General features: G+C 36.5%; 4 protein-coding genes across 4 annotated transcripts; 2 read left to right on the forward strand and 2 right to left on the reverse strand.

Annotated features, from left to right (window-relative positions):
* Positions 1-24,928: 24,928 nt before the first annotated feature.
* LOC109172890 (UDP-glycosyltransferase 87A2-like) lies at positions 24,929-34,846 on the reverse strand. Its single transcript, XM_019322134.1, has 2 exons — positions 34,604-34,846; positions 24,929-25,783 (listed from the first exon to the last, which is right to left on the reverse strand). Exons 1-2 carry the CDS (start codon positions 34,844-34,846, stop codon positions 24,929-24,931), a joined length of 1,098 nt encoding a protein of 365 aa, XP_019177679.1.
* Positions 34,847-36,787: 1,941 nt separating this feature from the next.
* On the forward strand, positions 36,788-38,042 carry LOC109172876 (GATA transcription factor 16-like). Its single transcript, XM_019322118.1, has 3 exons — positions 36,788-37,190; positions 37,318-37,458; positions 37,538-38,042. The coding sequence occupies exons 1-3, from the start codon at positions 37,170-37,172 to the stop codon at positions 37,871-37,873; spliced, it is 498 nt and encodes a 165-aa protein (XP_019177663.1). The 5' UTR covers positions 36,788-37,169; the 3' UTR covers positions 37,874-38,042.
* A 1,718-nt stretch (positions 38,043-39,760) lies between these two features.
* LOC109172891 (zinc finger BED domain-containing protein RICESLEEPER 2-like) lies at positions 39,761-40,942 on the reverse strand. The gene is made up of 3 exons (XM_019322135.1): positions 40,651-40,942; positions 40,462-40,598; positions 39,761-40,375 (listed from the first exon to the last, which is right to left on the reverse strand). Exons 1-3 carry the CDS (start codon positions 40,940-40,942, stop codon positions 39,761-39,763), a joined length of 1,044 nt encoding a protein of 347 aa, XP_019177680.1.
* Positions 40,943-44,230: 3,288 nt separating this feature from the next.
* On the forward strand, positions 44,231-47,981 carry LOC109172903 (ABC transporter F family member 1). The gene is made up of 6 exons (XM_019322145.1): positions 44,231-44,354; positions 44,444-44,671; positions 45,453-45,526; positions 45,621-45,831; positions 45,920-46,151; positions 46,503-47,981. The coding sequence occupies exons 2-6, from the start codon at positions 44,444-44,446 to the stop codon at positions 47,558-47,560; spliced, it is 1,803 nt and encodes a 600-aa protein (XP_019177690.1). The 5' UTR covers positions 44,231-44,354; the 3' UTR covers positions 47,561-47,981.
* Positions 47,982-72,089: the final 24,108 nt, after the last annotated feature.

Genomic DNA, 72,089 nt, shown 5'->3' on the forward strand with positions numbered 1-72,089 from the left:
CTCGATTTTAATCAAAATTCAATGAAATCAAAGCCAAAACGTGCGTCAAGACGGTCCCGAAGAGCTGAGCCACAAGGGCCCGTAACACTTGGTCTGAAATGACACGTAGCTGAGCCACAAGGGCCCGGCTACTGCACAAAATCTCATCAGAACATCACTCAGGGACTTGGGGCGGGACTCATCATGGTCCGCCCCTATAGACCCGCTACTATGCTAGGACTAGGCGACGGTCCTCTTCTAGGGCCGTGCCCTAGTCCCGTGGTGGTACGGCTCTAGCCAACGGCCCTTCTGATGGGCCGCGGCTAGGGCCGCCACTCTAGTCTGGTGCACACTGTGTTGTGCACCAGATAGCTTTTCACCTGCAAAATCTTGTCCAAACATGTCCAAAACAATCTCAACAACTCATAAACATATATCAAAGCATTTCTAAGCATAAACACATCAAAGCTCATAGTTTCTACTCATTTCTACTCAAATCTAGGCTTCACAGAGCCAAATCTAAAGAGGAATCCATGGGGTTATACCTCTTGTAGACCTCTTCTTCTAGCTTGGATCTCTTCTTCCTCTTGGTCTAGCTTGAGCCTCCTTCACCACCTACACTTCCCAACACACCTTCTATCCTTAGCCTAAAACCTTAAAGACTAAAGAAACTAGAAGAAAAAATGAAGCTAGAAAGGAGGATGAACAATGCTTACTAAGTTGAAGCTTTTCTCCTTGGATGTTGGCAGACAAAAGTGAGGAAGAGGCAATGAAAATGAGATCAGGAAAATGTGATGGAATGAAGGGTTTATATAGGGTCCAAAACCCTAGGATGATACACAATGATTGGTTGAGGGCAAAGGGGTAATTTCCCCAAGATAAAAGATGACTTTATAAAGGATTTTTGGATGTCTTGTGGTCCACCATGTATCATGAACCATAGGCTAAAAATGATATTTCTTTATTACTTTGGGGTGGAAAGTGAATTTTTCCAAAAACCATATGGATGAACACTGTTCAAAATTCCCTTTTTAATTCTCCTGGTCTCACTCGGATAAAATTCTCGATTTAAATCTTGGTACGCGAAGTACCCGATAACTTGAAATTTTCGAAAGAAATACTCTTCTTCGGTGTCGAATTGATTTTAAAATGTGATGAAAATTATTTTATTCACACACCGATTGATCGCAAAAAATTTTTAATGGAGTCAAAAAGCTATTTTGAATTTTTTTAATACCGAATTTATAAATTGAAATTTTGGGTTGTTACACTCTACCCCCCCCCCCCCCCCCCTTAAAGGAGTTTCGTCCCGAAACTTAGAAGAAACGGGCGGAACAAATTCTCGAAGAAGAAAGGATGATATAACCAAAAGGATAGAATTTTCTGCTGAAAGACTTGGAAAGATTTAAGAATCTTTGAGCTCTCTTCTATCTTATCTAGAATCTAACTTCTGCACCAACTAATCTATAACAGAACTTAAGAGTTTAACTAGTTACCTTGATTAAAGCCTCCCGAGGAATCGCCTGGTGGCATGTAGCTTGGATCCCAACCATATGGGGTCCATCTCTATACATTCTCAATCCCCATTCTTTGCTCTATGACTGCAGCCCTAGCAATTTCTTTTCGCCAGTCAAAGTGGGTTTCTCGGGACGGTATTCCTTAGGGAACTCTTCCCTACTCCCGGTCATGTATCTCAAATATTCTTGATGTGTCAACCCCGCGTGGGCGACCCAATCCTCCCTATCATACGTATCCAAACCATCCAACGGTAAGTTAAACCAGTTTGACAACTTCTGCGGTGTCAATTCTACCTTCGTGCCTCTCACATTAGAGACAACCGAAGTCACTCCCTTCTTATGCTTCGTAGACAAATTCTCATAGAATTCGATTACCAAATCAGGGTAAATTTCCTCTTGAATTCTCAAAAATTTCTTCAACAACCAACGATTTTCCAAAATACTATTAAAATCTTCGGAAAAGAATTCGGGGAAATAAGTTTTACCTCCTATTACTGAGTAGGTAGGTACTTCCTAACTAGTTCCCTCAACTTGTTGCTTCCCTTTCACCATTTTGATCCAAGCTTGGTGATCTTGATTTCGTTGAAAAAGCAAGGAATGCTTCAATTAGAATTTTTCCGGTACTTGGTATGACTTGGGGAAGACTTTCTTGAAGTTTCCTTGTTGAAAGATGTTGCTTTGGAGAAGATAGGCTTTTGGTTGAGGTTGAGGCAGTGTGTATCGAAGAAGGAAGAAGAAGATGATGTTGCGGATTGCTTTCTTTCGGTTTTGGAAGAAAACAAAAGGAGAAAAAGAGGGATGGGGCTGGGCCACGGCTCCTCACGAGCCCCGGCCCCAAGGCCCGTGTCAGCTCCCTCGGAACGGCCTCAGGTCACGGACCATTACGTGGTCGGTGACCACGTTCCGTTACATGGAACGGAGTCCATCCAGACCCGTGACCTAGACCCACTACTGGTGTAACACCCCAGATTTTCGAAACTTTTGAACTTATATAAAGAAGGTAAAATCTTATTAAATCCCAAACATAATATAAAGAGTACGGGGTGCTATGCCCCACCTGAGCTAGAGAACTCAGGTGCACAGGCTAACTAACTAATATCCTCAACAAAGCAAATGCATAACCGTGGCACGCAGGCCGAAAGGGAAACTATCTACTTCTATGCTCCACGATTCTAGCGCGCTCCAGTGTCTACTCTTCTGTGCCTGAAAGCCAAATATATCTGTTCAGCGAGAGATGCTGGTAACCCACTCCAACGCGTTGAAATACAATACATATAGATATATACATAGTTATACGAAAAACCATTTCGAAGCATGAAGATATATCCTAAGAGACTCTAGCTTTCAAAACAGGGGATAGACTCAACAGATAGGGCTTGGCACAGACCAGGACATAATCAAGCATAAACAATTCACAAGCATAGGGAAACAGGCAAGGCAGATAAAGATAAGCACAGTTAATATCCACAACCCAACATATACGATTCCCGGCATAAATCCCAAAGTCACCTCCCGAGACACTCACAACAACAACTCATCCATATCTCATCACATAGCACACTTTGTTGGCGCCACAGGACCAATCGCATGCCCATACATGAGGGTCAGCGCATATAGCTCTGACACGGCCCCGCAGCACCCTGCCCCGTATCGCAACACGGAGGGGTCGATCACAACCGACCGATGAACCGCAGCTCATCATAGTTTGATCGCAACCAAACAGTGGACCGCAGCCCAAGAGTATGTCATCTGACCGCAGCCAGGAAATATGAACCGCAGCTCATGTAGAAACGTTTTATCGCAACCAAACGGTGGACCGCAGCCCTATATAATATTTATATACCTGACCGATCGCAACCGGCCTGGTTAACAGTTAGTATGGTTCTAATAGGAACCAGTACACATGGAATCCAGTATGGGTAAATAGTGGGCTCATCACAAGGCCCATAACTACGACCTTAAAACATCATTGGTGGAACAAACAACAAAGACCAATAATAAGTCCATTCGATAGAGGAAAATATTATAGTGGCCAATTTCAAGTGATATCATGGATCGAAGACAATGCTTACAAGATTCGAGGTCGAATCATTTTCAAGAAGGGGAGGATGATGCGGCCCAACATATGAAGATCCATTAAGAGTACTAATTGGGCCAATCACAAGGCCCAAGTCCAAACAATTAAGGCAACTCTTCATTGGTGATGTTCAATTCAAAGATGGTGGAAATCCAAGTCAAGCCCATTTGCAAAATATGAAGAAGAACTCAAGGCTTTTTTATAATTGTTTAAGTGCTGATTTTGGTGATTAAATTAGGCCCAAATCAGCCCTATTATTTTTGGTCATCATTAATTTAAATTGTTTGGCATAAAAGAGAAAACACTAGTTGTATTTAGAAAGGATTCCTTAAATCCTTTTCTAAATAAAACTCTATTTACTTGTTTTCTAGATTAGGTTTAGGACTCTTTTTCCCATTGTATTTAGATTACAATGCTGCCCTATACCTATAAATAGGGCACATCCATATCAGTTTTGGGCAGGCTTTAATTTCAATAAAATTCTTAAGTTTTTCTTTACACTTGTGTAAGAAACCTTATGGCTAATTGTGGACTCAATTAGTGGCTAGTCGTGGACTCGACTAGCAAATTGATTCGTGGACTCGAATCAATCTTACTTTCTTCAACCTTAGATTTAGGTTCGTGGACTCGTTCTTGAATCGAAGGAAACTAGATCCGACTCTAGTTGATTGAAGATTGCAACATCAAGGTACTTGAAGCTACATGGGATTCTTCCAAGTCTTTGAGGATTCGAGACAAAGGGTTTCTCGTAAGGTTTAAGGTATTTTGATCCATCTCTATCTTTACTTTGAGAGCACTCTTGGGACAATACTCCATCTTATTTGAATCTTGGATTAGGTTCATATCAATTTGGTATTCAGAGCCTAGGTTTATCTCATTATCGTTAGAAATTTGATTTCTTTGGTTCCCTAGGTTTATCTCGTTCTTATCTTATAAACTACTTTTTTCGTGTCTTATTCATTAAAAAACCCCCAAAAAAATTTTCCTTAGCATTCTTGATTATTTTCTTGACTCTTGATACATGTTCTTTAGTTTCCTGAAAACCTATCCCGAAAGAGTTTTTCCTTTTTCTCGTCCAATATCAACGAGAACGCACACCTCCTAAGCACCATATTACCACATATTCTGTAAAGAAAACAACCCCATCTCACCCTTACCTATATCCAAAGCGCATTTACGCGCAATCACGTCTCAATCACACCCTGTCCAGATTTCCGCGAGCTGTGACCAGTTTCAAAGAATTACCTATATCTCAAGATCCACTGGTTAGTTTTATCTGATATTTTGATATGTTTTAGATCTCTTCTGGGGCGTTCTATTGATATATTATACACTTGCTAATTCCTTACGGTCATTGAGATATTGATCTTCGAAGTAAGAACATTGTTTCTGTTTTTCTGGGCGATTCTTGAAATTCTTGATTCTGTTTTGAAGGGGTTGTGTGGTTCCTCTTGGTCCGAAATTTTTGTTGTTATTTACAGTAGTTATTTGGAGGTTACCTATCAAAAAAATTAAAAAAAATCAAGAAAGTTGAAAAAAAAAAAAAGAGAGAGAAAGCAATAAAGAAGAAGAATAAGGTTGGGGAAAGAATTTGGCTGGTAGGAGAATTTTGGAGGGACAAGGAAGGGGAAAAGTATAAGGTTGGAAGGAGTTCTTGATAGATTCCTAATTGGTTGTGGTACACGTGAACCCCTTTTATAGTCTATTTGTCTCTATCTTTTGATATTGGTCTTGCATATCTTTCTGCCATACTTCCTTCTTTGGTTTCCTTTTTCTTTCAAATCTTATTTAGTTTCTTTGCTCGTATTGTCCTTTTTCTTTGCTTCTTGCTCTCAATTTTATTACCTACCTCGCGATACACCTTACTCTCAAAGGCTTGTGAAGTTTTCCAAGGTACGTTTTCTTGAACTTTGAGGTTGAATCCATATCAACTTGAGTTCTGGACTAGAATTTTCCTTTTTGGAAAAAGGCTTGTGAGAGTATCTGCCACCTTGAGCGATACACGAGTGGAGTGTGTGTTTGTAAGAGTGTGTAGTGCACCCCCGAGCCATATAATCCACCTCTTACCTGTGAGCTGAGAATAGAGAGGGAGCGAGCCAACTTTTTGGTTTCACTAACATGAATACTCACATATCTTCTTATTTTTAGATTTTGTTTCTCATCTACAGATGGCTGAAGAGGTTCCAAACACACGTAAGAGATTAGAGCATAAAATAGATGCTCTAGCCTTTGCCATGGAAGGTTTAAGCACTCGAATGACTAATCTAGAGCAACACCCTAAGCGAGTGCAACTGCCACTCTATACTAGGGGAAACATTCATGGAAAGGGATGCATTATCGTTATCAATTCGGATCGTTGTATGAATTTAGCTAGTGCAGCCATGGTGGACTACCTTAAGTTACCTCTTATCAATCACCCCCAACCATACAATCTTATTGATTCTGGGGATGTGAGAGTGACTAAACAAGTTTTTATTTCTTTTTGTATTGGCAAGTATTATGATGAGGTTCTATGCGATATTGTGCCAATGCGTACTGCACATGTTTCACTTGGAAGGTCATGGCAACATGATAGACATTTTTATTATAATGCACTCAACAACACATGCAATGTCACCTATAATAGATTTATACATGTGCTTAAGCCTCTACTTCCAAAACAAGTAGAAGAAGTTCAATTGAGATCGAAGCAAGTTCTCAAACCAGCCTTGAAGAAAGAAGAAATCAAAGAGAGCAAACTGGAACCTCCACGTTTAGAATTGGAGTCACCACTCCAGTCCTCTAACTTAGATTGTAGCCAAACAAAGGAACCGCTATCAGTGGTACAGTGGAAAGAACCAGCCAGAGCTATCAAAGTGCAGCCTCGCTTGCTAACAAAAAAAAAGATAATAAGCAAGAGAAAAGAAGGGGAGTAACTATTTACTCACTTTTATTTCAAAAGCATGCATTAAAATTCTCTAGATTTGTTTTCCATGTTTCTATTAATGACCTACTTGCCAGATGTGCTAGAAATTTGTTTGCATCAATACATCCAAGATTCCTTAATTTTGATTTTACTAAAACTTTATTTGATAGAGATAAGGAATCACTTGGAAGTTATAAGGCACATTTGAAAACTTCTTATGGCAAATACCACTTGCACAAGGGGTTTTGGTTCAAAGTCAATGGGATTGACACTTTTTGCTTTGTTTTGGGCAATGATTTAATTGTTGATTCACATACGGGACATTTTGATTTTCTAAAGAGTAATGATCTTTTGCATGAATATTTTCATTGGCCAAAGAAGAAAAAAGATGTAGAATCTTATGTTCAGAATTGTGCTACTTACCACCATAATACATCTAAATCATTACTTGATATTTCCATGAATTTTCTGTTTGATTTTACCTTAAGCTCTAGGAGGAAAGATTTTGTGCTTGTTGACAATTCAAATAAGATGCATAAATTTAATATGTCTCATTTTGTTGAATTATTACCATCCAGAATGTTTAAATTCCCTGATGTGTCATTAGACTTAATTGCCTTACTTGTTGATTGTAGGATGATGATTGGAGCGACTCGTGTCAAGCATCCCAAGAAAAAGTTCCATGAGCGTGATAAAACAGAAAGTGAGCTTGCTACCTTGTCTTTCACTGAAGATTTGGATTCGATGACGAATCCTTTTCAAGAATGGGAGAATAATAGGAACCAGTACACATGGAATCCAGTATGGGTAAATAGTGGGCTCATCACAAGGCTCATAACTACGACCTTAAAACATCATTGGTGGAACAAACAACAAAGACCAATAATAAGTCCATTCGATAGAGGAAAATATTATAGTGGCCAATTTCAAGTGATATCATGGATCGAAGACAATGCTTACAAGATTCGAGGTCGAATCATTTTCAAGAAGGGGAGGATGATGCGGCCCAACATATGAAGATCCATTAAGAGTACTAATTGGGCCAATCACAAGGCCCAAGTCCAAACAATTAAGGCAACTCTTCATTGGTGATGTTCAATTCAAAGATGGTGGAAATCCAAGTCAAGCCCATTTGCAAAATATGAAGAAGAACTCAAGGCTTTTTTATAATTGTTTAAGTGCTGATTTTGGTGATTAAATTAGGCCCAAATCAGCCCTATTATTTTTTGTCATCATTAATTTAAATTATTTGGCATAAAAGAGAAAACACTAGTTGTATTTAGAAAGGATTCCTTAAATCCTTTTCTAAATAAAACTCTATTTACTTGTTTTCTAGATTAGGTTTAGGACTCTTTTTCCCATTGTATTTAGATTACAATGCTGCCCTATACCTATAAATAGGGCACATCCATATCAGTTTTGGGCAGGCTTTAATTTCAATAAAATTCTTAAGTTTTTCTTTACACTTGTGTAAGAAACTGATATGAACCTAATCCAATATTCAAATAAGATGGAGTATTGTCCCAAGAGTGCTCTCAAAGTAAAGATAGAGATGGATCAAAATACCTTAAACCTCACGAGAAACCCTTTGTCTCGAATCCTCAAAGACTTGGAAGAATCCCATGTAGCTTCAAGTACCTTGATGTTGCAATCTTCAATCAACTAGAGTCGGATCTAGTTTCCTTCGATTCAAGAACGAGTCCACGAACCTAAATCTAAGGTTGAAGAAAGTAAGATTGATTCGAGTCCACGAATCAATTTGCTAGTCGAGTCCACGACTATGAACCTAATCCAAGATTCAAATAAGATGGAGTATTGTCCCAAGAGTGCTCTCAAAGTAAAGATAGAGATGGATCAAAATACCTTAAACCTCACGAGAAACCCTTTGTCTCGAATCCTCAAAGACTTGGAAGAATCCCATGTAGCTTCAAGTACCTTGATGTTGCAATCTTCAATCAACTAGAGTCGGATCTAGTTTCCTTCGATTCAAGAATGAGTCCACGAACCTAAATCTAAGGTTGAAGAAAGTAAGATTGATTCGAGTCCACGAATCAATTTGCTAGTCGAGTCCACGACTAGCCACTAATTGAGTCCACAATTAGCCATAAGGTTTCTGATGCGGCCCAACATATGAAGATCCATTAAGAGTACTAATTGGGCCAATCACAAGGCCCAAGTCCAAACAATTAAGGCAACTCTTCATTGGTGATGTTCAATTCAAAGATGGTGGAAATCCAAGCCAAGCCCATTTGCAAAATATGAAGAAGAACTCAAGGCTTTTTTATAATTGTTTAAGTGCTGATTTTGGTGATTAAATTAGGCCCAAATCAGCCCTATTATTTTTGGTCATCATTAATTTAAATTGTTTGGCATAAAAGAGAAAACACTAGTTGTATTTAGAAAGGATTCCTTAAATCCTTTTCTAAATAAAACTCTATTTACTTGTTTTCTAGATTAGGTTTAGGACTCTTTTTCCCATTGTATTTAGATTACAATGCTGCCCTATACCTATAAATAGGGCACATCCATATCAGTTTTGGGAAGGCTTGAATTCATTAAAATTCTTAAGTTTTTCTTTACACTTGTGTAAGAAATCTTATGGCTAATTGTGGACTCAATTAGTGGCTAGTCGTGGACTCGACTAGCAAATTGATTCGTGGACTCGAATCAATCTTACTTTCTTCAACCTTAGATTTAGGTTCGTGGACTCGTTCTTGAATCGAAGGAAACTAGATCCGACTCTAGTTGATTGAAGATTGCATCATCAAGGTACTTGAAGCTACAACGGGATTCTTCTAAGTCTTTGAGGATTCGAGACAAAGGGTTTCTCGTGATGTTTAAGGTATTTCGATCCATCTCTATCTTTACATTGAGAGAAATTCTTGGGACAATACTCATCTTATTTGAATCTTGGACTAGATTCATATCAGGTTCTCAACCCATCCAACTGCCCGTATAACCAATTTGATCGCAACCAAATTGGGGTATCATGCACATAACACATAGCAAGCACATGCAACCCACATTAACACATTGGGAAGGGGGAGAAAACGTATAACAAAACCTATGCGTGATTCTTCACATACTAAGAATAATCCTAAGGGGTTCATACTTCCTTCACCTAGGTCAACGGGATACCAATTCAACTAGCATGCAATATATAAGACTCATACAACCTACGAACGGTACCCGAAATATCAAACTAGACATAGGCACGATAGACGGAGTCCGTTGGGACACCACGGGGGTCGGGGGAATATCAAACGGGGAAGCCAGAAACCCGAGGTAGGGTATTTTCCAGCGGGTAGCCGGTGGGTGAGGGTTCACCCGCCGGTGGCGTGACTCCGGGCAGCGGGTGCCCGGCGGGCAACTGCCCGCTGCCGGCGTTGCCCAAATAGGCCGCGAGTAGGTGGCGGGTCCCCTACCCCCACCTACCCTCCACTGACTCTTTTTCACCAAAAACGCTCCGGGAACCTTTGTGGAACCCGAAACCATGCTTAGACACTTTCAAACGCAATTGATAACACACGTAGACAGTTAACGGATCAAAATCAGGAAACATACGGCACATAACCTATCATGCTTTTCTAAACATAATCAACTCCCAAACATACAAATTCCCACCCAATCTACCATGAATAATACCATACGAATTCCACGATATAACCTAGGGTTCTAATTACTTTTAAATCAACAAGAACACAATTCATCTTCTAATATCACGATTCGGTAAGAATATCATATAAACATCAAGAACATCATATAATCATCAAGAACATCAAGAACACCATATAATCATCAAGAACCTCTTATCATCAAGATTACCCATGGAATCACAACACCAATTATCAAGATCATTATGACGAATCATAAACACACAAGAATATGGGGGAAATCCTAAGAGGGGAATTATAGCTATGAAAATAGGTTTTGTTGAGACATGGGTTACCTTTTAGCCTTAATTAATTCCTTGGCTATGAAGGGTCTTTCTTGAAGCTTTCTTCTTTCTTGATTTCTCCTAGGGGAATTCTTGGAACTTCTTGTGTGGTGAGGGATTATTGTGGTGGGGGTTCTAGGTGCCTCTTAAGTCCCCTATTTATATATTTAGGAGTCCTAATTAGGAACTAATATTATAGGCTTGCTAATTCTATTCCATTTAGGGCTAGGGGTTGGGTTTTAGGGGTGAGGACCCACGGACCATGGTGGGCCTTTTTTCCTAATTAATTATTGTAATTTAATTCTTTCTCTGGATAATTGGTTAAATGATTAATTGGTTTTAGGGGTCGTAACACGGGGTGTTACAACTGGGTCGGATCCGGTTCGATCCTAAACCAAAATCGGTCCTTCGACTTTGTCAAAACTCTAAATCGGGTCGAAATTGAGTGTAGTCCTCCACTTTTGGACATCTCACTTCTTTTAGTCAATTCTTTAACTTCCCGATTCTTCTTCCAGGATTATTTGAGCCAACAAAACTTGGAACGAATTCTCATCTAATTCTTTCTCAACGAAGATAGATTCTTTCTATTTCTCCTTTACTTGAGTAAAACATCACTTCTAAATTACTTCTTCTAATCGTTCCCTAACGATCATTCATTCTTACTCATATCTCCTTCTTTCTTTTAATTCTCTTGTTCACTAATTCATAGCATTCAAATTTAAGTTTTTCTCTAAAGCAAACTCGACTAGCTTCTAACTTTCCAAACTCACGGATTAACACATCTTTTGCATTTTGCAACAACTTATAACTGTTTCTCAAACATGCATATCTATCTAAGCATCCAAGCAAAAGTAACGCACTCATTCCAAGTTAGAGTGTTACCTTTCTCGAGCTTGAGGTCTCCAACTTGAGTCTTTCCCATGACCATGATCCTTCCTGGTCCAGCTTCTACGACGCGTCCTTGTTGTGCTTCGCCTCGTCCCTGACTCCCATTACTGTGTGGACCTCTTCTCAGCGGGTAGCCACGTCCCATAGCTTGATTCGGCGCTGGGTTGATCGGACCTCTAGGCGGCTGGCTCGGGTTCGCACTATGGGGACCCTCCGTTCTCGGCTCTATGACCCGGCTTTCCACACTGGAAGCAACTATAGGCGATCCTCCACAAGTGGTCTTAGGATGATCCTTGCCACATCTAGGGCATACCGATGTTCTTTCTTTGGATGATCCTCCACCTCCAGCTCCTTGTCTCATCGTCATGCTCCTCCTTTCTCCACTTCTATTGTCAAACCTACTCGTTGGATTGAACCTATGTCCCATGCTCGTTTGTGATTCCATCCCATCATTCTTCTTCTTCATTCCTTGCATGGCATCTCGGTGTAACTGTTGAATCCTGGAGTAACCAGCAGCTGTTTCATAAGCATTATTCAATGTAGCAAATCTCGCTACTGAGAAAGATTTCTGAGCATCATAGTGCAATCCTCGAATGAACTTGCGAGCCTTACTCGCCTCATTAGGTACCAAGGTCGGAGCAAATCGAGACAGTGCCACAAAGCGGGCATGATACTCCTGAACAGTCAAATTCCCTTGTCCGAGATGCAGGAACTCCTCATACTTAGCAGCCTTGACATGCTCTGGGTAGAATCTTTCTCTCAACACCATCTTGAACATTCCCCAGTCAAACCTTTCTCTTGACTGTATGGCCGGTCCTTCCATAACCCACCAGTGGTCAGCCTCTCCCTGTAGGTAGTAGACAGCAGCATCTACTCGCTGGTTCTCTGGGCATCCCACCACGTCGAAAAACTTTTCAAACGTGCGGATCCAACTCTCAAGAACTTCCGGATCTTCTTGACCCAAGAAACACGATGGATTACGTCCCGTGATCTTTCTGGATACATCTTCGCCTCTGTTGTTCCTATTGAGTACGACAGCTCCTATAATCTGGGTCAGCTGAGTGAGTTGGCGTAGACTCTCCGTCAAATCCGTGGATGACGACATCCCAGGTCCTGAGGAGTGAGGAGATTCTTCTCTAACTCTGCGCGGCGGCATAGCGAAACTCTTTGAACATGATCAGAACAGATCATTCTCGTTAGCACGACTACAAGTTAGCTAATTCTAACTTCTCAAGCTCAAGATAAACTTGTAACAAGTAAATCATACTAAGCAACAAAGGCATTTCTTCTACTTTAATAACTTAGCAAGCACAACTTCTCTTCTAAGCTTAAACTTTCAAACTCTTGGTTTTTCTCTTTCAACTACTTTCTTTACCTCTCTATTTTACTCAAAGCATAACAAGCATGTTGATGAATCATAGAAACAAAGCACAAGTATAAACTCATATACTTTCACATTAGCACTTTGCAAAACTTTCACTTTCAACTTTAACTTTCACATTCTCAACTTTTAACTTTGATTTTAGCTTCTCACTGAAAAACTCCTCTGTTTCACTTTCAAAAGATAGAACAAGTACTTTTAAACACATTGATAAAGTAAAATCATATATGTAAAAACAAGGAAATCACGATCTCTCCGCGTTCCGAACTGATACTTAGAGTTTCTCTTAACTCAGATTCTCTTACTTGGTCACTGGACTTAGAGTCCTTCTCATCTTAGTTTTCATAACTTAGGCCTCTTTCCTTAATCTTAGAGTCCTTCTTAGGATTTCGCTTAGAGTTCTCATCTTAACTCTTCTTTCTTAAGACTTCATCTTAAAGGTCTTTCCTTAACTTGTCCTTCCTAGGACTTTCACTTAGAGTTTCTATACTCAATCTTAAGGGTCAAACTTCCTAAGTTTCCCGTGGTTCGTACCGCTCTTATACCAATTTGTAACACCCCACTTTTTTAACTCTTAATTATCTCTCTAAACAGTCATTAACATAATTTAAGCAGCAGAAAACTAGATAATAAGTAGTGAGGGTGTCACCACCACAACCACCAATCTTGGTGATTACACAGGCTAAAGGGGTAAAACTATAACATACGATTAAGTCTGGGTATTAAAATAAATACTGAAAGATAAGGGGGAAAGACGTCACCCCAAAACAGTCTACATCATCAAACGTCATCATAAGTGTAAGGTCATAGTCTAATTCCGAAGGACATCATAAATAGAACTAGAGTTTAGACAGCTCAGACAAAGAGACTAATCTAACTCAATCTCTTCTCACTGCTGGGCCCACTTGAAAGGGGATTTGCAAGCAACACATAGAAAAATAGGAAAACACCCGTTAGCACGAAGCTAAGTATAACCACACTCAACCCTGTAAAGCATTCTAGCATATATTTTGAGAACATTTGATATCTTTATAGCAATAGGCTAACCTCAAAAAATCTTTACTTCATATTTTTTCTAAATATTTGCACCTTATAATATCAGTTGGCATGCTTACATATGAATAAGACTAATCACGTATATTTATATACATATAGACTTCTCAAATAGCTTATCAAGCAATTCATGCTTATAGATAGGATCATGTTTAAAGATCATATAACAAGTGTTCACATGCTATCACACTCTTATCACATAACTTATTAAGTAGAACTTCTACTACATCACAATAATCATGCTCAAGGAACATCTCAAGTTAAACTTCTCATTAAACAATCTTTTACGATGTTCTATTCGCAAACAATCATGTATAACATTATGAACATGCTTCTCATGCAATCTAGTGCCACATTATAATCATACTCTTATGCAATCTAGTGCAACATTATACTCATGTTCATGTGCAATCTCATGCATTAATATAATCATACTCTTATGCAATCTAGTGCAACAATACACTCATACTCTTATGCAATCTCGTGCAACAATATAATCATACTCTTATGCAATCTAGTGTAATAATACACTCATACTCTTATGCAATCTAGTGCAACAATATACTCATATTTATATGCAATCTAGTGTAATAATACACTCATACTCTTATGCAATCTAGTGCAACAATATACTCATATTCATATGCAAGCTAGTGTAACAATACACTCATACTCTTATGCAATCTAGTGCAACAATATACTCATATTCATATGCAATCTAGTGTAATAATACAATCATACACTCATATATAAAATAGAGTACTTTCTGTGGAGGTTTCTTTGTTACTTTCTCGAGTCTTTCTTGACTCTCTTTCTTTCTATTGAGTCTATATCGACTCTCATAATCGAGTCTCTATTGACTCTCTTTCTTGAGTCTCTGTTGACTCTCTTTCTTTCTCTTATACTCGTATACGGCTTAGGGTTTCACAGAAGTGTGACTTACCCCATCGGGAACGGCATAATTCCAACCCAATATCTCCTACCGTCTACGGAACCAATCTCGTGGTTCAAATTCTTTGGAATCAGGTATCGAACTATTAGTGTGCACACCCCCTAACCAGGATTCCAAGCCTGGCGGGAAGTTTCCAACCTTGTAACATGGGAATACGCCGCGTTACATACTCTGGGATTGCAATGTCCATAAATAACTCCCGAGAGGAACATAGTCCAAACGGTATCCTCCAAAACCTCACCGATATAGATAATACATAAATATATCTCTCATGCATCTATCTCATGCACGCAACAATTCTACTACTTCTTAATGCACCAAAGAATGATGTACTACATGCTTATGGTTTTTGAAAGTATTCTTGAGCTCACGTTGGCCCTTTATACATTTTTGAAATATGACTCATGTGAAATGTCAAATGCTCTATAACATGCTTCTAAATCATGTATAAACTAACATGAAGTATTCAAAGATATATCATCATGCTCGGTTTGCAAAAATAGCAATTTCTATACATCTCACTCAACAAGTATGCTTCTATTCTCATGGATCAAATAATACAATTTAATCATGCTTTCATAAATAATCCTATTCTCAAAGGATCATACTTCTTTACTTAATAAGAACATTATTTGATCACAAATTCAACAATTTCTAAAATACAGAGAGTTAGGCAAAATATGCACTGTGTCACATTTCTACATAAAATCATTCATAGCATACTCGATTTTAATCCAAATTCAACGAAATCAAAGCCAAAACGTGCGTCAAGACGGTCCCGAAGAGCCGAGCCACAAGGGCCCGTAACACTCGGTCCGAAACGACACGTAGCTGAGCCACAAGGGCCCGGCCACTGCACAAAATCTCATCAGAACATCACTCAGGGACTTAGGGCGGGACTTATCATGGTCCGCCCCTATAGACCCGCTACTATGCTGGGACTAGGCGACGGTCCTCTTCTAGGGCCGTGCCCTAGTCCCGTGGTGGCACGACCCTAGCCAACGGCCCTTCTAATGCGCCGCGGCTAGGGCCGCCACTCTGGTCTGGTGCACACTATGAACAATGCTTACTAAGTTGGAGCTTTTCTCCTTGGATGTTGGCAGACAAAAGTGAGGAAGAGGCAATCAAAATGAGATTAGGAAAATGTGATGGAATGAAGGGTTTATATAGGGTCCAAAACCCTAGGATGATACACAATGATTGGTTGAGGGCAAAGAAGTAATTTCCCAAGCTAAAAGATGACTTTATAAGGGATTTTTGGATGTCTTGAGGTCCACCATGTATCATGAACCGTAGGCTAAAAATGATATTTCTTTATTACTTTGGGGTGGAAAGTGAATTTTTCCAAAAACCATATGGATGAACACTTGTTCAAAATTCCCTTTTTAATTCTCTCGGTCTCACTCGGATAAAATTCTCGATTTAAATCTTGGTACGCGAAATACCCGATAACTTGGAATTTTTGAAATAAATACTCTTCTTCAGTGTCGAATTGATTTCAAAATGTGACGAAAATTATTATATTCATACACCGATTGATCGTAAAAATTTTTAATGGAGTCAAAAAGCTATTTTGAATTTTCTTAATACCGAATTTATAAATTGAAATTTTGGGTTGTTACACATAGATAGTCCAAGTATAGAAAGGGAGGAAGTACTCACCATCTCACCCGCCCAGGATGAGTGGATGCGCGAAATGATATCGTATAAAACCGAGGGGGTCACCCCTGGGGACCCCACACGGAAGCGGAAGGTGACTTTGATGGCCCCCACATACCAAATCCAAAGAGGAAAGCTTTTCAAACAATCTTTCGGGGGGCCACTACTACGATGCCTCACGAAGGCAGAATCTGAACAAGTGATGTTAGAACTCCATGAGGGCATGTGCGCAGCACACCAAAGCGCTAACACTCTTGCACGGAAGGTAATTCTACAAGGTTATTACTGGCCACGAGTCAGGACCGATTGTTTGGATTACGTGAAGCGATGTGAAACCTGCCAACATTTCGCGGTCTTACCTGGTCGTCCCGAGTCATATTACACCCCCGTCACCTCAGCCATCCCGTTCGCGAGGTGGGGCATCGACCTGCTGGGCCCATTCTCGAAAGGGGTTGGCGGCCTGAAATTTGTAATTGTTGCCGTGGATTATTTCACCAAGTGGGTGGAAGTGTAATCCCTAGCATCCATCACCGAACACTAGTGCCGCAAGTTCGTATGGAGAAACATATTCACGAGATTTGGGTTACCACTGTAGATCATATCAGATAACGGAAAATAGTTCGACAGCGCGGGATTTGGACAATTCTGCGCATACTTCGGGGTAGAACATACCAAGGTGGCCGTGGCTTACCCCCAGGCAAATGGGCAAGTAGAGAACACAAATCGGACCATTTTGGACGGCCTAAAAAGAAGTTCGAGGCAATGGGGGTGGCCTGGCACGAAGAGCTCCCGTCAATACTGTGGGCTTATCGGACGACACCGCGAAGGGCGACCGGGGAAACACCATTCGCCCTTACGTACAGGTGTGAAGCACGGTTACCCATCAAAGGGCACATACAATCGAGCAGAATGCTGCAGTATGAACATGACTAGGCACGGGTGTGAAGCACGGTTACCCCCAGGCAAATGGGCAAGTAGAGAACACAAATCGTTAGGCCTGATTGTGAGTTAGGGAATTTTGGGGCCTTGCGCCCTCAGCATAGTACGATCTCTTCTGTCATCCTTAGTTGTTCGTTCGGTTTATGGTGGACCCGTTTCCAATAAAACCATCATTAGTAAAATTGATGGATTGGTACAAGAACAATAGTGTGATCGCTCTACGAACTCTTGGAAAACCTCCACACAAGTACTTGAGTAGACACCATCATTGGTCTTTCTTGTTGGCTTTTTCATTAATGATATGTAACTGAATGTCATTCTCATCTATCTTCTTGTAAGCTTCACGATAACACATATTGGTAACTTGTATGAAATAAGATCATTTTATAATTATATGCTTTATATTATGTTTCTTATATTCCAGATCTATTTAAAGTGTGTAGTTTTATTTGCAATTAAAATAATAAAAAAGTTTACTATTATAAAGATAACAAGTACACATTAAAAATAAATTCAAAACAAATTTACTACGAAAGAAATATAGGGATTATTAGGGCAACAACCAAACAATCTAATACTAAAAATTGTCCCAATCCAAATACAATGTACCATCAAAATTCAACCCAAAATAAAGCCCAATTCCAAAACTCACAACTTGGCCCAAGGCAACCCTAGTTTTCAAGATTTTCATCTTCTTACAACAAGTGTCGCTTACACCATCAAGTCATGTTGCCTTTAACCGTCACTAATCAAGATTGGGCATCACTATTGACGTTTACATTAGTGCACACCATCACCATTACTAGAGTGATCAATATCACCCTCTCCAAGTCTCCAACCACTTCCAAACTCTTGCCAAGTGTCAACAACCGCTACTTCAATCAACCACCATGGCATCACCTTCTCTAGACACCTCTAAACTTCAAATCGTCAAAAAAGTTTGCCTCTCAATAAAAATTCATCAATCTCTACCCCACCCCCCAAAAAATTCCCAAAATCCAAAACACAAGATTTACAATCCCCAATCATAGGATGTCAAATTGATAAAAATCCATCTCCACTTTAATTTGAAAATTTTAGATTTGAATTTTTTTTTAAGAAAAAAAGATAAGAATTGGAAGTTGGAATCTTCATCGAGGCTTCTCTAGTGCCACAACCCACTGAAATTTTTTTTCGAAACAAAGAATTTTTTTTTTTTAATTTAACAGTAGAAACGGGGAACATGATTTCTATATATATATATATATATATATATATATATATATATATATATATATATATATATATATGTGTGTGTGTGTGTGTGTGGGGGGGGGGGGGGGGGGTCAAAACGACGTCGTTTTAGTCCTGGTGCACGGTATAATTTTGCCGGGTTAAGAACCCCCCTCCCTCCTTAGGGGCAAATTATTATGTGGACTATAACAAAAAGTACATTTTTAATATACGAAATGTATATTATTTTTGTACTGAATGTACATTATTTTTATAATGAATGCACATTATTTTACAATAGACAAAATACGGTCCACACAACTTGTGTGGACCAAGGCCATATATGGAGGGGACTTCTAAGTTCAAAAAACATTAATTTGATTAAAAGCTAATAAGTTTAATTTGAATAATTTAAATAAACATTAATACATTTGTTAAATACAATAATAACTAATAAAATAATAAATAATGAAATAGAAAATGCATTAATTTATAAATCAATAACAAATTATTTACAAAATATATTAATTAATTAGTAAATAGTAATACAGTTTACACACACAAAATTTAAAAAACAAAAATTAGCGAGCTTGGCGAGACAGTCCGACCCGACGGGCGACGGACTTAATCTATTTTGACAACTCACCTGTGACCTGTGTTTTGGGGATGTGAAGTAGCTAAGGAGCAAAGTATGAGGGGTTAATTAAGGAGTGCAGATATGAAGGAGTAAAGTCCATTGAGCGAAGCAAAGAGACGAAGTGCATAGCGACACTACGCAGGGAGCCAAGCACTCCACGCGCCCATTATATATCCGTCTTGCACGTAGCAACACTCATGCAGCAAACACACGTACATTTGCCTATACTCACATGGCACAGACTTCACTATCTTCTCAAACATTATATTATTATAAATAGTAGCACAATTCATTTCTCACACTACATTCCAGTATCCTGTAATAACCCATCTTCCATGTGTCTTGTTTGGATATTTAAGGAGTATTTTTGGAGAACCCAAAATGCACCTGCAGCCTAGTGCCGTAATACATATTTTCTCGTGTGCATTATTTGTTTATTCTCGAATACTCAATTTCGTGGTGGACTTTATTAAAATAAATCATCAAAATTAAACTAAGTAGACCTCCGATACTTTCACCCATTGTGAGGTTATTAACAATTAATTAGAGTGGAGATTAACACCAAGCTAAGCTTTATTTGTATGCCGTAGGCCGGTTAGAGTGAGCGATATATACAATCTGTCTATACTATATATAAAAACAAAATCCTCAATTTAACTTCCCGCCCAAAAAACTCCTACATAATTAAAATTTGCGCAATATTGTAATACACAATTCATTCTTCCAAAGGTTGAAACCCAACCCTGGTGACTCAACTGAACATGAACCACAGAGGCCAGACCGGTGCTCACTGCGCACCCACACTCCCGCTGGTGAGACTCAATCCCTAGTCATTTTTCCAAAGTTTCACCTCTATGACCAGTTGAGCTACCTATGGTAATACAATTCATATTCGTACTACGATTGTACATTAAAATATGGTAATACAATTCCTAATATAATATATTCATTCCTACTTTCTTATTCCTAATACAATTCTAGATTAAAATTACTAATCTTAATAATAATAATCTATACTGTAAATAAAAGTAAAATCATCATCTTCAACTTTTCCGTTCAAACTAATATGAATATTAATTAATTGGTAAAAAAAATTAATAAATCTTAATTGGTAAAAAAATTTTATATGAAAATTAATTAATATCTAATGAATTATTACCACAAATTAAAGTCAATATATACTTAAAAATGAAAAATGATTACCCAATTCTAAGAATAATTAAACCATTATAATTGTGAGAATAACGGAAACAAATTCTGCGTAATAAATTAAAAAATTCATTGAAAATTCTGTGTAATTTTATAAGAAAATAATAATTTATTAATTATTATTCACAAATAATAATAATTTGAATATTGATTTTACACCAATAGTAATAATAATTTGATGATGGATTGTATCCTTTGTTGTTGAGTATTGTCTCATGCCTTTGTTGTGATCTCTTGATTGATCCTTATGATGTGATCTTGTGCAAGTCGTTGTACCCTTTGTTGATACTCGATTGGGTTATTGATGAGCCTCAATCTTCTTGATGATGATGATGACTGTGTGTGATTATGATTGAGATTGGTGGTAATATTATTGAGCTTTGCTCACGAGATCAGTGGTAATATTGTGACTTTACAGTACCCTCGTGTACTTTGGATCGGTGGTAATACGGTTCTGATTGGTGGTAAAGATTGGTGGGGGACGACGGTCCCAGGCGGAATAAGGTTGGACTCAGAAGTACAGGGTGGCACTAGGAGGTAAATGTTGGAACTGGTATAAGGTTGGGGGTAACCATAAGGTTGGAACTATGGAACTTGAAACATGAATGTGTCATTATGTGACTTGTTGTACTTCCTTGCTTATGCATGTCTTAATGTACTCTACCTTGTGAATGGTAGGTTGCATCCTGAGTTGTGTTGTCTATGATGTTTGTGGTCTTGTTGTTGTTGTGAGGTTGATGATCCTCGTTCTTATTGAGAGTGTGATGAGTCTTTGATGTTGACTTCCTTCCTTGGTTTTAAAATGATATATACTGTATTCCTCAGTTCCAAATGGCTTTGATTATATCTATCTATATTATGCTATTTAACGCGTATTGATGGGTTACCAGCATTATTCGCTGACCGGGTGTTATCCCTATGTTTTACAGGTCTTGAGTAGATGACGAGCGCGCCAGTCGATGTGATAGCTAGTGTAGTTCCCTCCATTTTAGTTGCTTTGTTTTGGGCCTGTGAGCCTTAGTTAGACGTGGCCTGTGTGCCTTAGACTTATAATGTTTTGATGGTTTGTTGTAGACTTAGCCTGTGCACCCATGGTTTATGGGTGTGGCATAACGCCTTCCGGTTTTTAATTAGCTTCCGTTTTTTATTGTTTTGATGTTTAGTCTTTATCTTTGAATTTAAGTTTTAAAAATGTTGGTAAAATCGGGGGGTGTTACAATTAGAATCCCATTGAGCCTCATTTTACTATTTTTTTTAATACAAAGAAGATGATGATTGCTTGATGAGGTGCAGTATTGTTTACATTTGGTATTACTTATTTGTCACTAACATTTTTTCTTTTTTTTTGTGTAACTTTATTTAGTTATTTGACTTTTCCTGTTGTTGGTTTTAGGATTTTTGGGCCCAGGAAGGTCCAACACAACCATGGTTGGTGGATTCACCTTTCACACAAAGCTAAATGATTTGCAAAAGAGATGACTATAACTCTTGGTATATTTCTGATGTCTCTCTGGGAATTCTCGACCATGAGGAACCTGCCTTTACATTCTAAAGGGGCCTCTTTTTATAGTGGGTTACCCCTTGTTTATCTTAACCGCATTAAAGCGCCATAATATAGCTTATTTAAGCCTAAGGGACGTTGGGCTGCCGTTATTGGGCCTCCCAACGGCTTATTTGACCAAGCTTTAAAGGAATCCTCTTAAATACCAGCGGTTATTTTCGCCAAGCCGACCTTCCTGCTTGTGCCGACTCCGTGCTCACGCCGACCGCCCACTCGCGTTAGCCCTTGGGCTTGTATATATTGACTCATGGGCTTCCCGCGGTTGGGCCCAACTTTCGCCCCTTCTTATCCTCTTTCTTCTTTGGGCCCTAGGCCCATTCGATCCGTACCCCATCACCTGCCTTTTAAAACTTTCTGGGTGGAGAGGGTGACTGAATGTCCTATTGGAACTTTAATTTGGAGCGAAACAAGTAATGTGATGCAAAGGATAGTGGATCTGTTAATCTATGTTGAGAAGTTGGATTGAAATTATTAATAAAATATTTTCAATTAAACATTGTTCCTATGATTGATAGTTGACATTTTACAGGCATTTGTCATTGATCATTTCAATATTTTTGTTATGTTTTATATTTATAATTTTAAAGTTGTGTGTTTTGTTTAAATTGTAAGATTGCATGGTTTTACATTACTTTGAAAAAAAAACTTTGAATATGTATTTGTTTTATTTGTTTATTCACACTCGTTCATATGTGAAATTATAGTTTAAAAATGAATATTACAAAAAATAATTATTAATTGAGAATAAAAATGACACGGGATTTAGGTCAATTGAAATAGAAAATGAATATTAATAATTGACTGAAAATTAATAATGATTCCAAACTGACTCAAATGCAAAAATATAAAAATAAAAATAAAAAAATGGTCAAACCTCTCAAACAATAGTATATGTAAATTGGTAAGGTATTTTGTTATTAATTATTTACTAGAAATATTTAAAAAAGAATTTGTTATTAATAATTAAGTGATTGACTAATTGATATGTATTTAAAAAGAATAATTGATTAAGAATAAAAATTGCACGAAAATTAGGTCAATTGAAAGATGAAGTGAATATTAATAATTGAGTGAAATTAAAAATGATTCAAAATTAACCAAAATAAAAAAAGTAAATGACAGACCGTCTAAACAATAATATATGTAAATTGATAAAGAAATCTATTATTAATATTTGACTGAAAATATTAAAAAAAATAATATGTTATTAATAATTAACTTTTTGATATATATATATATATATATATATATATATATATATATATATATACATACATATATATATATATATATATATATATATATATATATATATATATATATATATTGCAAAAAATAATTGACTGAGAATATAAATGACATGGAAATTAGGCCAATTGAAAAAAGAAATAAATATTAATAATTGTCTGAAAATTAAAAAAGATCTCCATATTAACTATTTCGAAAAGAAAATGGATTAACTATAGTATAGGTAAATTGAAAAAAAAGTATATGTTATTAATAATTGACTGGAAATATTTAAAATATATATTTTATTAATAATTAACTAATTAATATGTATTAAAAAAGAATAATTGACTAATAATAAAAATGGCACGGAAATTAGGCCAATTTGAAAAGGAAATGAATATTAATACTTGATTAAAAAATAAAAATGATCACAAACTGATTCAAATGAAAAAGAAAATGGCCAGACCGCCGAAACAATAGTATAGATAAATTGGAAAATGAATCTGTTATTAATAATTGACTGGAAATATTAAAAAAAATGATCTACTATTAATAATTAATTTATTGATATGTAGTAACAAAATAATAATTGATTGGGATAAAAAATGACACAAAAATTATGTCAATTGAAAAATGAAATGAATATTAATAATTGGCTGGAAATTAAAAATGATCCCCAATTAACTATTTGGAACAGGAAACTGATTAACTATAATACATGTATTATATCGGATACATATGGATCTGAACTCATTGATTTCCAGAGGAAACAATCATGCAATGGGCAAACTATTTTGAGAATACTTCACACAGAGAAGATTGTTACTATGTTATTGCATGACTATGTTAATTATATGTTAATTAAAAAAAGACGTGAATATTAATAATTGACTAAAAATTAAAAATGATCTCGATTAACTATTTCGAAAAGGAAACAGATTAACAATAGTATAGGTAAATTGGAAAAATAATCTATTATTAATAATTGACTGGAAATATTAAAAAATCTGTTATTAATAATTAACAAATTGATATGTATTAAAAAACTAGTATTTTATATGCGCGATGCGCAAAAAATATATGCCCAATATTAAAATTAAATATTAAAATCTTAGTTATATTAATTTTTTAAAAATAATAGTGTGTGTGGATGTATGTATATATATATATATATATACTAGTTTTTTACGCGCATTGCGCGATTGGGATAATGCCCAATGTTTTTTTTTTTTTGTAAATAAGTACTTTAAAGTATGTTAAGGCAAGATTATATTGAAATTGTTCATGCATAGATAATTGAAGGTTGAATTTGCGTATTTAAATAGGTAATTCTTCTCCCAAAGGTTGAGTCCCCTACCCCAAGGCCCCCCACACTCTGACCCGACAGAGCATTGTAGGAAGTTGTAAATCTGCACGGTGACTCAGTGGTTCAGCAGACAGGACCAAATGCCGGTGCGAACAAGGAATCTGCCCACTTTGGACATAATTCCCGCACTGCCGCCGCCGAGGTTCAAACCTTGGTCTCTTCTCCCAAATACTGCCCACTAAACCATTGAGCTAAGCCCGTGCGATTTAAATAGGTAATTCTAAGTTTACAAATGGGAAAAATCAACGATTTGGTCCCTCAATTGTTAGCGAAATATCAATGTAGTCCCTTAATCGCGAAATCATCGATTTAGTCCCTGGAAATAACTGTTTTTAGTTGATTTGGCCCCTCCGACCGTTCCCCGTTGAAAATCCGGTGAAGGCTCCAATTTGGCATGGGTAATTTAGTCTTTTCACACCATCTTCTTCATCCTCCCTGATTAAGTTTCACCGAAAAACGTTTGTCGGCCGGAAAATTGAGCCATGTCCATCTATCACGAAATATACCGCTGAGCTGATTTGCACTGGGTACGGTGGTCCGTCGGATCTGCTGGTGCACTGCCTGCCCGACCGGAATTGCTTCTTTACTTTCATTACACTCAGACCCCATAAATCTCCTCAGAAGTTGTGCAATTTCTCTTCTTCTCACTATACCATCATTATCACACCCCTTCTTCACCTTCCACCCAATCTTCCAATCCTCCACAATCTGCTTGCAGTTTGTGAACTGATCAAGAGCTATCGGAAAAGCAAGAAAAGGAACACCGGCGAACGCCCCTTCTTTGGTAGAGTTCCACCCACAATGCGACCAAAAGCCGCCAACAGAACGGTGGCGCAACACCCTCAGCTGATCACACCACGGCACTATTAACCCTTGCTCGCCACCACCGCCTCTCTCCCTCAGCCGCTCCGTGTTTTCACGTGCCACCCAGAAGAAACAAACTCCACTTTCACAGACGCCGGCGACGATCTCTTCCAACTGCCCAGCCGAAAGTGAGAGAAAGCTTCCCTGAGAAATATACAACACAGAATTCGCGGGTTGAGCATCAAGCCAGGTGAGGTAATCTGGGCAGCTAATTTCATCGCCATCGCCTTGGATAGGGAAGTAATAAGGTATTGCAGTGCCGATGGAATAGATAGGGGTTTTGAGTTTAGGTCTGAGAGCTTCAATAATGGAGGCAGATTCCAGCTCCGCCACGGAAGTGAACACAAGGTATTGCCCGCCGAGCGTGATAGATGGACTTGGCTCCAATTTCCAGCCGACGAACTTTTTCCGATGAAGCTTAGTCAAGGAGGATGAAGAAGATGGTGTGAAAAGACTAAATTACCCATGCCAAATCGGAGCCTTCGCCGGATTTTCAACGGGGAACGGTCGGAGGGGCCAAATCAACTAAAAACAGTTATTTCCTGGGACTAAATTGATGATTTCGTGATTAAAGGACTACATTGATATTTCGCTAACAATTGAGGGACCAAATCGTTGATTTTCCCTTTACAAATGCAAGATAATATAGTCAAGATTGATTATAATTGTCAATAAAATAATTGTATAGGTATGGTTGAAACCAAATACGGGACACAAGGGAGAACAAATAAAAATTAGGGCATAAAATATTAAATATATACTAATATTGTTTGAGGAGATTTCGACATTAGGATTTGTGGTTAAGTTCTATTAAGACTTTAATATTAGAATTAGATTAATGGTGTAATAATAATTCTATATTAGACGTTAATGTGGGGAGCCCTTAGGGTTGGGGTTCAGCCTTTTGGAATAATATTAGACGTTAATATTATAATTAGACTAACGGTGAATTAACGGTATTTAACGGAAAAGTTAAATGGATAATCATATAATTAAGGATAAATTAGAAAAATTTAAAAAAAAAAATTAAAACCTGAACAATTTGAACCATTCATTTGATTTAATAATTTGGCAGTCATTTTTTCTACCCAATGTTAATAATTAAATAATTCGTTGGTCAAATCCGCTAATATAATCCGCGCGCTAACTGCTGATTGTCAAACAAGGACATTGCAAGGTAGTTCTCACTTCAATTTGTTGTGTGATTTGAATACTCTCTTTGTCACAAAATCTCTCAAGTAGTTAATATGGTTGACTTTATTAATTATATATTTTTTTAATTTTTTCATGGTATTAATAAAATACTTGGTAAATAAATATATAGCATTATTTTGTATTATAACTTTGATATTTAATTAGAAAAATAGTGCACAAAAAAGATAATAGACAATGTAGTGAATATAATCAATTGATGAATTTGAATGTAAAAATTTTTACATTTGAGAAAAATAAAGACAATATAACTAATGAAAATATTTCTCTTAATTAATTTATTGATAATGAATAATTTTTTTTCACTGAATTAAGACATAGTAAGGACAATGTAGCGCATATAATCAATTAATAAATTTGAATATAAAGAATTTTTATATTGTAGAAAAATAAAGACAATATAATGAATATTTTTTTTCACTGAATTAAGACATTGTAAGGACAATGTAGCGAATATAATCAATTAATAAATTTGAATATAAAGAATTTTTATATTGTAGAAAAATAAAGACAATATAACTAATACAATTATTTCTCTTATTTAATTTATTGATAATGAATAATTTTTTTTTGAATAAAGGCATTGTGGACACATAATTCTAAATTAAATAAATGCATATCTATGATTTTTTGTTGTAGCTACTAAATTATTATTTATATAATTTAATAAGAGTAAAATAGAGTACTAATTATGCCAACTTTGATTGGGATAAGGTTCGAACCTAAGACCTTTTTTTTTTATTGAAATCAATGAGTAAGTTAACGGTGAACTAACGGCAATTCTTAAAATTTTAACGGAATTAGTAACGTTGTGTGGGTATTTTAGGAAATTTTAGTGAAAAATTTAAATCTTATTAATCTTTTAATCAATCTGAGCCATTCATTTGATTAAAATCTGTGACCGCCATTTTTTCTACCCATTATAGGCCTAACTCTCTTGGGCTCTTATTAGTATAGTAGATAGTATATATATATATATATATATATATATATAATTGTATAATTCATATTAATATTATTGAGGTAAGAATTATAGAAATGATAATTTACTAAATATAACTATGGTAACATTTTAATTAAAACCTAAATGAATTCAAACTTACCATTGAAGGATGTAAGAAAAAATATTGTGTATGCATGTATATGGTAATAATAATGTGGAAAGATAACAGAAGTTATAACGGCAGGGATATTTTTGTCTAAAAAATTATGTAGTACAGCTTTTATAGCACAAGGTACAAAAAAAATTAACGGAAAACATGGACATAAACCAGGGGTATAACCTGGATTGAAGCTTATTATGATTTTAGATAATTGACTATGATTAAAAATGACACATAAATTAGGCTAATTGAAAAAGGAAATTAATATTACTATTTGACTCAAAATTCTAAATGATCCCCGATAAACTATTTCAAAAAGAAAACGGATTAACTATAATATATGTATTATATGGGATACATATGAATCCGAGCTCATTGATTTCCCAGAGAAAATAGTAATGCAATGAGCAATGGTCAATTGTATGTGGCTTTTTCCTAATCACCAATTCTGATGGCCTGAAGGTGTTAGCTCTAGACGATGATTGACAAGATTCTGTTGCTACTACCAATGTTGTCTGCAAAGAGGTTTTCAATAATGTGTAGTTCCAGCTAGTGATATTATGTTTTCTTTTTATGCGAGGATGACAAAATTGGTATATATCTACACATAAATTATATATTCCATACAAATAAATTAGGATAGCAAATGATTTATATAACTGAATGGCTAGACAACAAGCAAATTTGTCACTTAATACAAATCATAAACACTGATATATAAAATCTCTAAATTTTCAGCACCGGATGCGTACATCTACACATTGGCTATTAATTGGACAATTATTTACTCGAACTCAAGCAATGATAACATTAGAAAATACAGTCGATACAACTCAATTCTTCAATTGCACTATATACTATTCGATGTTATAATTTATATAATTGTATATTTATCTAAATATTTTTAAAATATTATAACAAAATCCATTCCATGCATTGCACGGGTGAAAATACTAGTTTTATATACATATATATATATATATATATATATATATATATATATATATATATATATATATATATATATATATGTGTGTGTGTGTGTGTGTGTGTGTGTGTGTGTGTGTGTGTGTGTGTGTGTGTGTGTGTGTGTGTGTGTGTGTGTGTGTGTGTGTGTGTGTGGTTTCCCGTGCGGTTGGACGCACATTAAGCATTAAACGGATGCACTTTAAGTACACAACACACGTACATTAAGCACACAAACAAACCACCTTAAGAACACTAATCTCACGCATATTAAGCACAAAACTCACGCACCTTAAGCACAAAACTCATGCACCTTAAGTTTCAAGAACTACTCACATTAAGAACACAAATCTCACGCATATTAATTACAAAACTCACGCACCTTAAGCACAAAACTCATGCACCTTAAGTTTCAAGAAATACTCACATTAAGAACACAAATCTCACGCACATTAAGCACAAAACTCACGCACCTTAAGCATAAAACTCACGCACCTTAAACACAAAACTCATGCACCATAAGTTTCAACACTACTCACATTAAGTACACACCCACGCACCTTAAGCACAAGACTCACGCACCTTAAGTACAAAACTCACGCACATCAATCACCACACAATCGCACGGGAGACACTCAAGCGCACAAGAACTTAATTCTATATGTGTGTGTGTGTAATTTATTTATTTATATAGAGGAAAAAATGCAATTTTAGTTCATCAATTGTTCATTATTTGTGATTTTAGTCCTTAATTAATTTTTTACCATTGCATTATCCACCCTGACTCTTTAAAAGTTGCATTTTTTAACTCCTAGAGTAACAAAACTATTAAAGTCTATTAAAATTTCTCTTTTTGTTTTGTTTTTTTTTTTTTTGAAAAAAGAATCAAAATTTCATTAATTATATTGAAATTAGTATTAAGGAAGACAGGGGAACCATCAGTCCACAACGATCTTCTCACCCTAGCTCCTACGTCCCTTGCTAGGAGACAGACGGGGCAGTTTCTCATTCTATGAATGAACTCAACTACTTAACCACTAATTTCACGAATAAGCTGGTTACAAAAGTATTGTAAGACGGGACCAAAATAGGGTCGATCCAAACTTGTTCATATAACTATTCCCATATGGGGAGGTGGTGGTAGGGGTAAATTCACCACGAATTTTCCTAAAACCACTACGTACTGAGTAGTTACCACGAGGTCACCCTGCCAAAACCAATAATCCTTAAAATCTGGGTAATGGGAGTTTTGCAAATTAATATGGCGTCTCTTTCTTCAAATATGTTCCAAATAAAGTCATGATTCCACCTATGAGTTGATTGATCAATTAAATTTGCAACACAAATTAAAGATCCATTAGACTTAGTACCGGGACGGTTTGAATTTTGGGATTAGACTCATCGGGTAGCTAAGGGTGTTTCTATCTGGTGGTTGCACCATTACCTATACGTCTCCTACAACCACTACTAATTAATAAGATTCTGAGCAGGCAGAATACTTCTCCATACATAACTCGTATTGGGTCCCGTCTTGGCCTCCAAGAAGGAGGTTTTAGGATAATAACGAGCCTAGAAGACCTTGCAACTAAAGATTGAGGGTTTGTCAAGAAATGCCAACCTTGCTTCCCTAGTAGGACCAGATTAAATAAAAATTTTACTTAGTACATGAATATTTTAAAATTTTAATTATCTTTGTTCATTATAACATTGTCAGTTTTGGTATTTCATATGCAAAATATAGATTTGACAACATTCTTTCCTAAATTTTCCATTTTCAATTGTGGCATATCGTATCTATTTTCCATACATCTGGCAAAAAAAAATATTTTATCTGCAATACTTACTATTCACTAGTCAAACCAACTCTTTGTTCTTTGTTTATTTTCTTTATTATTTTTTACTTATTTTTAAATTTATTTTTTGTGTTTAATAGTACTTTTAGTATAATTTTTAAAAATATAAATTTTGTAATACATGAAAAATTGAATTAAAAATAACTTCAGTCAAGCCTCGTTAACCAAATCAGACATATAAAATACGACGGATGAAGTATATCAAAAGGAAAGAGATATCTAAACTAATATGGTTGGCGTGATGGTTCAGCACCTCGTCCCTTAAGCATAAGGTTGGAGATTCAACCCCCACCCATGTGAATGAAGCAACCCATTTAACCAGTTTTCTATCACTGAATGGAATTAATCTTTTGACTATCGGCCGGAGGGTACTTTTGGACAGCAACAAAAAAAAAAAGGAAGGACATACCCAACAACAAGCACTTATCTCAAGGGCTCAACTGCTCAAGGCAATGTCGCCTCCCAGCCGGATTACTCCTGCTTCATCCTCCCACAAAAAAATTGTGCAGGAAAAGCCTCCATTTTGGACAAAGCATTTCTACTCTTCCTTAATTATCGCTACCAGGTCGTCCATGCAGTGCGAAAAATTCTAGGTTTCTACTGTTATTGAAAATGCCATTTGGCCTTTTTGCCGCAATCCAGCTGGAAAGCTTTTAAATTCAACGAATTGAGTTGATGGAAACCTGAAGATGATTTTCAAATTGACATGTCTCAGTCTCGAGATATTAAGCTACACTAGATCGAGATGGACTAATACTTAGATCGAGATGGAAATATGAATTGAGAGTACATGTATGTAGAACTACTTACTATAGTTTTAAACACATTTTACAATGGGAAGAGCACCGTACCTACTATTTCGAATTGGCACGTCTCAGTCAAATGGCACACTACTATTTTGTGAATAAAATCATACGTAGTTATATTATTTATACAAATATCATCTTTTTTGTTATTTATTGAGTTAATTCCAGTAGAGATCTTTTATCTTTAGTGGTAATTTTAAATTTAGTTTGATTATTCATTTAACATCCTTGACTATTATTTTTTGGACACTTTTAGTTATTCTCATGACTTTTCATATTTTTAGTAAGGACATTTTAGTCTTTTCATATTTTTCTTTTGTTATTTTTTCGGTTTAATTGGTTTAGGATTTTAAGTAACCCCTGAATTTTAGTAATCATATTTTTCAACTGGTTTTTAGTAAAGTCCTAAACCAACTAAACCGGTTGAAACTGGAAAAATAACAAAAGAAAATATGAAGATACAAAAATGTTTTTACTAAAAATAGGAAAAATCATGAGAAAGACTAAAAATGTCTAAAAAATAATAGTCAGGGATATTAAATAGCAAAAACGATACTCTAAGACTAAATTTAAAATTGTCGCCAAAGATAAAGAACCTCTTATAACTCTTATTTATTTATAATATAAGAAACTAAGAATGGTGTTTTTCGGTATTGTAGAAATTTTCTTAATTTTAAATATTATCATTAGCTATTGTAATATTTTTTGCTTACTAGGCTTATTGGGAAAATTTTTAGCTTGTATACTTGTCAAAATTATATTTAAATTTTAAAATTTTGTCAATTTAATACCAAATATTGCATTTTGTGACATTATATATATAATTATATAATTATATTAGTTGGCACTAAAAATAATTGGAATAAGGGCCAAATAGACTATTCAACTACACACAATAATTCAATTAGGTCACTGAACCTAAAAAGCTAACAATTGGGTCCCTAAACTAACCAATTTCAAACAATTCTTTCAATTTGAAGGTTTCTAACAGATCAACAGGTCATCCTTCTAAATAAATTATTTTTAAAAAATAAATTTTTAAAATTAATTATTTAAATTAAAAAAAAAAAAAAGGACCGGCCAGAGACAACCGTCTCCGGCCGGTTTCTTCGTCTCCACTGCCGGAGACAAAGAAACTCTTCGTCTCCGGCCATGGAGACGAAGAGACTGGCCAGAGATGGTTGTCTCAGGCCGGAGTCTGTTTTTTTTTTTTTTTTTTAAATTTAAAAATAATTATTTTTTAAAATTTATTTTTTAAAAAATAATTAATTTGAGAGGATGACCTGTTGGAAACTTTGAAATTGGAAGAATTGTTTGAAATTGGTTAGTTTAGGGACATAATTGTTAATTTTTTCGATTTAGTGGCCTAATTATATTATCGTGTGTAGTTCGATGGCATATTTGAACCTTATTCCAAAATAATTTAACTAACCTGATTTAGGTATTAGTTGGTTTTATAGTGTTCAAAATTGATTTTACATATATGTGTGTGTAGAATAATTTTGAGAGCTTAATTTCAAATATTTAATTGTATAAAGCTAAAAATTTTGGTACATTATGTTTTTTTTTTTAACAATAATTTTATAGTTATAAATTTTTATACAATTTGTGTGTCAACTTGGCAAAGTCATATTATAATGAATTTTTCATGATTTGAATTTTATTATTGGATATAATTTTTTTCGTATTAAATTGAAAAACTTTAAAAGTTTGACTATAATTGTCATAAAATATACAGAGTACATGTTTAGTATTAAATTGTCGAAATTTAAAATTTTTAGTATAATTATTACAAGACATAAAGATTTGAATTTATTCACCAACAAGCCTTGTTTAATATTATATATAGCTTAATATTATAAATTTTAGGAAGTTTAGGTATCACCGCCTCTCGATCAATTGGTCAATAATACAGTACTATATAATTAATACTAATAAGTGTCCCGTGCGATGCACGAACTATTATTAATTTAACAAGTAAGTAAATTATATTGTTGGTCCTATGATTATAGGGGGTGTGTTAATTTCGCTCAATGACTTTTAAAACTAACAATTTAGTCCTTTAATTAGGCTTTTTTTTTAGCAAATTTAGTCCTTTTGGCCAAATTACCGGTGGAAATTGGCCGGAAAAACTTATACATTTTTAAATTTTTTATTCAAGATGGCAAAATAGTCTTTTTACGTAAGTTGTTTCTTCTTCTTCTTCGTGTTCATGAGTTACGGCTAACAGCTGTCTCTACTTCCAAGAAAGAACAACTCCAAGAATCGAAACCCCAGGTTCAGAAGCAATGTATGAATTTTATCTTAGCTTTTTCTTCATGTCTACTACGCATTTCTTGATTCATCTTCCACAGATCGCATAGTATAAAGCTCTATAAGAGATCTAAACTCCCAGAAATATTCTTCTTCCTATTCTAGCCACAACCATCCTCCCAATTCCAGTCACGACCAAAACATAATTGTAGTATTGGTTATGGTCCTGTGGATGATGGTTTATTTATAGTGTTGAAGTAGTTGTAGATGTTCGTGTAAATATTGATTATGAATTTTAAATCTATCTCCAATCAATTAATGTTAGAAACATAACATAATTATTGCAATGTTAATTCTTAATTATGGATCAACAATTATTACTCAAATTAATTTTGTGAATTAATCTCCTATCCACTAAAATCTTTTTGCTTATTATTCACTTTGATTTTCGTTTCATCTTTATTTAATTATTTGATGATTATGATTAGAAGAAAAATTTTCCTAATCATTTTGCTTTAATATATATATATATATATATATATATATATATATATATATATATATATATATATATATATATATAAAAGTGCGTTTGCACATATTTAATTCGCGTTCGCTCACACTTAATTTAATTTAGACCATTAAAAAATATTAAATGGATGCACACGATTTGTTCTCACGTTTTTCACCTAAGCAAGTGTTCTCATTGGAACCCTCTATATATATATATATATATATATATATACAGAAAATTGTCTATGTGTGTTTGGTTCATTTTCCGGAAAATGAGTAAAATTATATAATTAAAGACTTTAATTATTTTATTTAAAATATAAAAATCAAAATAAAATTGCTGGTAACAAACCAAAACAAAATCACAGCAAAATCTCTGGGCTTTCAAATTGGAATTAATCCATGCTCAACCACACTCAAATCAAAAAGCATACGACCCAGAAGCAATATAAGAAATAATCCAACCAGAAACAACAGAAACCACCGACCACAAAACCAGCAACCGTACGACGACCCAGAAACGGAAGAAACCATCGACCCGCCGGCAGAAACAGAAGTCACAGGCGAGCCGAGACGACCGCCATCACTGGTTTCTTTGTCTGCCTCCTTAGTTTGCCGGAAATCCGCCAGCTCCGCACCAACGTCCGGAACTAGAGAGGGTAAGGGAGTAGTCACAACGACGAGACATCTCCCGCCGTCGAGATCATCGTCAAAGGCGCCGGCGACAGAACTAGAGAGAGGGCAAGGAGAAAGAGTGAGAATCGTCGGCGACATCGTTTGCTGCATTTTGATGGGGAGGCGGAGCTTCAGACTTTAAAGTGAGAGAAGTAAAGAATGGAAAATGACTTCTCTAAAAAAAAAAAAGGAAGGGAGGGGGGGGGGGGGGAAGTCATTTTCTGAAAGAATTGACTCATTTTCCATTGACCTCTCATTTTTCAACCTAGCCAAACACCAGAAATCATTTACGGGTTTCCAAACACAACCGTATTAGTAAATAATATATTATATTGTCGTTGTTCATCAAATATTAAATATTAAGTTAGTTAATATAAAGTTAACTAGTTTGTACTTAGTAAAGCTTTGTCAAAGTTAAGGTTATGTTAAAATAATGTTGCTCTTTTTTCTATTTTGTTTTAAAAAGGGTGTCATGAAAGAAAAAATATATAATGAAATCAAAGTTAAAATAAAATAAAATAACAACAAAATTATTAATGAGTTGTTTTTTTTTTTGTTTTTTTTTTGACTTTATTTTTTAGTTGTTTTTTTTTTTTGTGCTGGGTAAATGGTTGTTAGCTGATTGAGTTAGTGAGTTTGACTATAGTTGATAACATTAACTAATTGTAGACAAGTGTTTGGTAAATTATCAATTAGGTGATAGCTGATTACATATAAAATGACTTTCTCAAAAAATTGATCGAAAAAGCTACATTGAGAAGTTTCTTGAATTTTAACATTTTGGAGCAATAAGTTGTTACAAAAAGTTAATTAATCAAACACTCATATTGATTGTTTAACCAAGTCAAACGGTTAATAGTGGTCAAATAAGTCAAAATTGTACTAAATATTGACTTATTAACCAATTTTGGTCTATTTAACCACTATTAGCTTTTTGGTAACATAGTTAGCTTATCAATAAATTTTTGTTTATTTGACCACTATTAGCTGTTGACTTGGTTAAACAATCAATACGGGTGTTTGATTAATTAGCTTTTTGTAACAACTTATTGTTTCAAAATGTTAAAATTCAAAAAACTGCTCAAAGTAGTTTTTTTCGATTAGCTTTATGAGAATGTCATTTTGCATGTAATCAACTATCAACTAATTTACTAAACACTTTTCTACAATTATCTAATGTTATCAACTAGTTAAAATCACTAACCCGATTAGCTAATATTTATTTACCAAATACCCCAAATCATAAATATGTTCCTTTATTCTAGTACCTGAGAGTAGGAGTGTAAACGAATCGAATCGAATCAAATATTTCAGTATTCGATTCGAATTCGAATATTCGTATTCATATTCGTTTAATATTCGAATCTAAAATTTGATTCGTATTCGATTCGACTAGTTTATTCGAATGTATTCGATTCAACTCGAATATTTGAATTCGAAATGCCTAATTTAATTTTTATAAAATTTTCTAATAAATTAAAATAAAATGTAATAAAAAATTATATTTAAATAATATAAAATATTCGAATACTATTTGAATCACATACACTCTAATTCGTATTTGAAAATATTCGAATCGAAAAAAAGTATTCGAATTCAGATTCGTATTCGAAATATTCACAAATCAAATTTTTTCTATTTGATTTGTTTACACCTCTACTTGAGAGTAAGAAAGCATAGCACAAAATATTTGATACAATCCTTTTGGGGGTTGGGGGAATTGAGAGGCGAATTGCGAAATGGGAAAACCCTAGGAAATTGATGATTGGCAAATGGCAAGAAGCAAAAGCGGCAAACACCAAAATCATAATTCCCTCCCAAAAGTCCCAATTCCCATTATTACCCCCAAAAGTAATCCATTTTCCAATCATGGCGCCCATTTTAATTCCCTCAAATAGTCTTATCCCACATTTTGGCGGGGTTAAACGGTCGGATCAAAAAATTTTGGAACGGGGGAGTTTCCGGTCATTTCTCACTCCCGCGCGCGCCTAGGGTTTTCGTATATCCCCTTATAAGCCCCCACCATATCCCTAATTTAGCTGTTATAGCATTCTAGATCAGCCTCGACTCTCTTCGCTCTGTCGGTTCTCTCTCATCCTCTCTGCAAGTCGGTGTCCGCAATCCTTACCCAAATCCCCCCGTCTGTCCTAAATTTTCTCTGATTCTCCCTGGGTTTTCATTTTCTTGGGTTTTTAGCTTCAGGGTAGCAGAGTTTAAGCTCTAGATTGTAGTGGTTTCTGCATTTTTGTATCTGGGTTCTGCTCAGTTCTTCCCAGGGTTTTGCTTTCTCCAGGTTACCTAGTGTGATTTTTGGTAGTTTGGGTGTGATCGGGTTGTTTCTTGGAGGAGCCGAGTTCGTGATTTGGCTTGGAAGACTAAATTTCGTCTGGGTTTGCTTCCAATCATCTAATCACCTGATCTAATGGCGGATCTTAGTGATCGAGTAAGTAACTCTTACCTTTATCTAGTTTATCCACTCGCTATTTGGTGTTGATTTTGGGTGATTGTAATCATTGCTTGATTTTATGTTCCCGATTCGATTTTTGAGTCCATTTTTGGGGTGATTTCAGGGATCAGAATCTGAAGAGATGAATAACCAAGCACAAACCCCTGACAGGGTATCTTCAGAGACAAGTGGGCAGATCAAGACGTGCGCTGATTGTGGAACCACCAAGACCCCTCTATGGAGAGGTGGCCCAGCCGGCCCCAAGGTCCGATCAGATCAGTTAACCAATCCCCCATTTTCCTAATCATTTCATTAATCTGATGTTTCTACTTTTGTACATGCAGTCGCTTTGCAATGCTTGTGGGATAAGGAGCAGGAAAAAGAGAAGAGCTCTTCTGGGTCTCAACAAAGATGACAAGAAACCCAAGAAGGCATCTGGGAACAAGAACACCATTGCAGCCCCTCAAAACAGTGGAACTACAAGCGATAGCGGGAGTAGCAGCGGTGGGAAGATCGGAGGAGTTCCACAGCCGGTGAGGAGAAAGTTGGTGCCTTTTGGAATTGGGAAACAAGTGGCGCTGCAGAGACCGAGATCGCAGCAGCAGAGGAGGAAGATTGGGGAAGTAGAGCGTGCGGCTTTTGTGTTGATGTCTCTGTCTTGTGGCTCTGTTTATGCTTAGGATTCAAGTGTATTAGTGAGTGTAGTTAGATGATGACTAGAAACCCCCCAAAAAAAAAACAAGGGCAAAAAGATCTCAAGTTGAGATGGCTCTTTCAAATGTATGAGATCCAATCATGTAATTCCCCAAGCTGATTAATTTATTGAAATTTATTTAGAGTTTGGTATCATCAGATTCGTAGGCAGAGAGGTGTTTTTGGCATTTCTTGATAAATTTATCAGTCAAAGAGTAAACTCTCCATGTTTACTTCTTAGTCACACGACCTATTATTTGTGTGATCAAATATGTTTTCAACCTTAAAAATATGGGGGATGATTGGAGGTTTTGGATAAGGTGTATGGGAATTCGGTTGATAGGCATAGGTTGATCCTTAGATCCCATCCCAACATGAAGAGGTACAGGTTGGAGGGGTTTGGTTGGACGTCTAGCAGTGTCCAGAAGTTGAGGACTTGATGGTTATAAAAGGGAATGGAGGAAACATGATCATTCTACGCCAAAATTCAAAAGGGACAATCAGAGGTGGAGGGAAAGGTGGCAATGGGGGCAGTTGTCCCCTCCGCGATTGTCTGTCAATATCATTAATTCTATTTTATTAGTATTAAAATTATAATTTGTGTGATATATTCGTAATTTTAATTGTATTTTTTATTAGGCCTGTGCACGGTTTGGGTTCGGACGGTTCGGTTTTCGGACTAGTTCATCCGATCGGATTTCGATTTTCTAAATCAAAGTCCTATCCGACTATTTTTGTACTATACTCCATTCGGGTTTTTTTTATTCGGATTTCGGACGGTTCGGATATCGGTTCGGGTAACTTCGGATTTTATATTCAACAAATTAAAAAAAAATAACAAAAATTCCATATCATTTATGTCAAAGTACTTAGTTACAACTACTTACAAATGACAAAAATGCAAAATGCTTTACAAAGTCATTGAATCATACATTCTGACATTCATACTCATACATGAATCATGATAAACTGATAAATGATAATGACAAAAAATTCAAATATCAGCATTCAGCAAATTGCACCAATCAACATCTTCCCGTGAACAAAAATACCATAATCATAATGTCTAATTGTCTATTCAGCCTTCAGCAGTTCAGCTTTCATGATCTTCCTGTACAAGTGTGTGTAAAGACAAAACACAAGTTAAGTATAACCAATTAAATAGTTTGGGAATTGGGGCTGTTGGGCAGAAAAATTTAACTATAGAAGGCTCAGATTGCTATGTTTTCATGTCAAAGTAAGAGTGGGGGCAAATTGCTACTTTTAGTATTGGAATGCAATTATGCAAACCAAAACTAATGAGCAACATACCAACCCAAAACCATTTCAGACAATGGTGGAAGCATCATCATAGCCAAATCAGTAAAGACTAAAGAGAAATAACATACTGAGCACTTGAGAATAAGGGACTAAGGTAGAGTGACTGTTATTACCAGATGAGATGACATTCATATAGGCAGTAGGCTGATACAGTTATATTCACTCATACCTGATGGGGTCATACTTATCATAGGCAGCAACAAATCCAACAATTGAATTGTTAGTTAGTTACCAAGCCATTAATCCATAGACAGCAACAAATCCAACAAATCCAACAATTGAAAATAAAATCAGAATTAAGTGTAAATAAAACATTACAGGAATGGTAGGAAGGGGAAAACTAGCAGCACCAGATCCTGTGGTTCCAAATCGACTTACTCCAGTAGCCAAGTCTGCAAAGTGCAAAGTGCAAATAGAAACAAATAAATTAGAATTTGAATCCAAAGTTAAAAAGGTAAAAACAGAATGAAAAATTTAAATAAATTACCTTGTTCAAGCTTTTCAACATCACCAATATTTTCCTCAACCTTAACTTGTTGATTTGGTAACCTCATCTAGTCTTGTGCACATACTAAGGCCTCCACAATTTTAGGAGTTAAAGAACTCCTAAATGCATCTAATACCCTCCCACTAGTACTAAATGTACTTTTTGAGGCAACAGTGGAAATAGGAACTGCTAGGATATCCCTTACCATTTTGGAGAGAGTAGGAAACCTCTCACTATTTAGCTTCCACCACCTAAGGATATCAAAGTCAGGAGTGTCCACCACAATTTTTTCACTTAAATAGACTTGAAGTTCTGTTTCTTTATAGCTTCCACTAGCCTCCATTTTTTGCATTTTTAGTTTGTTCTTTAACATATTTTGAGGTCTACCAATTGTGGTATGAGACTGGACAGGAGGCACATCTGGTTGGCTACCAGAAGATGATTGTTGCACATTGACAGAGTAGGTTGCTGCATAATCACCAAACAATTCTACCATGGCAGCTTGAACATTGTCTAAACACTTCTTCCCATTATCTTTACCATACAGTTCCTCAAACTGGTATGACATATATTCCAACTTATCTCTTGGGTCCAAGATATTGACAAAGAAGATCAAAGAATTCATTTTTTCAGGATCTCCCAAATACTTTTCAAATTTACTTTTCATTTGGGATCCCATAACCTAAGAAAACAATGAATTAAATACAAATAGGCATACACAAATTCATAAATAATCAGATTAACCACTGAAAATGATAAAATCATTACCTCTGTAGCACTACCAGCAACAATCATGCTACTCAACATGCAACTCAAATAAGATATCTCACTGAAGAAACTGTTAGAGGTGACATATAGAGAACCAGAGATTCTAATTGTCATCTCATAAAACCCTTTCAACAGAACTACCAAGCATTCAACAGATGTCCAGTCAAGAAAAAAAAGGGACAGAATCACCTAGATCAGCAACAAATGAGGGCTCATTCAATGAATATGCATCAAACACAGCCTTGTATTGTATGGCAGTGCTAAGCATCATGTAGGTGTTGTTCCATCTTGTTGGAACATCTAGTTGTAAAGAACTTTTGGCTTCCAACCCAAGCAGTTCTGCAAGATCTCTGAATTTTTTGAGTCTTGCAGGTGAGTTCCTCATCCATCTAACAGAATCACTCACCTTCTTAACAGAACTATCTGCAAACCTTAACCCATCCTGGACCACCAAATTTAAAATGTGGGTTGTGCACTTCATGTGAATGTACTTACTCCTAACACTGGTTGCACCCCATGACAACAATTTGGACTTAAAAAAACCCACCACTACTAGAAGAACAATTTGCTTCCACCACTTAGACTCTCAGAGACAGAGAGTAAGAGATTAGAGATTAGAGATTGCAACACTTCGATTCTGAGAAGCCTGAGATTAGACAATAGAGATTAAGAGATTAGAGATTACAGATTAGAGAGTAAGAGATTAGAGATTAGAGAAATAGAGAGTAAGATATTAGAGCTTAGTAGCTTACAGATTTACAGAATCGGAGATGAGTCTTGAGAGAACTGAGACTCTGAGAGAGTGAGAGTCGAGAGATGAGATCTCAAACCCTAGGTCAGCTGCGCAGATGGGAGAATGAAGACTAAGTTGGTGGAAGGCATGTATATATACCTTGATGGAACGACGCCGTTTAGTACATAGCCTTTGTGAACCCTAGGATAGTTCGGATATTCGGACGGATCGGTTGGAAAAATAGCATACCCCACCCGAACCCTCTTAACTGACGACATTTTGAATAGCAGATCGGGTATGGAGAGTCGGGTTCGGGTAGTGCCGGGTTGGTCTCTCTCGGTCGTCGAGTCGGTCAGTTTGCTCGGGTGGGTCGGGTTGTGCACAGGTCTATTTTTGATAATTTCTTTGATATCAATTGTGAGAATTTTTAATGGATCGAACAATCGGAATGATATTGAAAAATCGGGTTAGAATATAATAATGAGTTAACACTTGATTTGGTTATTCGACTATTAAGATTTTACAGTATTACTTTGGTCCTTGCTTTCAAACTTGTTCAATTTAATCCTCACCTATGTAATTTTTATCTAAAATAGTCTTTTGTTCAAACCACAATAGTCTTGATTAGGACTATTTTGATTAACAATTGCATAGTTGGGATGAAATTGAGCAAGTTTGGAAGTCGAGAACCAAAGTGGTGAAATCTTAATAATCGATAGACCAAATCGGGTATTAACTTATATAAATAATATATTGATAAGAGTTCAAATCTTGAGGTATACTAATTGAACTTAGAGCATCCCCATCTATAGATTTTGGGTAGGTTTTTAGAAAAGCTAGCTTATGTGGAGGAGAGAGGGTGAGGAGAGAGAAAAAAACCTTCACATAAGACGTTGATTTTTGGCAGACTTGTGGGACCCACCAGGTTTTCTGATTTTTGCGCACTGGTAGCGTAAAACGCAACCCACCAGATCTAAGCGCGTTAATGACGCAAAGCAGTTTTTGTTTGTTTGTTTTGTTTTTGTTTTTTTTAATTTTTGTTTTTATTTTTTTTTCTCTTTCCTCCCATATTCTCTTTCCTAATCATACCTGCAAAAACTCCTCAAATTTACTACAACTATTGAGGATGCTCTTACAAGGAAACAATAAAGGCCTAATGACCTAGTCTACTGGCCTAACCAATAAACCAAGGGTCGTTATATCGTGGATCGCGGTGCACATGGACTGCGGTCAAAACGGCGCCGTTAGTGTTAACGAAGCGCGCATTTTTTGTATGTTAATTACCAATTGACACTACAATGTATCTAAACTGACACTACAGTATATTTAAACCGACACTGCCTCACGTATTATTTTTATATTATCAAATGAAACTGCAGTTATATCAAAATGATACTGTAGTTGTGGTGAAATGAAACTGCAGTGTATATAAAATGAAACTGAATAACATTTCACATATTTGAGTGTATATTATACAATAAAGCTGTAATTATATCAAAATGATCATATAGTTGTGTTTTAATAAAACTATAGTGTATAACAATTAACAAATAAAATTAAATAAAATTTTCACATATTTGAGTTTATAAATATCGAATGAAACTGTAGTTATATCGGAATGAAACTGTAGTTGTGTTGAACTGAAACTGCAGTGCATACAAAATGAAACTGAATAACAGAGTTAACTTTTTGCGGAAGGGTGCGGAACGACGGGAAACGGATGCAGTTTCTTTTCATTAAACAAAACGACGTCGTTTTGATGCGCGGTGCATAATCGATTATGCACTGCGGTACACGATATAATTGCCATAGACCAACTGACTAGCTGGGGGCAAATTATTGTGGATCATGGTCTACATTGTGCTACAACTCATAAAAAAGTACATTTTAATATACTAAAAAGTACATTCAAATAATTTACTTTATGTACACAAATAATGTACTTTTTATTTATGGTCCACACAACTATGTTTGCTACTTGGGAAGCTAATTGGGGCAAATTATTATGTGGACTAAAAAAGTAAATTTGTAATATACTAAAAATATATTATTTGTGTACTGAATGTACATTATATTTCTTGAATGTTACTAGCTCTATTACAATGTAGTATCTGTTCATATACTTTCTCAACCTACTGAAACACAAAGAGCTAATAACGCCTCCACTGAGGCTTGAACTCACAATCTTCCAAATGGAAGTCTAACCCGGGTACCATTAGACCACATAGTCCTGGTGAATGTACATTATATAAAATAGTATACTTTCCTTAAATACAAAATATATTTTTAATATACTAAAAGTACATAGTATACAAAATAATATATATATATATATATATATATATATATATATATATATATATATATATATATATATATATGGTTAACCGAAGTTCCGAACCGAATTAACTGTTAACCGAAATTTTGAAAAATCATTAACCATTAACCGAACTGAAAAAGTTCGATTAAAAAACGGCTAATCAAACTTTGTCGATTCGGTCGGTTAATCAAAAATTTACCGAAGTTTGCACACTTCTATGTATTTTGACTTAGAAACACAATTTATATTATAGAAGTTCACAATTCCAATACTAAAATACACAATTTATACGTCGTTTATAACCAGGGTCCACCTTACAATGTGGACCCTGATCCATGATATAATAACTTTTCAATTTGTTTACAGGTACATAAATTATTAACTACAGATACAGAATGTGTTAGTTACAAACATATAATTTTTGGATCAAGATTCACAATACAATATGAACCCTGGTCCATGGTATAACAATTGGTTTATGAATTTGGTGATAAATGTGACAGGCCATGACCCAATTGAAGCCCACCTAGAGTACATATTGGGTCTTAAGTTATTGTTAAATGTTAACAAGCCATGACCCAATTGATAGCCCAAAATCAGTAATTTGTGTCAACATTCAAATCCAGTACGCAAACTCCAAGTAGGAAAGCATCACCATTTCATACCCGACACGTGCACCATCGTCTTCCCACACCCTCTCTATAAATATCCCTTGAGCCTACTCTCTTTCATTCCCACAAAACCCTCATACTCCTCACCGGACTCCGTTCACAGTCGGGGGGAATAACGCGTTGATCGAAAACCTAGTTTCGCGAACTTCAGATCTTTCCTGATATCAAGGTGCTTTCAACAATTTTATGTTACTTCGTTTTATTTTTATGAATTTTTGTTAGATTTTATTTTTATGATTTGCGATTTTGATTTGATAGATGGTGTCGGACGCTAGCAAGAAAAGAGGATTGCAGAAGAAGGCAGCTGCCGCTGCCAAGAGAGGCCGCAAAGCTGCGGCGGCTGCCGCGTCGTCTAAGGCTGCGGCGGCATCTGCTGCGGAGAATAGTAGCGTCGATAATTTGGCGAACGGAGTCGGGGAGCTTCTGATATCCGATCGGACGTGCACTGGGGTTCTGTGTTCGCATCCTCTGTCTAGAGATATTCGGGTCAGTTTTCTGATCCATTTTTAGCCTCCAAAGATCGCGGACGGGTTGTTATCTCAGGATTCATATGTGTTTGCCTTGTTATATTTGTTATATTTGTCTGTATTCAGTTTCCTGTTTTCACGTGGATTTAGTTGCTTTATGATTTGAGTCAGAAAAGGACAGTCATCTGAAATCTAGACAAAATGTATTAGAGTAATTGTTTTTTTTTTTTTTTTTGGTTGTTTATACCAGAAATGGAAATGTAGAGTTTTTGAATTTATAGTGGCCATGATGAGGTACAGTAGTGTAGGGGGAAAAGTTAGATTTTTAAAGTTGTTAGAGGAGATGAGAAACCCTAGTTTACTAGGTTTATACTGTAGTCTGCTCAAATTGTACCTAATAGTTGCATGGTGAAGAAAAAATGTTGATGGTTAAATAAATCACGATTCCAATTCTAGTATTCTGTTTAATAAATTTTAGAACCTTGTCCAATGATGTTCTGTTTTAGTTTTAACCTGGAGTGTAGCTGATATCGTAGTGGTAGTGATTGTAATGTCCTGGGAACACTGCATAGAAACTACTATTTCTCTAGTGTTCATATTGAGTGTGACAAGTGGCAACATCCTTGCCTTTTAGTTTTCTTACAGTTTTGTTCACTTGTTCCTATGATGGGATTAGTGGGCTTGATCTCCCCCTTCTTCCTGGTATCACTTCATAGTGTCTATGCTCACATATATGTTCAGATGCCTCCTGCTTCTGATTTTATCTAATGATATGTTTAACAACCTTTTTGCCATTCCAGATTGAGTCTTTGTCCCTTACTTTCCATGGGCATGATCTTATAGTTGATTCTGAACTGGAACTCAACTATGGAAGGTATGTACTTAGTTTTGGCCTTTTTTTTTTGGTATGTTAGGAAAGCTTTTTCATGCCAGAGTTAAACCGAGATATTAACATATCATCATTGCAGACGTTATGGATTATTGGGATTGAATGGTTGTGGTAAATCCACTCTTCTCACTGCAATAGGATGCCGGGAACTACCCATTCCAGATCATATGGATATTTATCACCTTTCTCGTGAGATTGAAGCTTCTGACATGTCTTCACTTCAGGCTGTCATAAGTTGTGACGAGGAAAGGTTAAAATTGGAGAAAGAAGTTGAAGCCTTGGCTGGACAAGTATGGTGCTATTCTGACAAAAATGGAATTGATCAGTTTGATATTTTTATTTTATTATGATCTGTAGTGTAACACATTCTTACTTCAGGATGGTGGTGGGGAACAACTTGATCGTATATATGAGCGATTGGAAGCTATGGATGCATCTACTGCAGAGAAGCGTGCCGCTGAGATTTTATATGGTCTTGGTTTTAATAAGAAGATGCAGGAAAAGAAAACAAGGGACTTTTCAGGAGGATGGCGAATGAGAATAGCCCTTGCACGGGCCCTATTTATGAATCCAACTGTATTGTTACTTGATGAACCCACAAATCATCTTGGTAAGTTCACATAGCCTTTAGTACTGAAATGAACTGTATCTGAATTTAAATATCTGCATTTCTTAGAAATTCTCTTTTCTATGTGCTGTCACAAAATGAGGATACTATTTTAAATGCCCTGTTTCTGTAAATGCATATTCTCTTCTCAGAAAAGAAAAATTATTTTAGGCATCAATTTTAAATGAATTAAGTTCTAATATAAGTTGTAAACTTAACCTGGGTCAACATTCTACATGTGTTATTATGCTGTTGCTTCCTTTGTGTACTTGCACAGTTGCACCTGTGAAGATTTCTTGTTTTGGAGTCAATGCCAACGATAATACTAACAAATGGTTTCTTTTCCCAATGCAGACTTGGAAGCTTGTGTGTGGTTAGAAGAAACTTTGAAGAATTTTGATCGGATTTTGGTGGTTGTATCACACTCGCAAGATTTTTTGAATGGTGTCTGCACCAACATCATTCACACGCAGAGTAAGAAGTTGAAGATGTATACTGGTAATTTTGACCAATATGTTCAAACTCGTTCTGAACTTGAAGAGAACCAAATGAAGCAGTATAAGTGGGAGCAGGAACAGATTTCTTCAATGAAGGAGTATATTGCTCGTTTCGGACATGGGTCAGCCAAACTGGCTCGTCAGGCACAGAGCAAAGAGAAAACATTGGCCAAGATGGAGAGAGGTGGTCTTACTGAGAAAGTGGCGAGGGATAAGGTCCTTGTTTTCCGATTTTCAGATGTTGGGAAGCTCCCCCCACCTGTTTTGCAGTTTGTGGAAGTCAAATTTGGCTATACACCTGATAACCTCATCTATAAGAATCTTGATTTTGGTGTGGACCTGGATTCAAGGGTGGCACTGGTTGGCCCTAATGGAGCCGGGAAGAGCACATTGCTTAAACTTATGATGGGGGAGTTAGTTCCGACTGATGGTATGGTCCGACGCCATAATCATCTTAAAATTGCACAGTATCATCAACACTTGGCTGAGAAACTCGACATGGAAATGTCTGCCCTTCTGTACATGATCAGAGAGTATCCTGGCAATGAGGAAGAGAAAATGAGGGCAGCAATTGGTAGGTTTGGTCTGACTGGTAAAGCTCAGATAATGCCTATGAAGAACTTGTCGGATGGGCAACGCAGCCGGGTGGTATTTGCATGGTTAGCTTTTAGGCAGCCTCACATGCTACTGCTGGACGAGCCAACCAACCATTTGGATATTGAGACTATTGACTCACTGGCGGAAGCTTTGAATGAGTGGGATGGGGGTATGGTTCTTGTTAGCCATGATTTTAGGCTCATCAACCAGGTTGCCCATGAAATCTGGGTATGTGAGAACCAGGCGGTGACCAGATGGGAGGGCGATATTATGGGGTTCAAGGAGCACTTGAAACGCAAGGCCGGTTTAGGTGAGTGAAGGATGGAATGGTAGTTAAGAATTTTGTTTGAGGAGGGCAGGAGGCAGCAACTTATAAATTATGAGGAAAAGGAGGAGGATCCACTTCATTACTTTTCCACTCACCAGATAGACAGTTGTTGATTTAGTTAGTATCCTATCTATCCCTTCATTTCTATTTCTATTTTAGTTTGAAGTAAGTAGTTAAGTACGACCTGCACTCTGCACTCCCTGCCTGCCTGCCATAGAGATCAGATTGCAACACACGCTCATTTCAGCTACCTTTACTTTTCTCGGTAGCATTTCTTATTCGTTTCACTCTTTTGTGTTGTACTCCAAATATCATAATACTATAATTCTTCTTTTGTATTGTATGGATTACTGAAGGAGTGAACTCGGTTTCAACATTTTCTGAGTTATGTACTGTAATTCGTCTTCTGTACTTTACTTTTGTCTATATGTTGTATTGCTGTGTGTCAGTGCGTGTGTGTATATATATATATATATAGAAAGGGGAGGGTTTTAATGTAATTTAGACTATTAAAAATATTAGATGGATGCATACGATTTGTTCTCACGTTCTCACCTAAGCAAGTATTCTCATATGACCTTAAATCTGGGCTAATTTTCTGGTGCATACCAATCTTAAAGTGTGAACGGGAAAATGACTGAAATGTGATTGTAGAAGCATACATTTCTCAAAATGTGACTCTGCTAAAAGTTGGACAAAAATATGAAAAGCACATTTGGGAGATGCGTTTGATGTTAGAATTGGTCAAATAAAAAACGTAAGTCCCAATTGCGTTTTGTTTTTTTTTTTTTTTAATGGTCCAATCTGTCTATGTGCATCAAATCCAAATGCTCGAGAAGCTAGTTGCAGTCGATAAAGCATCTTCTCCGTGGCAACACCCGTCATCGATTTCTCCAGTGAATTTTTTAATGGTCCAATCTGTCTATGTGCATCAAATCCAAATGCTCGAGAAGCTAGTTGCAGTCGATAAAGCATCTTCTCCGTGGCAACACCCGTCATCGATTTCTCCAGTGAATTGAAGGAGAAGGCCACTGGTTGCAAATTTGACACCAAATACTACCAAATAAATGTAAAAGCAATGAACAACATGAAAGGGAACGGGAAAGGATCACAAGCATGGCAAAGAAACAAAGGAGGAGACCACGGTCTTTCCTGTGGCCCTTTGGTTCGTCTCGCTCTCATGCACGCCATACTGCAGTTGCAGTGCCTGAAACCAACATAGATACCAGCCAGGAATATAGTCATTATAGCGAGTACTCTAATTGGCCATTTGAATAGCTAGCAAGGTTGGTCAGCATCAAACTTTCTTATATACTGCATTCAATTCTTTGTTGTGATAATAATATTATACCTTTAGTCGAACGAAGTCTCTAATGGTAGAGACAACTCTCCTTGTTCCCATGCTGTCAATGGATACATGTGTTTTCTTTTTTTTTTTTTTTTTTTTTTTTTTTTTTTTTTTTGTCATTTAATCTTGATTCCCAGTAAATTAATTAAATTAAACTCATACTTGTTTGGTGCTTTCATCCATGGCCTCCTTTGTTTCTTTGCCATGCTTGTGATCCTTTCCCTTTCCCTTTCATGTTGTTCATTGCTTTTACATTTATTTGGTAGTATTTGGTGTCAAATTTGCAACTAGTGGCCTTCTCCTTCACGGGAGAAACTGGTGACCTTCGCTGGAGAAATCGGCGACCGGTGTTGCCGGCGGAGAAGCCGCTTTATCGACTGCAACTTCTCGAGCATTTGGATTTGATGCACATAGATAGATTGGAATATCTGGAAAAACTGAAAGGATCTTCATCAGCGGCTTTGTAGCTCTTCTCGAATTGCCGGAGAGCACCATGAATCAAGAGTTGGGTGTTGCTGGTTGCCGGCGACCATTAAAAAAAAAAACAAAACAAAACAAAACGCAAGTGGGACTTGCGTTTTTCATTTGACCAATTCTGACATCAAACGCATCTCCCAAACGTGCTTTTCATATTTTTGTCCAACTTTTAGCAGAGTCACATTTTGAGAAATGTATGCTTCTACCTTCACATTTCAGTCATTTTCCCAAGTGTGAACTAGTGCACTCATTTGGTGCATTGATTTTGTGCATCCGACGGCCCTAAATAATCCTCATTTCCCTTACGGTGCACCGGCACGTAGACTGCACTTGGGGCATTTTTGGGAATTGCATTTCAGATACGTCTCTTCGCTGATTGTTTTTCGGTGAACCCGGCGGTGATTCATTGGACTATGGTGCAACATCGTAAAGGCGGATACGCACGACGGTGGACTTCAGGCGGGTGGTGCGGCGACTCACGCGCGTGTTCACAGGTTTCATTCCCCCTTATTTTTTTTTTCCGTTGCACTTGGTGACACCGATCGTGTCTGCCGACCGCACCAGTCCCAGTGTGGTTTTAGCCTTGGACTAGCCCCCGTTTTCCTTGCGCGGAACATTGTGTATTCTTAGTGCACCTACGGCAGTGGCTAAGGCGGCGGTCCTTACACATGGCGCCTGGTGTGGCAGTCGCACTAAAACCAGAGTGACTCGGCCATAACCAGTTGCCGCCGTGTTCTCCCCGCACGGTGTTGCGCTCATGGGTGCGTTCCAATCGGCGAGTAAGTCTCAGGATTGGAGTCCGGTAGCGGCGCCCAAGAAAGCATGCGAACCAGTATGGGGTGTGTGGTGCTATTTGCTTTAACGCTGGGTTTGTGCGTTTGGTATGCTGACAAAAGCATTCCAGAATTGTTGCCCCCCAGTAGTGGACAACTGGAACTACAAGTGAAGCTCCAGCCACCATGCAGTTAAAAGCTATATATGCTAAAGTATACCTTTGGAAATGCATTTCTCATGGATGACCGGATACAGTGGTGGACTCGATTACATGTAGTGACATTTGATAAAGCATTAGAAATCCAATAAAAAAAAAATATACCCCATATACATGTACCTGTGTGGTATGTACTTTAGGGAGCTGTAAATGATATATACTCCCATTGAGATGTCACTCATGTAAAACTTAGGTTCTACTTTCCCATCATTTTTTTTAATTATTTTTTTAATAAATGGTCACAGATGTCTTCGTTAATTCATTATGCTCTGCTTAAGAGGATTTTTTCTTTATTTTTTTTTTTCAACTTTGCTTGCAAGTTGCAGTTCTTGGTGTTGGCTCACAACATTTTCATCTATTACCGCAGGGCCTAATGACGGGGAGGTGCGCAAATTATGCCATGGAATCGTGTTTACCGAGAATGGTGAATACAAGGCAAAACGACGTCGTTTTTAGGTAAAAAAAAATAATTTCGCAGATGTGGAGTTAACGGCGCGCGTTTGATCAAATTATGAATTTTCTGTAAATTCATAATCTCATAACAAAAAATTCATAATCGCATAACAGAAAATTCATAATCTCACAACTGAAAATTCATAATCTCATAACAGAAAATTCATAATCTTATAACAGAAAATTCATAATCTCATGGTTCCAAAGTGAATGTGTAGGCATGGTTCCAAAGTGAATGTGCACGCATGGATTCATAATTTATGAATGTCCGTGATTTCGGACGGGAATATGTAGGCATGGTTCCAAAGTGAATGTGCAGGCATGAATTCATAATTTATGAATGTCCGAAATTATGAATGTAATGAAAATTCATAATCTCATAACAGAAAATTCATAATCGCATAACAGAAAATTCATAATCTCATAACTGAAAATTCATAATCTCATAACAGAAAATTCATAATCTTATAACAGAAAATTCATAATCTCATGGTTCCAAAGTGAATGTGTAGTCATGGTTCCAAAGTGAATGTGCAGGCATGGATTCATAATTTATGAATGTCCGTGATTTCGGACGGAAATGTGTAGGCATGGTTCCAAAGTGAATGTGCAGGCATGAATTCATAATTTATGAATGTCCGAAATCTTTGTTCACCTCAAATTAAAGTGAAACCGCAAAATGTGAAAATAAAGAAGAAAAGTCACGCAATTAATTAAAAAAAAAAAAAAAGATAACGGTGTACTAACACCGTTGGAACCGTGTTCACCATGAATGGTGAACACGGTTCCATGGCATAACGTCTGCGGGGAGGTGACAGGGGATGTAATGCGTTGCACGATGGGGTTACCTACTGCATTTGTAAAATACTGAAAGCCTGATGTGGATGCTGAAATTTTGCCTGTAGTTGGGCGCTATTTTAAATCACTAGTGGAAGGAATTCAATTTTACGGGAAAAAAGACTATAATAGGACAAAGGGGTGGTCCATTTCCTAAAATAGGACACTTGTTTTTTTGGACTAAAATGTGAAAAAAACGTTTGGGACATGCGTTTTTGGCATGTCCCCGTTTTTTTTAAATTTTTTTTTTTAATTTTTTTATACTTTAGCAAAGACGCATTTGGGAATTGCGACTTTGGTATTGTATACGGCCGTCGCAATTCCCAAATGCGATATCTGTATTTCGTTAGCATACGTTAAAACGCATCTCGTAAATGCGTTTGAAGTATTATACGCCCAACGCATGTACGTGATGCGTTTTAATCGCCGGTCACCCGCCGGAGAATACTCGCGAGAAGACGCGTTTGGGACTTGCGGTTTGGATGAAGCGCATGTTCCAGATGCGTTTTAGCAAAAGGCAGAATATTGCGTTTTTATTGTCAGCAACGTCTAGCAATGTCAGCAACAGCTAGGTAGGTCTAGTCAATTTTCAGAGTGTGGTGGTCAGACACAGTTCGCAAATGGAAATGCGATTAAAGTTAAATCGCATGTACCAATTGCGATTTAGTAGAGGATGCTTCAGATCTGTTTTTTTCTGGAAGCATGCCTATAAATATTTGTTTACATAGCGAGAAACTATGATATATACATGAAACTCTATTTTTTAGACACTCAGAATAACATTACTACTTTTACTTTCTATTCTCTAGGCAAATGACAATTTTGGCTGCCATTTTTGAAGTATCTCATATCCCCTACCCTCATGTAACCCCCCTGCGCAATATTCTGCCTTTTGCTAAAACGCATCTGGAACATGCGTTTCACCCAAACCGCAAGTCCCAAACGCGTCTTCTCGCGAGTATTCTCCAGCGGGTGACCGGCGATTAAAACGCATCACGTACATGCGTTGGGCGTATAATACTCAAAAAGCATTTACGAGATGCGTTTTAACGTATGCTAACGATATACGGATATCGCATTTGGGAATTGCGACGGCCGTATACAATACCAAAGACGCAATTCCCAAATGCGTCTTTGGTAAAGTATAAAAAATAAAAAAAATCTGGGACATGCCAAAAACGCATGTCCCAAACGTTTTTTTTTTCACATTTTAGTCCAAAAAAAAAGTGTCCTATTTTAGGAAATGAACCACCTCTTTGTCCTATTATAGTCTTTTTTCTCAATTTTACGAGTGGGTGGATTTGATGTCCGGCACAGTAGCGAGATCGTGCCGATGAAATTAATATGCGTTATTTAGTATGTAGCAGGCAAGGAGCCAAAGCAGGTGGTAGGATCAAACCCACATTCGAAGAAGGGGTTGGAAGTGGTAGCAACAGGCAACAACAGAGAAGGATTTCTAACCGGGTCGGGTGCAACGCAAAGATTTGTTTGAGAAAAGAGAGTATTGGGGAACTTGTGGTAGCTATATTTGTAGAGGAACACAACCATAGTTTGTGCTCTGAGGGTGCTAAATTATTTATGTGGGGTAATCGGAGGCTTGATGTAGCCCAACAGGCCTTTTTAGGGAATTGTGTTAAAGGCTAATATTGGTCCTTCAACAGGGTTTAAGTTATGCCGCAAGGTGCCGAGGTGGTAGGCTCATTTGAGAACGTTGGTGCAATGAACGTGGAGTTCCGTGAAGATGTGGGGAGCATTTATTACGACATCAAAGGGGACTGCACATGTAGAGCGCTTACCATCTGAATACGTGGTGGATTGTTGGTGCAAACACCTGAGTTAGGAGCAACCCAACTGTGGTCTGAGATAAACACGTTTGTTCAGATGGTTGGTAATAGTACGGTGCGTCAGACACGAATGTTTCAAGTACTGAAAGAGTTGAGAGAGGAATTCGTGAGTGACTGTACGAGCATCGACCTAGTAAAGGGTAATAATGTCGCGATTGAGGCTTTATGTGAGGTGCAACCACCAATCCACCACCATTCATAACCATTAAGGCCCCAACACAAGCTAAAAAAAAAAGGTATTGGGAAGAGGTGCAACCACCAATCTACCACCATTCATAACTATTAAGGCCCCAACACAAGCTAAAAACAAAGGTATTGGGAAGCGTATTGGGAGCCAGAACTAAACACCCTCCAAACATTACTGGACCATAGGTGGCCCCAAAAATATGCATTACTTAATTTTAAACAGTTTTAATTATTGTCGAGTAGGTTAGAGGCTTGTCAGATTGTTACTTCGGCGTTTGCAGTAATCATTGGTGCAGGTGAGCCAACCTTTGAATATCATATTGGCCGATGCGAGTGGCAATACTCTGCATGTGGTCATTGACCTCGCTCAAAAGGATGTTGTGCAAGAAGCACTGTCGTAGGTTGAGTAGTTGTTGGCCATTTCCTTTCTGAAGTCCACAGATCCAGTTTGTGCAACTTTGGCCGGTGTATGATTCCATGTGCCGCATGGGGCAAACACCCCGGAATCGAATGTAGAAGTGGTGTCTCTCCACGACATCTACATCTTTTTTGGTTTCATGTTCGTAAGCCGTAATGCACGCAGCGTCCGTAGTTTACTATCTAGGTATGCGACAAGTAAGTCAACCTGCACGAAATCAATTCAGTATGTGAGCAGTGGCGGATCCAGAAAATAATGTGAGTGGGGGCGTACTTAACTCGAGATATCACTTCTAAGAAAAAATTGCATCTTTCACAATTTTGTCTGAAGAATTCGCCACGACTTTAGAATTGTCAATGACAAAATATCAAACATCTATAATATGGTTCAAATACATTATAAATTATAATACAATATTTATGATAGACTACAAGATAGTTAAGGGCGGAGCCAAAACTATACTTGGATAGAGTGAATTTTTAAAACACTTTGAAATATTATAAAAATATTTATGACAAAATATAAAGCATAATCGATAGAAGCTAAAATATACATGCGAAAAAAAAGTAAAATTAAAAAATACATTTAATTTATTGAAGGGTGGGAAGAGCTAAAATAAAGATAAGAAGCTAAAACATAATAAAATGCTATAAGTGGGATTTGAAACGTAACTATGACACTCCATGTAAATATTTAATATTCAAGGTTCAACCCATTGATCTACTAAACACTTTAATGACTTATTCATTTACTTATATATTAGTAGAAAAGATTGAGGGCGGGGGGGGGGGGGGGGTAGTGGCCCCACTATTGTGGCTCCGCCACTGTATGTGAGTATTATAAAACAATTATGTCAGTGGCTGTGCGTCGGGAAGTGTGCATCCCGGTGCCTTGCACACTGAAGTGGTTTCTACTGGTTCATAGTGCATTGTGCATATATTTTTCCCCATCTGACCATAAAGTCCATAATAGGGCACTGGGTGAAACACCCCTAGATGTGTGTTATAACAGACACATACCAACTCCCCTGGTGCTCCACCATACATCTCTTTGTTCGTTTTGTTTGCGGATGAGTTGTCAATAATATCAAACCTAGAATGTTTGAAACTTATGCTCATCATGTAGTAATGCGCCCGGCAACATGGTCTGTAGCCTCCAGTTCTTCACCAAGTCGCTTTTTAAACCATGCTAACCTCTCATCCCGACTGGATGAAATGCCCACGACGATCCCAATCTGCACACACAACCATTAAACACCAGCATCGTATGGGGGGATTTAAACAGTGTAACGAGAGCGAATGGGGGGATTTTGGGTACTCACCGTGGTGTTAGTTGAGAGAAAGAGGCGGGAAGGTCCCCCCTTCCCTTGGTTTTTTCCCTGGAATTCATCACACTGCACCATACATCGACTATAGTCCTGGACACGTTAGTCCGCTCCTTTAAAATTGTGAACTCCGAACATTTGGCTTTTCGTTTCGCATGTTGGAACAACACCTCATTGCTAACACAAGCCATAATGTTGATGTTAAAGAGACATTGAGAAAGTGTTTACACATCTTTTTGAATTAATGAGCTGAGTTCACTGTAGCAGAAAGGTTTATTATATTTTCAGCAATCCGTTTCAGAACTGCACAGCTAAAATGCCACAACTGCACAACAGCAATATCTCCACAAAATATAGAAATAAAAAGAAAAATAAAAAACGTAAAAAGCACAGATCTGAGAGATGAATGCATTTGATCTCTTAAAGAAAACAAGTGCATAGCAAAAGTTGGTCACAGTAACAGATGCGTCGTCTATAATCTCTCTCAAAAAGCGCTGCAACACCACAATTACACACTCATATTCCAGTTGTTATTTATATAGATTAATTAAAAAGTATAATAGGGTCCCCTTTTTCCCCCTTTACCATCACCCTTCATTCTTACCTAGATCACAAACATGTCACACAATACACAGACACGAACCAGTAAATATAGAAAGAAGCAAAATGCAAGCTGAATCTAATAAATAGTATAATAAGCGATGACCCTGCCCTTAATTACACATTAATAATAAAGTCTGTTTAGATTCAACAAACAGACTTACAGGTCACCGTGCAGGCAGCCGAATACCCACAACCATACAACGTAGACGGGTGGTAGAGGAATGGTGGGGTAACCAAAGCTGTTGTTGAAAAACATGCCGAAAGGATGCTCTTCCTGGATGAGTGGTCCCTTCCCTTTGCGATCTGCCACGTCCCTCCTCCCCGGGGCTACACATTGGGGAGTTGGCTGCGGTACGGCCCCCATCTGCTGTGCACAGAAAGGTACCTAGTACCGGTTTTAGGAATATGCATGAGTAATCATACTAGTGCAAGCGAACTAGAACTTGCAAGCAAAGATGGCCTAAATAAAAATGAAAATTCTGCCAAGTAGAGCATATTCAGCTGGCTAATATAGGTACTGAATTATCAAAAACATTTGTGATCATTTATTTAAAAAAAATTATTTAAAAACAAAGCAAAAAAAAAAAAAAAAAAAACCACTAAGTCAAGCACAAGATGCTTAGGCCAAATCTCACAGTGCACAAATATCCTGTATCATGCAGGGATGATCTTCCACAACCACCTTGCAAGTAAATAAAGAAAGATAATACCACAACCACCTAGCTGAGCCCACCGGCGAACCATCCGTGGCCTGGAAGATACCCTAGACGCTATCCAGGTCGCAACCGGGTCGAACACATCACGAGCTGATGACAGCGGCGCACGTCAGCCAGACCGCCGTTTGAACGACCTGGACAGACCCGCGATTCTGTGCGACCCAGCCGAGGGCGGTGTCGCCGCGAAAACGGGCGCACAGAATCGCGGGTCCGTCCCGACTACCATTGGACATGTCCGTCAGTACACGCGCGATCCACGGGAGATAGGGGATTGAGTCCGGCTACGCACGACAGAGAGCTCAGTAGCGGCAGAGAAAAACCCACAAGGAAAAAAAAAAAGAAAAAAGAAGAAGAGAGAGACCACACGCACGCAAAAAAAAAAAAAGAAAAAAAAAAACTAAAACACTCTTCCCAACTCAACCGCCCAATTGATAACGTGTGGACAGTGCACCGGGTCAGACACGCACCTACACCCCCCGCAATCACGACCGTGCACCAATATATATATATATATATATGTATGTATGTATGCATGCATGCATGCATATATATATATATATATATATATATATATATATATATATATATATATATATATATATATATATATATATGAATGTATTCAAATGAGGACAAGGATATTATAGAGGACTGTGAGGTATGGTGCATTGGATTGTAATAATGTGTGGTGTAGATTAAGGGAGATTATTTCATTAAATTAGGTGGTTTATGCTATTTCGCTATTTTTTTTTTATTCTAGGGGGGTGGTACTGTAATTGAACATTTGTATTTATTGTTGTATCCCTTTTTCTTCGCTCAGTATTATACCATATACGGCGCACCATCTCTCTCCTATTCCCCTAAATCTTTTTGTTTTACCGAGACCCTTCCCTTGCTATTCTCTCGTTCCGGTCGACGGTAGTAATGGCAGAAGTTGGTGGCTGTCGACGGTCAAAACGGACGGCGGAGTCTCCTGCGGCGAGTACGTAGCTTGTATTTTTATTTTTTTTTCTTCTCTTTTTCCTCATCCGTTTTTTATTTTATTTTATTTTATTTTTATTTTTGCTTTGAACTGCTAGGGTTTTCCGCGGGGGGGGGGGGGGGGGGGGGGGGGTTCGTTGTTGGGGTTTTGTGCATTGTGCTGAAACGTTGGTGGGGGAGGGGGGTATGTAATTTCTATTTATTGAATTCCCTAGTATATTGCCCAATTGCATTTGTTTCGCCGAATTTTTGTATGTTGGTCGTTGTATATGCGGTTTGCATACGCTGAGTTTTTGTGTTTTTGTATGTTGGTCGTTCATCCATAGTTTTTCTTTTAATTTGTATTAATTTCGTTTTTGGGGCTGATTATTGTGTTTATTCTGGATGTTAGGGATTATGTATGGTTTTTTTTGAAAAGAACGACTTTATTCAAACTTAAACAATAAATTGTTCAATACATGGAGGAATCGAAGAAAACCAAGTAACATGACCAGAATGAACATTAGCAGCTCTAGCTAAAGCATGAGCACATGTGTTCGCTGATCGAGAGATAAACTCAATAGACACTGCTTCAAAGTGTCGTTTTAGAACCCGGCATTGATTGATAATATTGCCTGCATATGAGGAATCCGGGAGATCATGATTAATAAACCTGCAAACCATCTGACAATCCGAATGGATAATAACCTTTCGCCAGCCTTGTGAGAGTATCCAAGATAGAGCTTCCTTGATAGCCATGGCTTCAGCAAGATGGGGGTCTTTCAAACAGCGGATAGGACCACTTTTGGCTGCCACATATCTCCCGCCATCATCAAAGACCACAACCCCGTAGAAACCAATATCACCATTCTGCTGTAGAGATGCATCCACCTTCACTACCCAAGTCAGAGGCGGAACTACTAAACTGCTACTCAATGTCGTATGATTGTTGATTATGGGGGATGAGGCTGCACTGTACGACTGCCATTCCAACACGCAACTATCCACCGATTGCTTCAGCATTTCCATCGATTGGTTAACTGTACTGTTGGCCATTTTTTTTTTCTTTTTAATCTGTAAAAATTTCGTATTTGGGGGTGATTATTATGTTTATTATTCTAGATGGTAGGGATTGTGTACGGATTTATGTTGTTAGGCCGTTTTTAGAATTGTTTTTGTATATGTGTGTGCACTATTTTGTATATTAGTATGCTATTGACCTTGGTAGTGTGTGTCCTTTTAGTTATTATTATTGTTGTAATAATTGAAGTTTTGTATCTTGTTTTTTTTTTTTTTTTTTTTTTTTTTTTTTTTTTTTTTTTTTTTTAAAGGTAGAAAGCTTTTGTACTCTTTCATATATTTGTTCACAATGGCCTGAATCAAGTGGGTGCAACCAGCTTTTAGCCGGTAAGCATCAATGCTGCATATACAATTAAACACGTTAGTGGCACCTGAATCGCACTGATAATTATAGTTTAGTTTTTTTTTTTTTTTTTTTTTTTTTTTTTTTTTTTTTTTTTTCAGGTTATGGTTTAAATTTTTAATTTTGGTTTAGAATTTCACTTTAAAGTTTACTATTCTGTAGTTAAGGTTTTTTTTTAGAGTGTTTGGTGCTTTTTAGTCAATTAAATTTTTAGAAAAAAAAAATTTCTAAAGGAAAATTAATTAAAAAGAAGTAGAAGAAGAAGAATAAAAACATAAATTATACATACACATACATATGACACCAAAAAAATAACATAAGGAAGAAGTATAGAAACATATTATCTTAATGTTGTTGTGTTGTTTGTGTGCCTGTTGGCCATTAGCTCCTAATCGGTGAATTGTAGGATTGGATCAATATAGATAAACGCATAATGTACAAGACAAAGAGAAGTAGAACAAGAGACAAGGAAAGTCATTCCATTGCACACACCAATTCAATACAATGTTACAACAAGCATATATAATCTACAAAAGAATAATGACAATACTAATGATGACCGTTATAACAGTTATGTATTGAATGCCCATAATGTCCACCATAATAATATATTTATAACACTCCCCCTTGGACATTATTTATCAACGACCTTGCCTCATTAAAAACTTGCTAGAAAAACCCAGTGGGAAAAACCTAGACAAGAAAAGAGTACAAGGTCTATGGATATTATACATTTGAATACCTTCATGCCTCGTTAAAAACTTCACTAGGAAAATCACGTGGGAAAAACCTATTTGAAGAAAAGAGTACATGATATTTGTAAACTCATATATTGTTCTGATTGCCTCGTTAAAAACCTTAACTTAAGAAAACCTCGTGGGAAAAATTTAGTTAAGGGGAAAAAGAGCACAACCATAAGCCTTCAAGGCATAATCTTCATGATATTTGGGATTTGTTTATTTAAGTATTTATATACAATTCCCCCATTAATATATCATACTCATACCTCGTTAAAAAAACCACATGGCATGCATATGCTGCAAAAAGTATAACTATTAGTCTTTTTAAGACCCAATCTACATGATTGACTCGAGTGAATGTACTTCCTATCTCCCCCTGAAGATAACAATCTTCAAATTCTATATTACCTGTAAAATCATTGTTTCTAAAGGGTGTAGAGAAGGGATATGGTACAATCTTCAGGATTGTCATTAGAATTTATCATATTTTCTCATGATCATCTGGACCAATAAAATTATTTATAGTTTATATTTTGTTGCTCCCCCTAAATATACTAATTTTTCTTTACCTACACGTATCAATCTTATGGATATTTTTTTGTAGGTATACATTTGCTAACTTGTCACTGGAGCAAACCTTCTGAACAAATATTTTATCACTCTTCTGAGTTCATGTGGATCAAGGTATTTGATGTCATGAAAAACTATATACATTTTTATCTGTAACAAGTATGATGCCTTCATGCCAAAAAGCATCAATACGAGTATTTGTACCTTGATTTACTATTCGTTATCTTATCTCATAATTTAACCTCATCAAGCTCTTTATATATTTCATTGATGTTTACACCATAAATATTGACTGAGATAATAAATAAGTCCATTATCAACTCTTTATTGAGCACATAATGGTACATATTATTCCTTCTATATGAGGATAATAACCCCATTCGCAACTCTCTAAAAAGTAAATAATGGCACTTAAATAAATCCTCATTTCGTAAATTATAAATCCATTAGGGATTTTTCAAGATAAACTAGAGGATATATTTAGGATATTTTCAAGAGGAAACAATATTTAAGTTTCCCAATCACATATAACATTACTTTGTTCTTGGGGAGAAAATACCTTTAGTCAATTTATTGACTATAAGAAAGATCATAGTTAGTAACTTACTAACTTTTATACTTTTTTTTTTATTTTTGTGATTTTCATTCATCACATTTTGAGAAAATCCATCAAGGATTTTAAATATAATAACAAGTTACCCATATAAATATATGATAACTATAACTATTAGCTACATATCTAATTTATTTACTGCTAGTTTTATTGAATAGCGGAATATAAAGCCATGACTAATATTGGGTCTCTGCGAAAACCCTCCACTCGCCTTTTATTAGCGAATTCTGATTTGTAGGCCTTAATTGCTCTTTTCTATGAAAACAATTAGCACGCTGCAGGCGTTATACTACTATTTTCATTTCTGGATCCAGATTTAAGTATTTATGAGCAATAGAGGCAAAATATGTTGTCGACAACTGTAACCGCTTTGTAAATATCTTTTATACACATGGCAAATTTGTATCAACCAAATATATGGCATTTCCCAAGAATATTTGAATTTGGTTGTTTCGCTTCCCCAATATTTTAGTTATTTGGTGCACCTACAATTTTACTGGGGGTTTTCGCCTTCTAGACGAATATCTTCAGGATAAAATTTCTATATTTCTGGAGTGACGAAATTTCTATACTAGATCTAGTTTTGTAAATTCTTAAACCAATATATGCTCCTGGCATAATGGTAGAGATGTTTAGTCCTAGCTGGGGACTTCAACTCTTAAAATATTTTCTATGGACTTAGTCACTCCTTGGGATTTCTAGCAGCTTATTTGTTTAGTGTCTGAATTTCTGATTCTATAAAACTAGTACATGGGTTTGAAGATTTTTCATCGCATGAACTTTTCTCGACATTTAATCCATTAGGAACTTCAAATCTCCCCCTAATGTCGAGAAAAAGATCTTATTATGCAACCAGCATTGCTATTGATTTCTCATGATGGGCTATAGGTAAAAGGGTTGCACACGAAAAAAATTGAACGCAGATAGGGAAATGCATCATGTACTAGCGTTTGTGATATGTAGTGGATCATCATATTGATTTTTCAATTTTGAAGGTCCCCAAAAAGACATATTTCCTCCAAAGTTGCTTAACTTGCCTTCCGAACAAACCTCTATTAAATCAGAGAGCTTTGGTTTAGTAGAGATTCAGCTAACACCAAAGTTATCCATCCTTATATACCTAAGAGGAGGGTGGTGTGGAAAAGAAGACAAGGTCTCGGCAAGCAAATTCATGCCAGAGACTTAAAGTTTAGATGTGACGCAGGTTTGCGTATAGTTGATTTAGAATCAGGCATTTGATTTAAAATTTTGAAAGATCGAGGTAAGGAAGTCTAATTGCGATTTTAGAAAGGACCATTGAATATGTGCTAGTCAAATTTATCCTTCGGGTACTTCTATAAGGCATAAGGGTCCTTTTTAGAAATATATTCATTGTTCAAGTCATGGATCAAATGTTGGCAAGAGAAAAAAAATTTGGGCTTTTAACTTTCAAAGGCCTCATCGCATGTGGACTTCTGAATAATTGCTCCCGTTGAGACCAAGCTTGATAATAACATTTTCATTAACTGGATTTCGTTTAAAGAAAATACATACTAAGCCTGGCTAAGCTCGAGGGTCCAATTCCGAAGCATATAGTCCGCATAATTAAAAACTATTTATGCTTAAAAGGACAACATATGCATTTGAAATCATATTGAACAAATAAATTTCACAATAATAGCAATTTAATCTATGGACATATTCAAGAATAAAATTCAAATAATAATTTGAATAATAATGTAATCACAACTCTTGAATAAAACAGGTCCAAATGTCATAAAAAAAATTTTAAAGGAAGCCCATAATCCTTTTAATAAGATATGATTTTAAGCCTAAAAAAACCAATGACCCATTTATAATATTTCGATCTGGGCTAAAAGGTCCAAATCCGGGTCCAATTAATAGAGCTAGGGTAAATCCTTCTACTCAAAAGTCAAAACCATCATGGGTGATTTCCCATTTATTCGGGTACATAAATTTCAAATAATAATTTGAGAATTTGATTTGCTCATTAATAGGAGATTGATGAAAACAATACTAAAAAAACGCATAATCGACGCACGCAATTCCCATCGTCGATCGCCCTTCCGCCTTCGTCAAACGCAGCGCGACCGCACACAATCGACGGAGCAGATCCGGCGTCGACGTCAACGTTCTTCCCCTCCGGAATACAACCGTCGACCGCACCAGGCAGAAAAAAATAGGGGTGGATCAAAGGAAAAAGAAGAAAAGGAACACAGGTTCCGATTTTTGTTTTTCATAATCCAGTTGAAAACATAGGATAATATTTTTTAAAAAAAATCCTTGTTTTGTGGAATCAAAAGATTATCAATATCGAATTTTTGTTATATAATCTGAAAAATATTTCGTAAAATTTTCGTCTAAGGCCAAAAAGTTAACAGCTTGACCTATTGCTTTCTCAGGAAAAAAAACTTATTTTTCAGAAAATTTTTTGTGTATATTTCGAATTTTCTCAGACACAATAATTTCATAATGTGTAAATTATGTACTGAAAGCATACGGAAAGAATTTATATAACAGCTTGCAGATACCAACATTCAAAAATTTACCAATACAAATTGCATGTATATTTCTGAGAATAGTAAAGCATATAGATTCCATATCAACAGGATTCCATCATGTAAATATGCAATACGACAATTTTAACGAATATGAATGTTAATTTAGAAAATAAACATACCGTTCACCTAAAGAGCATGCTGATAACGTGTTGTAATGTTGTTGTGTTGTTTGTGTGCCTGTTGGCCATTAGCTCCTAATCGGTGAATTGTAGGATTGGATCAATATAGATAAACGCATAATGTACAAGACAAAGAGAAGTAGAACAAGAGACAAGGAGAGTCATTCCATTGCACACACCAATTCAATACAATGTTACAACAAGCATATATAATCTACAAAAGAATAATGACAATACTAATGATGACCGTTATTACGGTTATGTATTGAATGCCCATAATGTCCACCATAATAATATATTTATAACAATCTTACCTTATTGATGATGGAAAGTCGACATATTAGTTGTATGAGCTTGAATGAGGCTTGGTGAAATATGTATTTATATAAATTGTTTATAAAGGTGTTTTTGGAATAATAAAAATAATTATCCTAATGAGTTGGAAATAACTAATAACTAGTATTGTACCCTTACGATGCTGAGATGAAAATTAAATTAAATTATAATTAAATATTAGATTACTAATACACATCTTAAGAAAAATATAATTATTTAATGCGAAATATGAAGTACAAAATGTTTCAAAACAACACTAAATTTACCAAAGTCATAAACATGGGTAAACATTGAAATAAATAAATAAATAAATAAATAAATAAATAAATAAATAAATATATATATATATATATATATATATATATATATATATATATATATATATATATATATATATAATTACAAATTTTTAAAAACTTCTTGATACACAACATTTACTGTTGAAGAAGAATAATCATCATTCTCACCTAAAAGTACCACTTTAAGACCATTTGAGTTGTTAACTCTAGACAAAGTCATATACAACTATCCATAAACAAAACGAAGTTTTTCAATGGAAATTGTCTACTTGTGAAATTAAATTGCAATCTTGGATCTGAAGATGTCAATGACAATCTAGGAATCAATACCTTTGTCCCAGCATGATCTCGAACTAAAATTTTAGCTTCAACCACATGTTCACCTAATTTCGAAATGATCAACCGGGTTCCATTACACAACCCAATAGAGTGATCTATATTGCGCAAGAGTATAACCGGTGATCCAACTTTTAACTGCAAGACATGATTTGGTACACATGAACATCTAAGTCCATTTAAGAATCCAGGCAACATAGCAACATTATAATACAATATCCACAATTAAAAAATCAATAAAATTAAATTGCAAAAAAAAAAAAAAAACTACAATAAACTTTTATAAATGCTATACTTATAATTTGTCTTATTTTTTTTAATATCCATGTAATTATTCCAAATACATTCATTCTAAATTTTTATTTCACAATTTAATGAATACACAAAGAAAAAAAAAGGGAAAATGGCACTTTTTCCCCCTAAGTTATATACTTATAGCACTTTTCCCCCCTGAATTATTTAAGTGGCTCTTTTTCCCCCTGAAATGTTAAATGGACATATTTACCCTTAAAATAAATATTTAAAGTAAATATTCCATTTATTTTTATTCTCCAACAAATTATTACTATCATTTGGTTCAAACAAAACATATACTATAGCAACCAAACCAAAATATTTCAATTACAATTTATAATCAAAACGCGATATTTAGAGTTTATTAAAATCGCAGACCGGAATGGACGGTTCATGTTCCGAACTGAAAAAATAAAATACATTTATTGTTGAATTTAGACTATTTTAAAATAAAAAAATAAAATTTTAAAATAAAGACGGTTCAAAATCGCGAACTGGATCCGGAATCGCCGGTTCACGGTTCATGATCCAGTTTTTTTTTTTATTCTTAAATTTAATAAATTGAAATTCAAATATTGGGTTCTAGATCTAAATCATAACTGAAAACTTTTAATTCGATTGCTATAGTGTCTGGTTCAGTTCGAACCGAACCGTGGTAATCGCTACATATACGCAATAATTTGTTAGAGAAGTAAAATAAATAAAATGTTTACTTTAAGGGTAGAAATGTCAATTTAATATATTAGGGGGAAAAACTACCACTTTTAAAATAATTGAGGGGGCTAATGTGCTTACATAAATAATTGAGGGGGAAAAAATGCTATAAGTATATAACTTAGGAGGAAAAAGTGCCATTTTCCCGAAAAAAAAACTACAATAATAATGTAGTTATAAAATTTATAGAAATGAAATATTATAATCCTCTATTATAATAAAGCAGAACCTTTTTGGTAAATAAAAATAGGAAAAGTTCCTGCCAAGTCAAAACACTACGTTTTGGCGAAACAAATGGGAATTTATTATGCAGTACACGCCTTCTGTAAATGTGCCGTTTGGGAATGCCAACAGTAGGAATTTAATACAAAAAGAGTTAATACCCAAAATGGTCCTCGACTATAGTGGTTTTTCTCAATTTCGTCCTAAACGACTTTGGTGACCTAATATCGTCCCAGACTTTTGTGTTTCGCTCAATTTCGTCCTCCATTTGTTATTCCGTCAAATTGGTGTTAAATAAAGGGACAATTCAGTAATGTCAATATTGATCTTTCTTTACTTTCAACTTGTGAAGTGCGAAATTCCTCTTTCTTGTACGAATTACACCCAGAATTACTCCCGGACCTACAAATCAAATTTTATATTCGCAGTTTTAGGAGTAATTCGTAAAAAAAAAGGGGATTTCGCAGTTCACATGTTTATGAGTAAAGAGATGCCAATATTAAAATTACTTAATTGTCTATTTATTTAACACCAAATGGACAGAATAACAAATGATGGACTAAATTGAGCAAAAGCACAAAAGTCTAGAACAAAATTGCGCGAAACACAAAAGTCTGGGACGATATTAGGTCACCAAAGTCGTTTAGGACGAAATTGAGAAAAACTACTATAGTCGAGGACGATTTTGGGTATTAACTCAATACAAAAAATAATGGTGCCTTCTCGAGTATACAGATTTACAAATTCAAAAAATATACAAATATCTATTTAAATAGAAAATCACTATTAAATTTACATTTCCGAGAAAACGTTTTGTATTACCACTTAAAAGTCTCAACAAATCAGTGCTTCCAAATTTGTATAAATATGTGAATTCATTGTAGAACCCGGCATTCAACCACATAATGCTGGGCGAAGTACAATTTTCTTCCAACAAATCACAGAATACATATCTCTCAAACAGAATGTATCCTCTGTACATTCTTGGAAGTGAGGTCTCTCCATTCAATATTTGGAGTGTGATTAAAGTCGTGGTTCGTTCATACAGTGTACCGGAACACAAAGGAAGCTATCAAGTGGAAGGATATTGTCTTTCATGATTCTGGGGTAATTAGAAAAAAGAGTTACCATACGGTAAGCACCATCTCATTCAGAAGCATTAGTGTAACACCCTGTGTTACGGCCTTCAATCCCGGATTAATTATTTAATTAATCCCGTTAATAATAATTAAATATGATTTAATTCGGTTAGGTTTCCCTTTAATTAATTAATAAGGTCCACCATGAACCGTGGACCCTTGCCTAAATTAGAGTCTTAAGCCTATTAGGAATAAAGAAAGTAAACCATTTACTATTCAGATTCTAATTAGGAATCGTAGACCTAGTTATCTATTAGGAATAAAGGAAGTAGGCCTTTTACTATTCAGATTATGATTAGGATTCTCTTTAATTAATTAATATGGTCCACTATGGACCATGGACCCTTATCCCTAAAACAAGTCCTTAGTCCTATAAGGAATGGAATTAGCAAGCCCATAATATTTAGACCCCAATTATGACTCTTAGGAATATATATATATATAGGATCATAGGAGGCACCTAAATCTTACACCACAATAATCTCTCACCACACAAGAAGTTCCAAGAATCCCCTTAGGAGAAATCAAGAAAGAAGAAAGCTTAAAGAAAGACCCTTCATAGCCAAGGAATTAATTAAGGCTAAGAGGTAACCCATGTCTCAACAAAACCTATTTTCTTAGCTATGATCTCCCTCTTAGGTATCCCTCATATTCTTGTGTCTTGATGAATTGTTTATATTGATGATGTGATCTTGATAATTGGTGATATGGTTTTATCTTGATAATCTTGATGATGAAAAGGGTTTCTTGATGATTGTGTGATATTCTTGGGGAATTCGGATTCTTGACGATTATGAGATATTCTTGATAAATTGTATTGTTTCTTGATGTTAAAAGATGGGTTACGTTCTTGATGATTTAATTGTGATTAGAGCCCTAGGATGCAACGTGAAACTCGTATGGTATTATTCTTAATGTATTGGGTGAGAATTCGCATGATTGGGTGTTAATTATGTTTAGAAAAGCATGATAGGATATGTGCCGTATGTTTCTTGCTTTTGATCCGTTAATTGTCTATGTGTCGGTATCAATTGCGTTTGAAAGTGTCTAAGCATGGTTTCGGGTTCCACAAAGGTTCCCGGGGCGTTATTTGTGAAAAAGAGTCAGTGGGGGGTAGGTGGGGGTAGGGGACCCGCCACCTACCCGCGGCCAGTTTGGACGTCGCCGGCAGCGGGCAGCCGGCAGGCAGGCGACTGCCCGCCGGGCACCCGCTGCCCGGAACCTCGTCACCGGCGGGCAGCCGGCGGGTGACCCTTCACCCACTGGCTACCCGCTGGAAACTACCCCACTTCGGGATCCCGGCTTCCCCGTTTGTTGTTCCCCCGACCCCCGTGGTGTCCCAACGGACTCCGTTTATCGTGCCTAAGTCTAGTTTGATGTTTCGGGTACCGTTCGTAGGATAAATGAGTCTTATATATCGCATGCTAGTTGAATTGGTATCCCATTGGCCTAGGTGAAAGAAGTATGAACCCCTTAGGATTATTCCTAGTTTGTGGATGACCACGCATAGGTTTCATTATACGTTTTCTCCCCTTCCCAATGTGTTAATGTGGGTTGCATGTGCTTGCTATGTGTTATGTGTGCATGATGCCCCAATTTGGTTGCGATCAAATTGGTTATTCCTGAGCTGCGGTTCAGAAGCTGGCTGCGGTCAGATTTACACTCTCGGGCTGCGGTCCACCGTTTGGTTGCGATCAAACGTTTTACATGAGCTGCGGTTCATATTCCTGGCTGCGGTCAGATGACTACTCTTGGGCTGCGGTCCACTGTTTGGTTGCGATCAAACATTATGATGAGCTGCGGTTCATCGGTCGGTTGCGATCGACGCCTCCGTGTTGCGATACGGGGCAGGGTGCTGCGGGGCCGTGTCAGAGCTATATGCGCTGACCCTCATGTATGGGCATGCGATTGGTCCTGTGGCGCCATCAAAGTGTGCTATGTGATGAGATATGGATGGTTTGTTGTTATGAATATTATGAAAGCGTGACCATAGGATACATGCTAGTGAACTGTATATGCTTGGTTATGATTATTGGCTGTGCTTATCCCTATCTGTTGAGTCTGTTCCCTACGCTTGTGAATTGTATATGCTTGATTATGACTGTTGGCTGTGTTTATCCCTATCTGTCGAGTCTATTCCCTGTTTTGAACGCTAGAGTCTCTTAGGTTATATCTTCATGCTTCGAAATGATTTTTCGTATATCTATGTATATATCTATATGTATTGTATTTCAACGTGTTGGAGTGGGTTACCAGCATCTCTCGCTGAACAGATATATTTGGCTTTCAGGCACAGAGAAGTAGACACTGGAGCGAGCTAGAGTCTTGAAGCGTAGAAGTAGATAGTTTCCCTTTCGGCCTGCGTGCCATGCTTATACATTTACATTATTGAGGATATTAGTTAGTTAGCCTGTGCACCTGAGTTCTCTAGCTCAGGTGTGGCATAGCACCCCGTACTCTTTATATTATGTTTTGGGATTTAATGAGAATTTACCTTTATTATATAAGCTTCAAAAGTTTAAAAATTTCGGTGTGTTACAGTTAGTACTGATTTAAATTCCTTGTATATGCAGAGAACATTAGTCTATGCCCACATCCCAAAAGATTATGTTCCTAAGTTACTTAATAAGTTTAAGTAAGGGTCAGTTTACGGTAGTAAGAATTTTTTGGTTTGGTTTGTTGATGGTTTTTTAAAACAATTTTGCCTGATGGCACAGAAATCTCGGAAGGGTGGTCTTATAAAACAATTGTGTCTGGTGGCACAAGAATCAATTGAGGCGCTGGACCTCCTGGAGGGACCTCGGAGGTTCTATGTCCAAGATGGCATTGACCTTATCGAGGTTGGGCTCTATACCCCTCTTTGAGACCATGTACCCCGAAGGTGCACTTCTTGGGCTTCAACCATAAATTGAAACGCTGCATTATCGAAAATACCTCGACTAGGTTGTCCATGTGGAAGTCGGCCTCGGTTCTCTTGACGATCATGTCGTCGACGTAAGCCTGTAGGTTGTGGCCGAGGACCTGCTTGAACACCTTGGCTACCATCCGGGTGTAGTTGGCACCTGAATTTTTGAGCCCAAAGGCTATGACCTTCTAGCAGTAGACCCCTTCTGGTGTGGTGAAGGCTGTCTTCTCCTCTTCGGCCTCCTCTTGTTCTTGATACTGTCGTGGTTGCCCCTTTGTCCACCCTTGTCATTCTTGTTTCCAGACTGGTTATTATAAGATCTTTTCTTCAGCTGACGTCCACTCTCATCAGGTCCTTGACTTAAGGCGTTCCCTTTTTGATTTGCGTAGCACTCATAGGCTCGATGCCCAACCTTTCCACCTTTGAAGCACCTTGTTGGGTTCCCACTACAGTTGGTTCTTGGGTGATCCTTCCCGCACTTCTTGCAATGATAGTGTCTTCCCCTAGTCTTGTTCTTCCTTGCTACACTTGGGTCTTGACTTGGGCTATCCTTCTTATCCACCGTTCCGTGGTTCCGTTGAAAACCCATGACTTGATCGTGATGGCTAAGTCTTGACTTCTTCTCTACTTGCTTGACATCTTCGCTAGTGCTTCTCTTGCTTTGGCTTTGCGTGCTTCCTTGGATCTGATGTGCCTCGACGACGGAAAGATCCACTCCATGAATGTTCCAGGTCCAAACATTGCTTCTTAGCACTAATATGATGCTACAGGAACTACACTTAATCACTAACGCTTGTCTCATTCTAACACTTCACGCACAACAAAAGCACACCAACAGGATACAAACATAACTCTTATACTTATCACATTAACAACCTTCACATTACTTTCAACTTTTAACTCTTCAACTTTTCAAGGGTAACCATAAGGCTAAACGAGGCAACTGATGAACTAACAAACTTGAATTCACCAGGTAGGTGTACACTTGATTTGAAGGAAATTGACTTCACAAGGAAGAAAGTAAGAGGTTTCTAAATTTGAAACTCGAGAGTACTATTGGTTACAACCAAAGTCATGATTATCAAACAAGGTCTCGTGAAACAAAAGTTGTAGCTCGGATTCCAAGAGAAGAGCACAACAAAGAATAATCTCAATGAAATAACTCAATACTAACGGATTCCAAATAAAGATGCAATAAGGATTTAATCTCAAAGAAATAGATCAACACTAGTGGATTCCAAATGGACATATAAAAGAAAGATGGTCTCAAATCAATAGCTCAAAAGCTCAATAGCTCAATAACAAGGAAAGAATACCACAATGGACGATCTCAAGACTATAGTAACAAGATCCGAGAATACAAAAAGGATACATAGTCAATAAAATAGCCCTTCAAGAACAAAACACTTTCAAGAATACTCAACAGATATAAGCTCATAGGAATTACTCAACAAATTCGGATTCCAATGGTATAACAACAACGAATAGATCTTGACTCAACAACTCAATGGATTCCAACAATATGAATTTCAAGGAATATAAGCTCAATTCAAATACAATGAGATTCCAAGAATAAGACTTTCAACAAGATCATACTAGCTTCAAGATTTAATTATACTAGCATTGCAAATCAACGATAGCTCATAAGAATACTTAGAAAGAATTTATAAGCATTCTAGATACAGATTCAACAATAAATCGTGGAATGTCAAGAATAGACATTAGCAATAATTCAAGGCTCAACTCAAATAAAACAACTTCTCATACTCAACTCTAGACATTAGATAGCTTCGATAGACATTGAAAGCAAACTGGAAGTAGTCAGAATGACTTAGGAATCAATAACAAGCTACGAGAAAATTTCTAGAAAGCATAAACTCAAACTCGATGATACAATTTCAAAGATTATCATGCCATCAACAACAAGGAATTTAGAATGGAAGATTGGCACAATGAGCACAACAAGATACTCAGAAACTAATTGCTTCTAACTTTCCTTTTCTTAAAGTAAGGCTTAAAACAAGTAAAGCACAAACAAACACACATAAGCATAAACTGTATACTTTTTACTGTTATCAACTTCACAAGGTC

The sequence above is a fragment of the Ipomoea nil genome, unplaced genomic scaffold (assembly GCF_001879475.1).
Source record: "Ipomoea nil cultivar Tokyo-kokei standard unplaced genomic scaffold, Asagao_1.1 scaffold0444, whole genome shotgun sequence".
Taxonomy (NCBI): Eukaryota; Viridiplantae; Streptophyta; class Magnoliopsida; order Solanales; family Convolvulaceae; genus Ipomoea; species Ipomoea nil.

Coding starts and splice junctions, on each gene's coding strand:
- LOC109172890 (XM_019322134.1), bottom strand. CDS start 34,846: ATGTCGCCGACGATTCTCACTCTTTCTCCTTGCCCTCTCTCTAGTTCT. Junction 25,784..34,603: donor TTTCTGCCGGCGGGTCGATG/GTTTCTTCCGTT, acceptor TCCTTGACTAAG/CTTCATCGGAAAAAGTTCGT.
- LOC109172876 (XM_019322118.1), top strand. CDS start 37,170: ATGGCGGATCTTAGTGATCGA. Junction 37,191..37,317: donor TGGCGGATCTTAGTGATCGA/GTAAGTAACTCT, acceptor GGGTGATTTCAG/GGATCAGAATCTGAAGAGAT. Junction 37,459..37,537: donor GTGGCCCAGCCGGCCCCAAG/GTCCGATCAGAT, acceptor TTGTACATGCAG/TCGCTTTGCAATGCTTGTGG.
- LOC109172891 (XM_019322135.1), bottom strand. CDS start 40,942: ATGAAGTGCACAACCCACATTTTAAATTTGGTGGTCCAGGATGGGTTA. Junction 40,599..40,650: donor CTCATTTGTTGCTGATCTAG/GTGATTCTGTCC, acceptor AATGCTTGGTAG/TTCTGTTGAAAGGGTTTTAT. Junction 40,376..40,461: donor TTGCTGGTAGTGCTACAGAG/GTAATGATTTTA, acceptor TTGTTTTCTTAG/GTTATGGGATCCCAAATGAA.
- LOC109172903 (XM_019322145.1), top strand. CDS start 44,444: ATGGTGTCGGACGCTAGCAAGAAAAGAGGATTGCAGAAGAAGGCAGCT. Junction 44,672..45,452: donor CTCTGTCTAGAGATATTCGG/GTCAGTTTTCTG, acceptor TTGCCATTCCAG/ATTGAGTCTTTGTCCCTTAC. Junction 45,832..45,919: donor TTGAAGCCTTGGCTGGACAA/GTATGGTGCTAT, acceptor TTCTTACTTCAG/GATGGTGGTGGGGAACAACT.